The 72,089-nt window shown below is 41.7% G+C and overlaps 2 protein-coding genes across 2 annotated transcripts; one reads left to right on the plus strand and one right to left on the minus strand.

Annotated features, from left to right (window-relative positions):
- Nucleotides 1-30,723: 30,723 nt before the first annotated feature.
- Nucleotides 30,724-37,151, minus strand: GPR50 (G protein-coupled receptor 50). The gene is made up of 2 exons (XM_003918414.4): nucleotides 36,823-37,151; nucleotides 30,724-33,843 (listed from the first exon to the last, which is right to left on the minus strand). Exons 1-2 carry the CDS (start codon nucleotides 37,007-37,009, stop codon nucleotides 32,144-32,146), a joined length of 1,887 nt encoding a protein of 628 aa, XP_003918463.2. The 5' UTR covers nucleotides 37,010-37,151; the 3' UTR covers nucleotides 30,724-32,143.
- On the plus strand, nucleotides 35,894-38,657 carry LOC108583647. Its single transcript, XM_017953761.3, has 3 exons — nucleotides 35,894-36,352; nucleotides 36,856-36,936; nucleotides 37,462-38,657. Exon 3 carries the CDS (start codon nucleotides 37,589-37,591, stop codon nucleotides 38,462-38,464), a length of 876 nt encoding a protein of 291 aa, XP_017809250.2. The 5' UTR covers nucleotides 35,894-36,352; nucleotides 36,856-36,936; nucleotides 37,462-37,588; the 3' UTR covers nucleotides 38,465-38,657.
- Nucleotides 38,658-72,089: the final 33,432 nt, after the last annotated feature.

Consider the following 72,089-nt stretch of genomic DNA (forward strand, 5'->3'; position numbering starts at 1 on the left):
AAAAAGCATAGGAGGACCATCCCCAAGTAAGAGGGATGCACCAGAGTTTGGTTAAGTTTTATTAAAACTTCAGCTGAGTCCCAAGCACTAAGGTGATCAACACTTCACTCTATCAGACTGAGAGGAAATAGGACAATTATATGGTTCTCTTATACAGTAGAAATAAGAAGAAGTAGAAAGACATGTGACCTATAATCAAGGAAAAAGCATACAATGCAAGCAGACTCAACATTGCATGAAAGACACAAGCCTTCTCCTCTATTTTCAGACAAAAAGAAAGTTGATTTGTGAAAAAGTGAAGATTACTGGAAATGGAACATATGAAAGTAAACATAAAATTCATTTATGTCTTCGTTTGTGACTATATGACTGAATGCACTGGCTTTTTTGCTGACTGCCAGCTGAGTCATCTTCATGTCTTAGGGGCCACCTGCAGTTCCCAGCTTTTTCCCATGTGGGCTTTCTCGTCATGGCTGCTTACTTCATCAAATCAGCAAGAGGGATTTCTTACCTCACAGAGGACCCAGTACCTCTTTTAAAGGCTTTTAGCTAGTTAAATGAGGCTCATCCACTGTAATTTCCTTTTTTGATTAACCCAAAGTCAACTGATTTACAACCTTAACTACACCTGAAAAATCTCTCACCTTTGTTATATTCTATTGACTAGGAGCTAGCCAAAGGTTCCACCCACACTCAAGGGGAAAAGATCATAGAGGGCATGAACACAAGGGTAGGGGAACCTTGGGACCCATCATAGAATTTTGCCTACCATAGTTAGTATTTATATACAGAGCAAGCCTCCAGGAGGTTAGGCAAAGAATAGCTACTGAGGAAATAAATATTACTGAGAAAGAAACAACTGGACAACTACTAAAACTCACATAAGACTGTAAGAAACTTAGGTGTCAACCAATCAGAATGTATAGACATCATTGAACATCCAGGACATTCCAGTAGAGATCCCAGAGAGACCACACTTTAGGAGTAGGGAACAACTATCTCAAGGGTAAAAGTTATTCTAGACCCACTCCAACAAAAATATAAGCCTCAAAAGGATCAAGCTGATGCACAGTAAATTGTCTGCTAAAATAAAATTTAATACAATTAAAGAATATTACAAAATGCAGACATTCAAAAACATACCACTCCAGCCTGGCCAATATAGTGAAATCCCTTCTCTACTAAAAATACAAAAATTAGCCAGGCATGGTGGCATGTGCTTGTAGTCCCAGCTACTCGGGAAGCTGAGGCAGGAGAATTGCTTGAACTCAGGAGGTGGAGGTTGCAGCGAGCTGAGTTCGTGCCACTGCACACCAGCCCAGGCGACAGTACAAGACTCCATCTCAAAACAAACAAACAAACAAACAAACAAACAAACAAACAAAAACATACCACTAATAATGTCCATCATACAGTCCAAATTTTTTAGCTATGGGTATTTCTGTTTCACCCATAGGAAATAACTGATGTAAGAGTAGCTATCTCACAACAAACAACTGTAAAACTAGACAAAATAAATGAAACAACTGCTTTCAGACATTGTACAAGAAGCAAAGCAGGACAGTGATCCGAGACAGTAGGGGAACTAATGAGGCGAGCCCTATATTTACCCAGGCTTTTTGCTTCAAGGCAATTGCCAGACTGCAACAAAGGGAGGGAGAACCCAAGTAGATCTTGGAAATTTTGCTGAATAAAAACACAACAGTCTGTAAATAAAGACAATAAAATCCAGACATTTAACATCATAATTTCCATAATGTGTGTCACCTCATTAAAATAAACCATTACCAGGAGAAAAATCAGTCAATATAAACAAGGAGAAAGAACCATCAGAAAAGATAAGAAGCAACAGAGCCTTGCACTCAAACAGGACGAGGAAGTGTACTGGTTACCACTAGCATTATTGTAAATGCTGAAGATTCATGGGGTATTAGGTAGAGTACACACAAAAAAAGTCTTGTCTCAGTAGGGATAATTAGGTCTAGATTGACCATAGTTTAAGTCCCACTTAACAAATTCCAAAATAAGACCCAAAAGTAGCAAATTGTTTCCAAGTAACTCAATTGCATTCCAGAACAAAGCTCAAGATTTATAGGAATGCAAAAATATCCAGCATCCAAAAGGTTAAATTTGCAAGGCTTGTCATAAACCAAAGATCACAAGGTGTGCAGAGAAGTAAATATATATATATATTTACACATATATATGCCATGATGTGAGCTAAATAAATAAAGCAAACTCAGAACTGACAAAGATGTTAAAATTAGCAGACGAGAGCAATAAAACAGTTATTATGACTGTATTCCATATATTCAATACCTTAAATTTATACATTTATAAATTTAAGGGCCAAATCAAACTTCTAATAATGGAAACTAGAGTATGTAAAATATGATTAGCTGAATGTGGTTAACAATAGATTTGACATTGCAGAATAAAAGATAAATGAAGTTGAGGATGTAGCAAAGAAACTACCCACAATTATGCACAAAGATAATTAAAGTTAATAAATAGAACAATAAAGAGCTGTGGGATAACTTCAAGTAGCCTAATATAGGTGTAATTTGAGTACCCACAGGAAACAAGAGAAGGGAGTAACGGAAAAGTATTTTAAGAAATGATGGCCAGATATGTTGACTCTCGTCTGTAATCCCAAAACTTTGGGAGGCTGAGGCTGGAGGATCACTTGAGGTCAGGAGTTCGAGACCAGCTTGGCCAACATACGGAAACCCCGTCTCTACTAAAAATACAAAAATTAGCCGGGCATGATGGCGCACACCTGTAATCTCAGTTACTCAGGAGGCTAAGGCAGGAGAATTGCTTGAACCCGGGAGACAGAGGTTGCAGTGAGCCAAAATCATACCACCACACTCCAGCCTGGTTGACAAAGTGAGACTCCATTTCCAAAAGAAAAATGAAACAATGGCCAAAATTTTTCCAAATTTGATAAATATTATAAATATAGATTCAAGAAGCTCAGTGAAGTCCAAGCACAAGAAGCATGAGGAAAACTATGGCTGCATTTAATTATAACACATCATAATTAAATGGCTCAAGACCAGTGACATAGAGAAAGTTTTAAAAGCAGCTGGAAAAATAGACACATCATATTCAGAGGAACAAAGATAAGGGTGATAAAATATTTCTTATAAGGTATAATGCAAGTGAGAAGATAGTGGAGTGACATCTTTAAATTGCAGAAAGAAAAAACTGTCAACCTAGAATTGCATGTCCAGGGGAAAAAATTTTCGAACATGATGGCAAAAGAAAGCATTTTTCAGACATATAAATATTGAAAGAATTCATCACTAGCAGATGCACATTACAACAAATGCAACTCTTTCTTGTAGAAAGAAAATGCCAGATGGAATATGGATTTATACAAAGACATGAAGATCATCAAAAATAGTAACTACATGGCTACATACCTGAGATTCTTTTCTTATGCAAATACCTTTAAGAGATGTTTTAAATCAACTTTTAAAACAAAAATAATAGCAATACAGTGAAGGTATTTGTATTAGTCTGTTCTCACGCTGCTAATAAAGACATACTTGAGACTGGATAATTTATAAAGAAAACAAGTTTAATGGGCTCACAGTTCCACATGGCTGGGGAGGCCTCACAATCATGACAGAAGGTGAAGGAAGAGCAAAGGCATGTCTTACATGGTGTCAGGCAAGAGGGCTTGTGTAGGGGAAACTCCCCTTTATAAAACCATCAGATCTCGTGAGATTTATTCACTATCATGAGAACAGCATGGGAAAGACCCACCTCCATGATTCAATTACCTCCCATCGAGTCCCTTCCATGACACGTGGGAATTATGGGAGCTACAACTCAAGATGAGACTTGGGTGGGGACACAGCCAAACCATATCAGTGTTAAAACATCTAAACAAGTAAAATGTATGACAACAATATTCCAAAGGACAGGGCAGGGCAGAAATGGAAGTTACTATCTTCAGCTTTTTATACTATACTTGAAGAGGAATAATGGCACTTGAAGGTAGAATCTGATAAGTTAAATATGAGTACTATAAACCCTGAAAAAACAACAGTTATAGCTAATATACCAACAAATATAAAATGAAAATTTTAAATGTATTGGATTCATTCAAACTGAATAGAAAAAGTGGAACATGGAAACAAAGAGCAAATGGGATAAGTATAGAATAAATAACAAGCAAGATTACATATTTAAACCTAAATATATCAATAATCACGTTAAAAGTAAATATTCTAAATACCTCAATTAAGAGGCAGAGATTGCCAAAGTGCATTAAAAAAATCAAGACCTAACTGTATGCTGTTTACACACACCTTAAATATAAGACACAAATAGGCTTAAAGTAAAAGGGTAGAATAAATATACCATAATGCTAACAAAAAGAAAGCTAAAGTGGCTATATTAATATCAGTCAAAATAGATTGCAGAGCAAAGAACATCACCAAGAATAAGGAAATTCATTTCATAGTAATAAAGGGCAGATTTATCAAAACAGCATAAAGATCCTAGACATGTATGCACCTAACAACAAAGCTTTGAAACAACGCAAAACAGATAGAGCTTCACAAGAAAATAAGTAATCCACAACTATAGTAAAAAATTTAAATATCTTTCCCTCAAGAATTGATAGAACAAGTAAACAGAAATTTAGTAAAGCTATAGATGCAAACACTCTGGAAAAAGTTTTAGCAAATCTACTCCAACAATATAAGAATAATAAATCATTACCAAGTGGGGCTTATCTCAGGAATTCAAGGTGAGTTTAACATTCAAAAATATATCAATACAATTCACCATATTAACAAACAAACAAAATTCATATGATCATCTCATAGACACAGAAAGAGCATTTGGTAAAATCTAACATCAATTACTGTTAGAAACAGTCAGCAAAGTAGGAAAAAAAGCTATAGTGTTCAGTATTCGAGACACTGTGTTATTGGCATAATGATTGAAATATAAATCAAAGGAACAGATAGGGCACAGAACACAATGATGTTTGACAAAGGTATCAAGAAAATTCAGTAGAGTACAAAAATCTTTTCAACAAACTTGGCTGAAACAGTTGGATATCCACATTCAAAACAATGAAATCAGACCCTTACCTCACATTATACACAAAAATCAACTCAAAATGGATCATAGAACAAAATGTAATAGATAAAATTGTAAAACTCTTGGAAGAAAACACAAGTGTAAATATTTATGATTTGGGGTAAGCCAAATCCTTCTTAGATATGATACCAAAAACACAAGTGACAAACAAAAAAGTAAATAAATTTAGATTTTATCAAAATTTAAAACCTTTGTGTTTTAAAGACACCATCATGTTTTAACAGTACCTGGGATCTGTTTTAATCTGGCATGGTAAGACATGCCAAAATAGAGACGACAATCTTGAAGGAATAAGTTTATACTCACAGATCTCTAGAAATAGGAGGCACAGAATGCCACATGGTGGGTCCACACGGGGAAGCACAGAGTTGGTCAGGAGCCTAGCAAAAACATGTGCACTTATAAGGAACGGGTTTGAATAATTCAATAATTTCAACAAGATCTGGGGCATAGGGGCTGTCCCTTTTCTGGTACTTGGCCCTGGGTTGACAAGGGCAGGGGAATAGTGGCTTGGAGTATAAAAGCCTGATAAAGAAGTTTGAGGGCAGGAGCTCTGGAGTGATTGGTTTGTATCTGGAAAGCACATTCACAGGTTTACTATCTCCAGGAATTGGCTAGCCCTGAGAGGAGCAGTCCTGCCACAGTCAGCAAGAGCCCAAGATGCCAAAGCTTCAAAAATACACAAAATAAAAAAGCATGATTAATACATAATAACAAAGTAAAAAGACTACCCATGGAACTGGAGACATGATTGCAAATCATGTACTTGGCAAAAGACTTGTATCTATAATATTTAAAGAACTCTTACCTGTTAGTAAGAATAAAAATGATAGCCCAATTTTAGACAAACAATTTGAATAGACACTTCACCAAAAATACAGCAATGGCAGATAAGAACATGAAAACATGTTCAACCTCATTGGTCTTCAAGGAAATGCAAATTAAAAACACAACGAGATACTGTTACACAACTCTTAGGATGACCATAATAAAAAAGAAAGTTAATAACAAGCATTAGTAAGAATGCCAAGAAAATGGAACCTACATACATTGCACACCAGGTGTAAAATGGTGCAAACACTTTAGAAAAGAGTTTGGCATGTTCTTAAAACGTTAAACATGGAAAGTTCATCAGAATTTTAAACAAAGAGTTAACCTATCACCTAGTGATTCCACTCAGGGATATACACTCAACCGAATTGAAAATGTATGTGCACAAAAAAATATAGCAAAAGTTTATAAGAGCATTGTTCATAATAACCAAAAAGTAGAAACAATCCAAACGATAATGAATTGATGAATGAATAAACAAAATGTAGTCTATCCATACAATAGAACACTATTCAGTAAAATGAATCAGAAATCGATACATGCTACAACAAGAATGAACCTCAAAAACTTTATCCTAAGTGAAAGAAGCCAAATACAAAATAAATACATATTGCATGATTCTATATGTATCAGGTTTCCCAAAAAAAAGGTGAATGCTTTGATACAGAAAGTAGATCATTGCTTGCCTAGATCTGGGGATGAGAATAGGGAGTGTATGGTTTGGATATTTGACCCTCCAAATCCATGCTGAAACTTGGTCCCCACAGTTAGAGGTGGGGATCATGGGAGATGTTTGGGTCATGCGGTCGCATCAATCATGAATGTCTTGGTACCATCCTCACGGTAATGAGTTCTTTGTTTATTAGTTCCTGCAAGGGCTGGTTGTTAAAAAGAACCTGGCACCTCTCTGCCACCCTCACCATGTGACTTCTGCACACACTGGCTTCCTGTCATCTTCCACCATGAGTGGAAGCAGCCTAAGGCCCTACCAGAAGCTGAGCAGATGCTGGTGCCATCATTTTTGTACAACATGCAAAACTGTGAGCCAGGTAAACCTCTTTTCTTTACAAATTACCCAGGCTTGGGTATTCCTTCATAGCAACACAAACAGGGAGTGACTGCAGATTGCCTTGAGGAATCATTTTGGAGTGGTGGAAATGTTCTAAAATTGCATTGTGGTTGATGTTTGCAAAACTCTATGAACTTCCTGAAAATCATTGATTTGTACACTTATAAAGGGTGAATTTTGTTAGATAAATTGTACCTCAATAAAGCTACTTTAAAAACAACTGTATGCTGTATGCAAGATACAGAGCTACAACAAAGTAATTCAGAGAGACTAAAAATAAAGAGTATAGGTAAAAATTTACCAGGCTCACCAAACCTTTTGAAAGAAAGGGTAATGATCCTGATATCACACAGAGCAGAATTCAATTCCAAAAGCATTATATATGGTAAAGAAGGACAATTTTAACGCAAAAGTTACAGTCTATAATGAACAGATATCACTTATTCATAGTTATACATTAAATAACACAACAACTACCTTTTTAAGGCAAAAACTACAGAAGATGCAAGGAGACACGTACATTCATAAAAATAGGACACTTTAATATACCATTTTCATTACAAGACAAATCAAGTGAACAAAAAATATGTATAGAAATAAAACATACATATGAATTAGGAAACAACAATCAATAGGATAGATATCTTGAAAATATATTGAAATCTACATCATGATAGTAGGAAATATATACATTATTCTCAAGTGGTCATGGCACATTTATAAAAGTAATCACTTATTAGTTCACAAAAATTATGTCCATAAAATATAAATATTATAGTAAACACTCTTTGATTAAAATGCACTCACAACTAGAATTTACTAACAAAAATAAAAACATAAAGGTCCTTCCACCTCAAAATTTAGAAATCTCCTATTAAAAAACTCCAAACTACAATGGAAACTACAAACTGAAATGACATAATTTTTAAAAAATGATGACAATAAAAGTACTACATATCAGAATCTATGGGATATATTTAAAGCAGTGATCAGGGGAAATTTTTTGGTTTAAACACTTTTATCCTGAAAACTGAAAGAGCAATACTAAACTCAATTTAATTCCCAGTTCATAAAATTAGAAAAAGAATTAAAAAGTAAACCGAATGAAAACACAAAGAAAGCAATAATGTAGATAAAATTGGAAATTAATGAAGAGAACAAAATAACAGTAGACCTAAAAGTAAAATTATTTTTTCAAAAGTTAACAATATAGACAAACTACTAAATAACTTTACTAAGAAAAGAAATAGAGAAAAAATCACAAATATATAAAGAAATGACAAAGGAGAAATAGCCATTGAAACAAAAGAAATTCTTTAATCATATGATAATCACAATGGATTGAAGGTTTATGCTGCCCAAAATTTGTATGTTGAAATCTTAACCCCCAGGATGATGGTATTAGGAAGTCAGACTTTTGGGAAATGATTAGGTCATAGGGGTGGAACGCTGATAAATGGGATTAATGCCTTTATTTAAGACTCCAGGGAGAGCCCTCACCCCTTCCACCATGTGAGGTTACAGTGAGAAGACAGCTGTTTTTGAGAAAGCGGGACTTCACCAAAGCTCAGATTGGTCAGCACCTTGATTTTGAACTCCTCAGCCTCTAGAACTGCAAGAAATAAATTTCTGTTGTTTATAAGCCACCTAATCTATGGCATTTTGCTATAATAACCCAAACAGACTAAGCTAAGACTATGCAAACAAATTTGAAAACCCAGAGGAAATAGATAATTTCATAAGGGAATTCAACTTACTAAAATTGGCCCCGTTTGTGTTAGAAAGCTTAAACAGACCAGTTTCTATAGAAGTAATACAGGAAGTTATTAAGAGAATGCTTTACACAAAAAGCAACAAGCCCAGATGGTTTCACAAGAAAATGACAAAGTTAGATTCATATCTCACACCAAGTACAAAAAGACAGACTCCAAATGGATTAGAGAGCTAAATGTAAAAAATAAAACCAGGCCAATTACTAGAAGAAAACATGCATGAATTTCTTTTTAACCTTGATGTAGGGAAAGGCTCTCTAACCATGTCTCAAAATCCAGAGGCAACAAAAGTCTATTAAATTTGATTACATTTTTTAAATGTGCATAACAAATGCACCATAACAAAATCAAAACATGAGAGGTAAACTGGTAGAAAATATTTACAATGTATAACACAGAGAAAGGACACATCTATCTAACATATGAAGAACTCTTAAAAATTGAGGGGCAAAAGCCCAGACTTTGCCACTATGCAATATATCCATATAACAAAATCTCACTTGTACCCCTTAAATTTGTACAAATAAAAAATATTAAGGGATATACAGACAGGATCAGAGATAGGCAGACAGTTCAATAAGCCTAATGTACGGAGTGGGTCAAAGTAGTGTACTATCAAGCTAGAGGTTTAGAGTATGCTTCTCTGGGTTAGGAGGAGAGATATGTTTAGATCTGCAGTTTAGAAAGAACACTCTGTTGGCTTGGTGAATGTGAATTAGAAAGGCAGGGAGAGGGGTTCAGAAACTTAAAGTAATCCATCTGAGAGATAACGGTGCTTCATAATAAGGTAGTGACTATAAGGATTAAGAGAAAAGATAAAGATCTATTGAAGAGGCAGAATTCACTGGATTTATAAACCAAATTATGTGGGTGAGGTAGGAGTCCTGGATGAAACCCAGGATTTTAACATAGGCAGTGAGATAGGTGGTAGTCTTATAGAGAATGTAGAGAATGCAGGCATCTACATTCAGTCTGGGCTGGATGCAATGGCTCACACCTGTAATCCCAGCACTTTGGGAGGCCGAGGCGGGTAGATCACTTGAGCCCAGGAGTTCAAGACTAGCTTGGGCGACATAGTGACCCCCCGTCTCTACAAAAAAAAAAAAAAAAAAAATTAGCCAGGTGTGGTGGCATGTGCCTATAGTCCCAGCTACTCTGGAGGTTGAGGTGGGAGAATCGCTTGAACCTGGGAGGCAGAGGTTGTGATGAACTGTGATTGTGCCACTATACTCCAGTCTGGGTGACAGAGCAAGACCCTATCTTAAAAAAAAAAAAAAAAAAAAAATTCAATCTGAAGACTAAATACAGTGGTCCATATTAATTGTTCAGTGCTGCTGGCCATCAGAGAAATGCAAATCAAAACCACAATGAGATACCATCTCACACCAGTTAGAATGGCAATCATTAAAAAGTCAGGAAACAACAGGTGCTGGAGAGGATGTGGAGAAATAGGAACACTTTTACACTGTTGGTGGGATTGTAAACTAGTTCAACCATTGTGGAAAACAGTATGGAGATGCCTCAAGGATCTAGAATTAGAAATACCATATGACCCAGCCATTTCATTACTGGGGATATACCCAAAGGATTATAAATCATGCTGCTATAAAGGCACATGCACATGTATGTTTATTGCAGCACTATTCACAATAGCAAAGACTTGGAATCAACCCAAATGTCCATCAGTGACAGACTGGATTAAGAAAATGTGACACATATACACCATGGAATACTATGCAGCCATAAAAAAGGATGAGTTCATGTCCTTTGTAGGGACATGGATGCAGCTGGAAACCATCATTCTCAGCAAACTATCGCAAGAACAGAAAACCAAGCACTGCATGTTCCCACTCATAGGTGGGAATTGAACAATGAGATCACTTGGACACAGGAAGGGGAACATCACACACCGGGGCCTATTGTAGGGAGGGGGGAGGGGAGAGGGGTGGCATTGGGTGTTATACCTGATGTAAATGACGAGTTAATGGGTGCAGCACATGATGGGCGCTGACGAGTTGATGAGTACAGCACACCAACATGGCACATGTATACATATGTAACAAACCTGTACTTTGTGCACATGTACCCTAGAACTTAAAGTATAATTAAAAAAAAAATTTAAAAAAATTGTTCAGTGCTGTTCCCAGCATATAGAAAATATATAATAAGGTTAGCTATTGCTGCTGTTCTCTTAGGCTAAACTGGTTTGATTAATCCTAATATAATTTACTATGAAATACTATTCACAGTTGATATTTAACATTCTCTAAGCAGATCTGGTTTCAAGTTGCATAACTTTCCAGCTTTGTGACTCTAGACAAGTTTCTTAACCTTTCTTGGCTTCAATCTCTTTCTTGTAAATGGGAGTAATAATATCAACCCAGTAATGTTTTGGATAAGAAATAAGAGAAGTCAGGTGCCTGAAGTGGTGTCTGTCACATAGTAGGATCTTAATAAATGATAAATTAAACATAAAACAATATTATTGGTTTTAGGGGATTCTCTCTCATTTATCTTTGTATTTCCCATAGACCCCACCTGCCTAGAACAGTCTTACAGTTGATAGATAGTAAATACTGATCAAATCTGTGGTAATTGTTTTCTGCTTGACCTTTTTCTTTTATTTTTTTCTTCTAATCTGCCAAAGGCTGTTAATCTTCATTTTAAAAGTATCACTTAAATGGTTGGAGCACCTTCTCCTTGTTTAATGTTTATTTTGCTTAATCTCTCTCTCTCTCTCTTTTCCTCTCTCTCTCTCTCTTTTTATTTTACTTACAAACAATAACCCATGCTTCACAATACATAACACTTTCTTATAAAATTTCTTGAGAACTCCCCCTATCTGCACTCCCAAGCCCTTACAAGAGTTTCATTCAATAATAGAATCTCGATCCCCATCTGGCTTGACTGTGTTGAGAATCACCCGGGCTGCTGAACCTATTCCAAAATTGTTGCTGATCTCCAGAACTTCTGCCAGAATTAAGAACAGTCAATTAACAACTTGGTCAAACATGTTGTATTTAATCATGGTGAATCATAGCCACTGAAAAGACATTTAATTTGATCTGAAATACTTTCACAAGAATATCAAATCTCAGGCATAATTTGTGATTAGCAACTCTATAAAAATAAAGAGTAATTGAAATTTTAAAAGACTAAGTGTCAAAGGACCAGATACCCAGAAGTGTAACTGCCAATTCTGTTGATGAGTCTTAGGGAAACAGGCATTCTCGTTGCTACTGAGAAGGCAAACCGGTACAGCTCTTTGAGAGGGAATTTGGCAATATCTAACATAACCTTTCAACCCAGAAATCCCAGTTCTAAGAAACTATCTCTAATATGAACATTTTTTACATTCAAAAATACATATGTACGAAGTTATTCATTGCAGCATAGTTTGTAATTGTAAAATATTGGAAACAACTTAAATGCCTGTACATAGAAGAGTGGTTAAATAAAATATTCAACATCAGCTCAGTGGCATTCTATACAGCTGTAAAAAAAAAAAAAAAAAAAAGAATAAGGAAGATCTCTATGAAGTGATGTGGAGTGGGTCCATGACACACTACCCAAATGAAAAAAAATCAAAGTGCAGGAGACCGCTTCTGGAATGGCAGAGTAAGGAATTCCAAAAATGTGTTTCTTAATAAAAGCAATGAAAACAACATAAAAACTGTGAAAAATCAAATTTTTAGAACTCCAGAAATTAACCTAAGGCTGGCAATAATCCACAGAGCATTTATTCAAGAAAAAAATCACTGCATCTTGGTAAGAACAGTGAGTTTCATGGCGCGTTAACTTGCCCTACTTCCATTCCTCTCCCTTAGTCCCATAGTAACCTCAAAAACCAACAGTGTCCCAATGATAGTAGTTGTGAAAATCAGTAGCCTAGTAGCCACTAGAAAGGGCACAGAGGTTTACAAGCATCCAAAGGTCCCATCCCCAGAGAAATTTCAATTGTCAGCTATTCTGATTGTCTGATAACTTGCAGAAAACTTCCATGCTCAGGAGTTGTCATTCTTTGAGCCGACTCAGAGCTTACGCTGTGTTAATAGGCTTATCCCCAGGGCATTTGTCGAAAACAATCATTGGTAATGAATATTAGAACTGCCCGAGGCTGCATTATCAGTTGGGATTAATAAGAAGCTGACCAAAAAACTTGAGAGGAAAAACTGGGGAATGAGATGACCATAGAGGGCTTTAAAAAGCTCCAAAATGTTCCTGGAAATCTGGAAGACCTCACATATGCCAAAGGCTGTGCACATGCCCATGATTGTGTACATGCTTAGGAAAGATCCAAGAAGAAGAACAAAGTTAGAAGATTTACCCTATCTCACTTCAAGACGTACCATAAAGCTACAGTGATCAAGGTAGTGTGGTATTGATGAAAGAACAGACAAATAAATTAATGAAAGAGAATGGAGAGCCCAGAAAGAGTTCCACATAAATATAGTCAACTTATTTTTGCCAAAGGAATAAAGGTAATTCAATGGAAAAAAATATTCTTTTTTAGCAAATGATGCTGAAACAACTGTACAACCACATGTAAAAAGATTTTTAAAAGCCCAAAAACAAATAAACAAAAAGCCCCACAAGAATCTAGAGACAGAATTTACACCTTTCCCCCAAATTAAATAGATATAATTAAAATAGACTGTAGTGTTAAATGTAAAATGCAGACTATCGGAGTAGAGAACAAGATGGCCGAATAGGAACGCTCAGTCTCCAACAACTCCCAAGCGTGACACAGAGACGGTGATTTCTGCATTTTCAACACTGAAGTGCAGGTTCATCTCCCTTCCAGGGAGTGCCGGTGACAATCGGTGCTGGTCAGCTGCAGCCCGACCAGCGAGAGAGCTTCTTTCCAGAGGCTGAGGCATGCATCCTCACCTGGGAAAGCAAGGGAAAGGGAATCTTTCCTAGCCAGAGAACTAGGACTACACCTAACACCTGCAGGAAAATGGGGTAACTCCACCCCAATACTCAGCTTTAAGCAAACAGGCACACCAGGAGATTACTTGTCCCTGGCTGAGGAGGAGTTACATACGGGCCTCCCTCGGTGCTAGCACAACAGTCCTGGAATCTAACCTGCAAGGCAGCCTTGGCCAGGGGCTGGGGGAGGGGCGCCCATATTTGCTGAGGGGGCTTAAGTAGGTAAGCAAAGCGTAGGAGGCTGGAAACTGGGTGGAGCTCACAGCGGCTCGAGAAACCTGCCTGTCTCTGTAGACTCACCTCTGGGGACAGGGCACAGATAAACAAAGCGGCAGAAACCTCTGCAGGCCATAAACTCTACTCTGGCAGCTTTGAGAGAGCAGTGGATCTCCCAACACGGAGGTTGAGATCTCTGAGAAGGACAGACTCCCTGCTCAAGTGGGGTCGATGACCCGTGTAGTATTGTAGCCTAACTGGGAGACATCCCCACTGGGGGCAGTCCCCTGACTTTCGCACACCCTCACAGGGTGAGTACACCCCTGAAGGAAGCTTCCAAAGCAAGAATCAGAGAGGTACACTGCTTTGTTCAAATATTCTATCTTCTGCAGCCTCTGCTGCTGATGCAAGCAAACAGGGTCTGGAGTGGACCTCAAGCAATCTCAGACCTACACCTGGGGTCTGATGACTGTTAGAAGGAAAACTATCAAACAGGAAGGACACCTAAAAACCAGTACATCCACCATCATCAAAGACCAGGGCAGATAAGAGCACAAGATGGGGGAAAAGCAGAGCAGAAAAGCTGGAAATTCAAAACAAGGCGCATCTCCCAGCAAGGCGCAAACCGGATCAAAAGCAGACGGAGAATGGCTTATGAGATAGAAGAAGAAACCAGTCCATCATTTCTCAAACTAAGGAGAATTGCGGTACCCAAGCGCAAAAGAAATAAATCTTGAAAAAAGTGGAAAATTGATGGCTAGAGTAATTAATGCAGAGAGGTCATGAATGAAATGAAAAAACAAACGACGCCAAATACGTAATGCGTACAAAGCACAATAACCACGACTCGATCCATGAGGAAGAAAAGTATCAGCGTTTGAGGATCAAATTAAGGCGAAATGAGCGAGAAGAAGAAACAAAAGAAAAATAAGGCTCAGAAGTATGGGATTATGTAAAAGGAATAAAATCGTCTGATTAAGGTGCCTGAGAAAGTGAGGGAAAATGGAACCAGGATTGGAAAACCTCTTCGGGATATCATCCAGGAGAACTTCCCAACCTAGTAGAGGCAGACCAACATTCAAGTCAGGAAATACAGAGCGCCACAAGATACTCCTCGAGGAGAGCAACTCCAAGACACATAATTGCCAGATTCACAAAGTTGGAAATAGAAGGAAAAATCTTAAAAAGGCCAGAGAGAAGATGGGTTTACCTAAAAGGGAAGCCCATCAGACTAACAACCAGATCTCTAAGAAACTCTAAACCAGAAGAGAGTGAGCCAATATTGAACATTCTTAAAGAAAAGAATTTTCAGCGTTCATATCCAGTAAGCCTTCTAAGTTTCATAAGTGAAGGGAGAAATAAAATCCGCTTTACACATAAGCAAATGTATATGCTTAGAATTTTGTCACCACCAGGCCTGCCCTACAAGATATCCGAAGGAAGCACTAAACATGGAAGGAATAGCGGTGCACCAGCCATTGCAAAAAGCAGCATGCCAAAATGTAAAGACCATTCATGCTAGGAAGAAACTGCATCAACTACTTGAGCAAAATATGATTGTATGCTAATGGCAGGATCAAGTTCATAACAATGTGTAAATGTAAATGGACTAAATGCTCAATTAAAGACACAGGCAACTAACCCAAAACTGGAGTAAAAGTCAAGACCCATCAGTCTGCTGTGTTGAGAGACCCATCTCACAGCATGAGAGACATACATGGGCTCAAAATAAAGGGATGCAGGAAGAATCCCTATCAAGCAAAAATGGAGACAAAAAAAGCAGGAGTTACGTCTGGTCTCTGATAAAACAGACTTTAAACCATCAAGATCAAAAGAGAGACAAAGAAGGCCATTACATGGTGAGGATCAATTCAACGGAGAAGAGCTAACTATCTTAATATATATGCACCAATACAGGGCACCCAGATTCATATAAAGCAAGTCCTTGAGAGACTTACAAGAGACTTGAACTCATACAATAATAATGGGAGACTTCAACATCCTGTCAACATTAGACAGATCAATGAGACAGAAAAGTTAACAAGGATATCAGAGATTAAACTCATCCTCTGCAGCAAGCAGACCTAATGAACATCTATAGAACTCTCCACCCCAATCAACAGGAATAAAACCTTCTCAGCACCACATGTGCTTATTCCAAATTGACCCACATAATTGGAGTAAGCACTCCTCAGCAAATGTACAAGAACAGAAATTATAACAGAGCTGTCTCTCAGACCACAGCGCCAATCAGAGCTAGAACTCAGGACTAAGAGCTCAAATCAAAACATCTCAGCTACATGGAAACTGAACAACCTGCTCCTGAGACTACTGGGTACCTTAAGCAAATGAAGGCAGAAATAAAGATGTTCTTTGAAACCAATGGGGAACAAAGATACAACATACCAGAATCTCTGGGACTGTTTTAAACTCTTGACAGAGGAAATTTATAGCACTAAATGCCCACAAGAAAGCAGGAAAGATCTAAAAATTGACACTCTAACATCACAGTTAAAAAGAACACAGAGGAAGCAAGAGCAAACACATTCAAAGAAGCTAGCAGAGGCAGAAATACTTTTTAAAAGATCAGAGCAGAACTGAAGGAGATAGAACACAAACCCTCAAAAGTGTTGAATCAGGAGTTGGTTTTTGAAAGATCCAACAAAAATTGACAGGCCACTAGCAGACTAATAAGAAGAAAAGAGAGAATCAAATAGACGGCAAAATGATAAAGGGGATATCACCATATTTACAAAAAATACAAAACTATGAAGATACTATGGCCTCTATGCAAATAAACTAGAAAATCTAGAAGAAATGGATAATTTCCTGGACACTTACACTCTTCAAGACAAACCAGGAAGAAGTTAAGATCTGAGACCAATAGCAGGCTCTGAAATTGAGAGCCCAATAATTAACTTCCGGCTTTCTGAAAATTAAGGACCAGATAGATTCACAGCTGAATTCTACCAGAGGTACAAAAGGAGGCTGGTACCATTCCTTCGAGCTATTCAATCAATAGAGAATCTCCTAACTCATTTTGTAGAGGCCAACATCATCCTGATACAAAGCCTGGCAGAGACTACAGCAAAAAAGAAATTTTTAGACCAATATCCTGATGAACATCGATGCCAAAATCCTCAATAAAATGCTGGCAGAGCGGCAGTTCAGCAGCATGTCAAAGCATCCTACATGATCCAAAATTGGGCTTCATCCCTGGGATGCAAGGCTGGACAACATTTGCAAATCAATAAAACACTAATCCATATACACAGAACCAAGACAAAACCACATGATTATCTCAAAGAGATGTAGAAAAGGCTTTTGACAAGTTCAACAACCCTTCGTACTAAAAGCGCTCAATGGGGTCGGTATTGATGGAGCGTGCCTCAAAATAATAAGAGCTATTTATGACAAAATACACAGCCAATATCATACTGAATGGGCAAAAACTGGAAAAATTCGCTGAAACTGGCACAGAGACAGGGATGCCTCTCTCACCACTCCTATTCAACATAGTGTTGGAAGTTGGCTAGAATCAGGCAAGAGAAAAGAAATAAGAGCTATTCCAGTTAGGGAAAAAGAAAGAAGTCAAATTGTCCCTCTTTTGAATGACATGATTGTATATTTAAACCCCATTGTCTCAGCCCAAAATCTCCCTTAAGCTAATAAGCAACTTCAGCAAAGTCTCAGGATACAAAGTGTGTGCAAAAATCAGAGCATTCTTGCAGTAACAGACAAACAGAGAGCCAAATCATGAATAGACACAGAAACACATTTAAAAACAAAGAGAATAAATACCTAGGTCCCTTACAAGGGATGTAAAGGACCTCTGGAGGCTACAACCATATGATGAAACTGAAGACACAAATGAATGGAAGAACATACCATGCTCATGGTCTAGGAAGAATCAATATATAAGTGAAAATGGCCATATTACTTAAGGTTATTTATAGATTCAATGCCATCCCCATCAAGCTGCAATGAGTTTCTTTAGAATTGGGAAAAAACTGCCACTATAAGAAGTTCATATGGAGACAAAAAAAGACACCATTGCCAAGACAATCTAAGTCAAAAGAACAAAGCTGGAGCATCAGCTACCTGACTTCAGAAACTATACTACAGGCTACAGTAACCAAAACAGCATGGTACTGGTACCAAAACAGATATATAGACCAAGCCTGGAACAGAACAGAGTCATAGAAATAATACCACATCTACAGCCATCTGATCTTTGACAAACCTGAGGAAACAAGAAATGGGGAAAGGATTCGTGTTGTAAATGGTGCTGGGAAAATTGGCTGTCATAGAGTAGAAAGCTGAAACTGGATCCTTTCCTTGTGGTTCTTATCTGAAAATAATTCAAGATGGATTAGAGACTTAAATGTACAGACTATTCCCTGTAAAACCTAGAGGAGAAAACCTGGGTATTGAAGTACCATTCAGGACATGAGCATGGGCAAAGACTTCATGTCTAAAACACTGCAAAAGCAACGGCAACCAAAAGACAAAATTGACAAATGGGATCTAATTAAACTAAAAGCTTCTGCTGGCAAAGAAACTACAGAGTGAACAGGCAAGCTACAGAATGGGAGAAAGAGAATTTTTGCAATCCTCATGACAAGGGCTAATATCCAGAACCTACAAGAACTCAAAACAAATTTACAAGAAAAAACAAACCCATCAAAAGAAGTGGGCAAAGGATATGAACAGACATTTCTCAACAGAAGACATTCATACAGCCAACAGACACATGAAAAAATGCTCTTCATCACTGGCCATCAGAGAAATGCAAATCAAAACCGTGAGATACCATCTCACACCAGTTAAGTGGCAATCATTAAAGTCAGGAAACAACAGGTGCTGGAGATGTGGAAAATAGGAACACTTTTACATTGTTGTTGGGGATTGTAAACTAGTTCAGCCATTATGGAAAACAGTATGGCTGATTCCTCAGGAATCTAGAGAACTAGATATACCTGTTATACATCCAATACTGGGTATATGCAAAAAGTTATAAATCATGCTGCTATAAAGACACATGGTGTGTATGTTTATTAGGCACTATTCTAATAGCAAGACTTGGAATCAACTTAAATGTCCATCAGTGACGGACTGGATTCAGAAAATGTGTACATATACACCATGGAATACTATTAAGCCATAAGGATAGAGTTCATGTCCTTTGTAGGGACATGGATGCAACTGGAAACCATCATTCTAGCAAACTATCACAAGAACAAGAAACAAATATACATGTTCTCACTCATGGGTGGGAACTGAACAATGAGATCACTTGGACTCGGAGAGACATCACACGGGCCTATCATGGGAGGAGGAGGGAAGAGTTGCATTGGGAGTTATACCTGATGTAAACTGTGAGTTGTGGTGCTGGCCGAGTTGATGGAGTGCAGCACAACAACATGACTGTGCCATATGGCAACAAACCTGCCGTTATGCACATGCCCTAGAACTTAAAGTATAATAATAATAAAATAAAATAAATAAATAAATAAATAAATAAGAAAACAGGAAAAGAAAATAGAAACCAATAAGGCTGCACACCTACAACCACCCTGATCTTAGACAAAGCCAACAGACATAAGAAATTGGGATAAGACTCCCTATGCAATAAATGGTCCTATGAAGCGACCTCTAACCTATCACCATATATAGATATTAACTCAAGATGGATTAAGTCTTCTCCATCTTGAATTAATAAAAGACCTCAAACTATAAAATCCTAAAAAGAAAACTAGGAAGCTCCTTCTAATATCAACGGAAAAGGAGGAATTTATGGCTAAGTCTCAAAGCAAGCATAACAAACAAAGATGACAAATGAAACCTAATTAAACTAAAGCACTTCTGCACAGCAAAAGAAAACTTCTAAGGAATAACAGACCACCTATAAAATAAAGAAAATATTCACAAACTATGCATCTAATAAGTATCTATCAACATGTGTATAAGAACTTAAATCACTGGCTCACAACAAACAACCCATTAAAAGTAGACAATGAGGCCAGGTCACGGTGGCTCACACACCTGTAATCCAGCACTTTGGGAGGCTGAATGGGCAGATCACCTGAGGTCAGGAGTTCGAGACTAGCCTGGCCAACTTGGCAAAACCCTGTCTCTACTAAAAGTACAAAATTAGCTGGGCGTGGTGGTGGGCACCTGTAGTCCCAGCTCTCAGGAGGCTGAGACAGAAGAATTACTTGAACTAGGGAGGCAGGGGTTTACAGTGGCCAAAGGAATTGAGTCACAGTAGTCCAGCCTGGAGGTGACAGAGCAAGACTCATCTACAAAAAAAAAAGTAGGTCATAGGACCTGAACCACACTTCTTAGAAAAAAAAAGAAGAAGACATACAAGTGGCCAAGAAACATGAAAAAAATGCTTGTCATCACCAATCATCAGAGAAATGCAAATCAAAACCACAACAAGACATACCATCTCACACCAGTCATGATGGCTGTTATAAATAAGTCAGAAAACAACAGATGCTAGTGAGGCTGTCGAGAAAAAGGAACACTTATACACTGCTGTTGGGAATGCAAATTAGTTCACCCACTGTGGAAAGGAGTTTAAAGACTTCTCAAAGCACTCAGAGTTGAACTACCATTTGACTCAGCAATCCCACTAATGGGTATATACCCAAAGTAAAATAAATTGTTCTACAAAAAAGACATATGCGCCTGTATGTTCACTGCAGTAGTATTCACAGTTGCAAAGACATAGAATCAACCCAGCTGCCTGTCAACAGTGGACGGAGTAAATAAAATGTGATATGTACACTGTGGAATACTACACAGCCATTAAAAAGAATGAAATGATATCCTTTGCAGCAATATGTATGTAGCTGGAAACCATTATCCTAAGCGAACTAACATAGAAATAAAACCAAATGACACATATTCTCACTTATAAGTGGGAGCTGAACATGAGGTACAAAAGATCATAAACATGAGAACAATAGATACTGGAGAATGCAAGAAGGGGAGGAAAGGAGGTGGATAAGGGTTGAGAAAAACCTCCATGTTGGGTACTATGCTACCACATGGGGGACGGATTCATTCATATTCCAAACCTCAGCACCACACAATATACCTACGTAACAAACCTGCACATGTAGCCCCAATTCTAAAATAAAAGTTGCAAACAAAACTGGTAGAATCCAGCAGTGAAACCATCAGGTCTCAGGTGTTTTTTGCTGGAGGACTTTTATTAGGGCTTTGATCTCATTACTTGCTGTTGGTCTATTCAGGTTTTGGATTTCATCATGTTTCCATCTTGGCAGGTTGTACGTGTCTAGGAATTTATCCTTTTCTTCTGGGTTTTCCAATTTATTGGCATATGGTTGCTCATAGTAGTCTCTAATGATACTGTGAACTTCTGAGGTATGAGTCGTAATGTCTCCATCTTCATCTTTGATTTTATTCATTTGGGCCTTCTCTCTTCTTTCTCAGTCTAATCAAAGGTTGGTCAATTTGCTTATCTTTTCAAAAAAAATGACTTTTCATTTCATTGATCTTTCATATTGTTTTTTGTTTTTTTATTTTTATTTTCATTATACTTTAAGTTCTAGGGTACATGTGCACAACATGCAGGTTTGTTACATATGTAAACATGTGCCATGTTGGTGTGCTGCACCCATTAACTCATCATTTACGTTAGGTATATCTCCTAATGCTATCCCTCCCCCGTCCCCCCGCCCCACGACATGTGTGTGATGTTCCCCACCCAGGCTTTTGTGCGCAACCGTGTTCAATTTCCACCTACGAGTGAGAACATGCGGTGTTTGGTTTTCTTTCCTTGTGATAGTTTGCTCAGAAAGATGGTTTCCAGCTTCATCCATGTCCCTACAAAGGACACAAACTCATCCTTTTTTTGTGGCTGCATAGTATTCCATGGTGTATATGTGCCACATTTTCTTAATCCAGTCTATCATTGATGGACATTTGGGTTGGTTCCACGTCTTTACTATTGTGAATAGTGCCACAATAAACATACGTGTGCATGTGTCTTTATAGCAGCACGATTTATAATCCTTTGGGTATATATGCAGTAGTGGGATGGCTGAGTCAAATGGTATTTCTAGTTCTAGATCCTTGAGGAATCACCACACTGTCTTCCACAATGGTTGAACTAGTTTACAGTCCCATCAACAGTGTAAAAGTGTTCCTATGTCTCCACATCCTCTCCAGCATCTGTTGTTTCCTGACTTTTTAATGATTGCCATTCTAACTGGCATGAGATGGTATCTCATTGTGGTTTTGATTTGTATTTCTCTGATGACCAGTGATGATGAGCATTTTTTCATGTGTCTGTTGGCTGCATAGATGTCTTCTTTTGAGAGTCTGTTCATATCCTTAGCCCACTTTTAGATGGGTTGTTTGTTTTTCTTGTAAAGTTGTTTGAGCTCTTTGTAGATTCTGGATATTCCCTTTGTCAGATGAGTAGATTGCCAAAATTTTCTCCCATTCTTGGGTTGCCTGTTCCTCTGATGGTAGTTTCTTTTTGCCATGCAGAAGCTCTTTAGTTTGAATTAAATTCCATTTGTCTGTTTTGGCTTTTGTTGCCATTGCTGGTGTTTTTAGACATGGTGTCTTTGCCCATACCTATGTCCTGAATGGTATTGCCCTAGGTTTCTAGGGTTTTATGGTTTTAGGCCTAACATTAAGTCTTTAATCCATCTTGAATTAATTTTTGTATAAGATGTAAGAAGAAATCAGTTTCAGCTTTCTACATATGGCTAGCCAGTTTTTCCAACACCATTTATTAAATGGGAATCCTTTCCCGTTTCTTGTTTGTCAGGTTTGTCAAAGATCAGATAGTTGTAGATGTGCAGTGTTACATCTGAGGGCTCTGTTCTGTTCCATTGGTCTATATATCGGTTTTGGTACCAGTACCATTCTGTTTTGGTTACTATACCTTTGTTGTATAGTTTGAAGTGAGGTAGCATGATGCCTCCAGCTTTGTTCTTTTTGCTTAGGATTGTCTTGGCTATGTGGGCTCTTTTTTGGTTGCATATGAACTTTAAAGTAGTTTTTTCTAATTCTATAAAGAAAGTTATTGGTAGCTTGATGAGGATGGCATTGAATCTATAAATTACCTTGGGCAATTTGACCATTTTCACAATATTGATTCTTCCTATCCATGAGCATGGAATGTTCTTCCATTTGTTTTTGTCCTCTTTTATTTTGTTGAGCAGTGGTTTGTAGTTCTCCTTGAAGAGGTCCTTCACATCCCTTGTAAGTTGGATTCCTAGGTATTTTATTCTCTTTGTAGCAATTGTGAATGGGAGTTCACTCATGATTTGGCTCTCTGTTTGTCTGTTACTGGTGTATAAGAATGCTTGTGATTTTTGCACATTGATTTTGTATCCTGAGACTTTGCTGAAGTGTCTTATCAGCTTAAGGTGATTTTGGGCTGAGACAATGGGATTTTCTAAACACACAATTATGTCATCTGCGAACAGGGACAATTTGACTATTTTCCTAATTGAATACCCTTTCTTTCTTTCTCTTGCCTGATTGCCCTGGCCAAAACTTCCAACACTATGTTAAATACGAGTGGTGAGAGAGGGCATCCTTTTCTTGTGCCGGTTTTCAAAGGGAATGCTCCCAGTTTTTGCCCATTCAGTATGATATTGGCTGTGAGTTTGTCATAAATAGCTCTTATTATTTTGAGATACTTTCCATCAATACCTAGTTTATTGAGAGTTTTTAGTATGAAGCGCAGTTTAATTTTGTCAAAGGCCTTTTCTGCATCTATTGAGATAATCATATGGCTTTTTGTCATTGGTTCTGCTTATGTGATGGATTATATTTATTGATTTGCATATGTTGAACCAGCCTTGCATCCCAGGGATGAAGCCCACTTGATCATGGTGGATAAGCTTTTTGATGTGCTGGTGGATTTGGTTTGCTAGTTTTTTATTGAGGATTTCTGCATCGATGTTCATCAGGGATATTGGTCTAAAATTCTCTTTTTTTTGTTGTGTCTCTTCCAGGTTTTGGTATCAGGAAGATGCTGGCCTCATAAAATGAGTTAGGGAAGATTCCCTCTTTTTCCATTGATCAGAACAGCTTCAGAAGGAATGGTACCAGCTCCTCTTTGTACCTCTGGTAGAATTTGGCTGTGAATCCATCTGGTCCTGGACTTTTTTTGGTTGGTAGGCTATTAATTATTGCCTGAATTTCAGAGCCTGTTATTGGTCTATTCAGAGATTCAACTTCTTCCTGGTTTAGTCTTGGGAGGATGTATGTGTCCAGGAATTTATCCATTTCTTCTAGATTTTCTAGTTTATTTGCATAGAGGTGTTTATAGTATTATCTGATGGTAGTTTGTATTTCTGTGGAATCAGTGGTGATATTCCTTTTATCATTTTTTATTGCATCTATCTGATTCTTCTCTCTTTTCTTCTTCTATTTTATTTCTCTCTTTTATTCTTGCTAGCAGTCTATCAATTTTGTTGATCTTTTTGAAAAAACCAGCTCCTGGATTCATTGATTTTTTGAAGGGTTTTTTTGTGTGTCTCCATCTCCTTCAGTTCTGCTCTGATCTTGGTTATTTCTTGCCTTCTCCTAGCTTTTGAATTTGTTTGCTCTTGCTTCTCTAGTTCTTTTAATTGTGAAGTTAGAGTGTCGATTTTAGATCTTTCCTGCTTTTTTGTGGGCATTCAGTACTATAAATTTCCTTCTACACACTTCTTTAAATGTGTTCCAGAGATTCTGGTACGTTGTGTCTTTGTTCTCATTGGTTTCAAAGAACATCTTTATTTCTGCCTTCATTTCATTGTTTACCCAGTAGTCATTCAGGAGTAGGTTGTTCAGTTTCCATGTAGTTGTGCAATTTTGATTGAGTTTCTTAATCCTGAGTTCTAATTTGATTGCACTGTCGTCTGAGAGACAGTTTGTTGTGATTTCTCTTCTTGTACATTTGCTGAGGAGTACTTTACTTCCAGTTACGTGGTCAATTTTAGAATAGGTGTGATGTGATGCTAAGAAGAATGTATAGTCTGTTGATTTGGGATGGAGAGTTCTGTAGATGTTTATTAGGTCTGCTTGCTGCAGAGCTGAGTTCAAGTCCTGGATATCCTTGTTAACCTTCTGTCTCATTGATCTGTCTAATATTGACAGTGGGGTGTTAAAGTCTCCCATTATTATTGTGTGGAGTCTAAGTCTCTTTGTAGGTCTCTAAGGACTTGCTTTATGAATCTGGGTGCTCCTGTATTGGGTGCGTATATATTTAGGATAGTTAGCTCTTCTTGTTGAAGTGACCCCTTTGCCATTATGTAATAGCCTTCTTTGTCTCTTTTGATCTTTGTTGGTTTAAAGTCTGTTTTGTCAGAGACCAGGTTTGCAACCCCCGCTTTTTTTTTTTTTTTTTTTTGGCTTTCCATTTGCTTGGTAGATCTTCCTCCATCCCTTTATTTTGAGCCTATGTGTATCTCTGCACATGAGATGGGTCTCCTGAATACAGCACCCTGATGGGTCTTGATTGTTTATCCAATTTGCCAGTCTGTGTCTTTTAATTGGGGCATTTAGCCCATTTACATGTAAGGTTAATATTGTTATGTGTGAATTTGATCCTGAGATTATGATGTTACCTGGTTATTTTGCCTGTTAATTGATGCAGTTTCTTCATAGCATCAATAGTCTTTACAATCTGGCATGTTTTTGCAGTGGCTGGTACTGGTTGTCCCTTTTCATGTTTAGTGTTTCCTTCAGGAGCTCTTGTAAGATAGGCCAGGTGATGACAAAATCTCTCTGCATTTGCTTGTCTGTAAAGGATTTTATTTCTCCTTCACTTATGAAGCTTAGTTTGCCTGGATATGAAATTCTGGGTTGAAAATTCTTTTCTTTAAGAATGTTGAACATTGGCCCCCACTCTCTTCTGGCTTGTAAGGTTTCTGCTGAAAGATCCGTTGTTAGCCTGATGGGCTTCCCTTTGTGGGTATCCCGACCTTTCTCTCTGGCTTCCCTTTACATTTTTTCCTTCATTTCAACCTTGGTGAATCTGACAATTACGTGTCTTGGGGTTGCCCTTCTCAGGGAGTTTCTTTGTGGTGTTCTCTGCATTTCCTGAATTTGAATGTTGGCCTGCCTTGCTAGGTTGGGGAAGTTCTTCTGGATAGTACTCTGAATAATGTTTTCCAACTTGGTTCCATTCTCCCCATCACTTTCAGGTACACCAATCAAATGTAGATTTGTTCTTTTCACATAGTCCCATATTTCTTGGAGGATTTGTTTGTTTCTTTTTACTCTTTTTTCTCTAAACTAATCTTCTTGCTTTATTTCATTGATGTTATCTTTATTCACTGATATCCTTTCTTCCTCTTAGTCGAATTGGCTATTGAAGCTTGTGCATGCATCACGTAGTTCTCATGCCATGGTTTTCAGCTCCATCAGGTCATTTAAGGTCTTCTCTACCTGTTTATTCTAGTTAACCTTTCATCTAACTTTTTTTCGAAGTTTTCAGCTTCCTTATGATGGGTTAGAACATGCTCCTTTAGCTCAGAGAAGTTTGTTATTACCGACCTTCTGAAACCTGCTTCTGTCAACTCATCAAAGTCACTTTCTGTCCAGCTTTGTTCTGTTGCTGGTGAGGAGCTGCGATCCTTTGAAAGAGAAGAGGTGCTGTGGTTTTTAGAATTTTCAGCTTTTCTGCTCTGGTTTCTCCCCATCTTTGTGGTTTTATCTACTTTTGGTCTTTGATGTTGGTGACCTACAGATGGGGTTTTGGTGTGGATGTCCTTTTTGTTGATGTTGATGGTATTCCTTTCTGTTTGTTAGTTTCCTTTCTAACAGTCAGGTCCCTCAGCTGCAGGTCTGTTGGAGTTTGCTGGAGGTCCACTCCAGACCCTGTTTGCCTGGGTATCACCAGCGGAGGCTACAGAACAGCAAATATTGCTGCCTGATCCTTTCTCTGGAAGCTTCATCCCAGAGGGGCACCTGCCTGAATGAGGTGTCTGTTGGCCCCTAGTGGGAGGTGTCTCCCAGTTAGGCTACATGGGGGTCAGGGACCCACTTGAGGAGGCAGTCTGTCCATTCTGAGAGCTCAAATGCCATGCTGGGAGAACCACTACTCTCTTCAGAGCTGTCAGACAGGGACGTTTAATTCTGCAGAAGTTTCTGCTGCCTTTTGTTCAGCTATGCCCTGCCCACAGAGGTGGAATCTATAGAGGCAGTAGGCCTTGCTGAACTACAGTGTGCTCTGACCAGTTTCAGCTTCCCAGCCACTTTTTTTTACCTACTCAAGCCTCAGCAATGGCAGATGCCCCTCCCCCCGCCAGGCTGCTGCCTCTCAGGTCAATCTCAGACTGCTGCACTAGCAGTAAGCAAGGCTACGTGGGCAAGGGACTCTCCGAGTCAGGCACAGGAGAGAATCTCCTGGTCTGCTGGTTGCTAAGACCTTGGGAAATGTTCAGTATTTGGGCGGGAGTGTCCCATTTTTCCAGGTGCAATCTGTCATGGCTTCCCTTGGCTAAGAAAGGGAAATCCCTCAACCCCTTGTGCTTCCCGGGTGAGGCAACACCCTGCCCCACTTCAGCTCACCCTCCGTGGGTCACACCCACTGTCCAACCAATTCCAATGAGATGAACCAGGGACTTCAGTTGGAAATGCAGAAATCACCCGTCTTATGCATCAATCACAATGGGAGCTACAGACCAGAGCTGTTCCTATTCTGCCATCTTGGAATGGATACTATTGGTTTTTTTAATTTCAATTTCCTTTATTTCTGCTCTGATCTTTATTATTTGTTTTCTTCTACTAATTTTGGTTTTGGTTATACTTAAAGTAACATGGATAAATCTCACAAACAAAATGATGAAGAAAAGAACACAAACACAAAAGAATGCATTCTGTATGCTTCCATTTAAATAAAGTTCAATAAACCAGCAAAATTACTCTGGCATAAAAGAGCTTTCTGGGGTGCTGGAAATGTTTTATATTTTGATGTGTGTGGTGGTTACACGGGTGTACACATATGTTAAAATTTGTTGAGCTCTCTACTGAAGTAGAGCTTGACACTGAAGTAGTGTTCTTCACTGTATGTAAAATTATACCTCAATACAAAATTAAATTAAAAGACATGTACACAAATGATTATAGAAGCATTTTTATCATAGTTTCAAATTGGAAACAACCCAAATATCCATCAGTAGTAGAATAAATAAATTGTAATATATTAATATTGTAGAATGCTATACGAAAGTGAAAAATAACCAACCACTGACACACACAGAAACATAGATGAATCTCAAAGACATAATATTGAGCAAAAGAAGCTGGACTACATGACCCAGCAATTCCACTCCTAGGTATATCTCCAAAAAGGTGGAAAGCAGGGGCTCAAGCAGAAACTTGTACATCAATCTTCATAGCAGCAATATTCACAACAGCCAAAAATGGAAACCACCAAAATGTCCATCAATACATGAAAGGGTGAACAAAATTTGGTATATCCCTAGAATGGGATGTTATTCAGTCATAAAAAATAATGTATGGATACATGCTATGATATGGGTGAACCTTGAACACATTATGCTAAGTGAAAGAAGCCAGATACAAAAGGACCAACATTGTATGATTCCACTCATATGAGGTGTCTAGAATAGGTAAATTCATACAGACAGAAAATAGAATGGTGGTTACCAGAGGTTAAGGGGAAAGGAAGTTGTTATTTAATCAGTACAGAGTTTCAGTTTGAGATAATGAAGTAGTTCTGGAAATGAATAGTGGTGACGGTTGCACAACAATGTGAATATATTTAATACCACTGAATTGTACATTCAAAAAGTTTACAATGGTCAATTTTATGTTATGTATATTTCATCACAATTGTTTTAAAAAGAAGCTGGACACAAAAGAATACATACTGTATTCTTCCATTTATACGAAATTCTAGAACAGGCAAAATTAATGTATGGTAAGGTCAGGATAGTGGTTGCCTTTGGATGGGGTATTGATTAGAAGGGGGCAACAGGGAACTTCCTAGAGGGCTACCTATATCTTGGCCAGGGTGGTAGTTACATGGATGTATGCATATGTTAAAAAAAAAAAAAAGTCTGGTGTCACTTTACAGTATATAAATTATATTTCCATTTAAAAAGAAAAGAGGAGAAACTCGGAAAAACTGTCATTTAAAAGTTGCTTGCATTTTTTAAATCCCTTGATTATGGAGATTTAGGCTCCTCTGGAGGCAGATTCTCTCTTTGAGGAAGTCAGCAAAGTTGGCCCTTTCATTCTCACTGCTGTAAAGCCAGAAGCTCTGCATTTTTTCCAGGCAGAACTACGACACACCTTAAACCTGAAGCAGAGATTCAGCTTCTTGCCTTGGTCACTCAAAGTGTGTAGGGGGGTGGGGAGGGAGGGGTGTAAATCAGAGATGCGTTTAGGAATCTTAATGGCTTCTGAGAGTGAAGGGGAACAGGATAAGGGAGAGAGGAGCAGAAAAAAAAAATGTTTCTGGGCTGTGAAGGAACTGAGAAGGAATTGGGGTGGAAGTGTTGCTTGTTCCTATCCAGGTGATTATGGGCGCAGAGGCGGAGGCGCAGTGGCTCAGGCAAGTTTGATGAAAGCAGCTGCAGGAGATAAGCAGAGATGGTGGAAGTGGCTGCTTTCAAGAGACTTGGTATGACTTTCAGGAGACTTGGTGTGAGCGGGGTTGCTTCAGGCACTGGGGGAAAATTGCAGAACAAAGTTGTAATAATGGCAGATAATTTTCGTCACCCCTCTCATCTTCTTTCAAAACCTTGCACCCTGTAAGCCCCTGGAGAGTGGCAGTTTGGAGCATTGGGACACAGTACCCTTGGTTTGGACACTTGCAGTCTCATGCAAAACAACTTCTTGGGTGTGAGTGGAGAGTGAGAACATGGAATACATGGATGGGGAGCTGACCGTAACCAGTTTGTAAGTACATGAATAAACATCCCTTTTAGTTATATTTTCTGCACAGAAATTTGGCACAGGGGTGCAGGCAGTCCTCAGGCAGGCAGCCCTTGATGGCTCAAACCACTTTAACTTGGGCATTAAAAATTAAGATGACCTCAGTCTATCTATACTCAGAGCCTGGGAAAGCCCGGATAGAACAACTGCATATGTGTAACTGTTTGTCTATATGTGCATGTGTTAAGTATGCATATTTTTAAAAAATTATGTCCTACTGTATATTACTTTGAATTCAGTTTGATTTTTGCTGATCAGTGTATTTTGAGCATTTCCTTATTGTCAGAGATTCTTTTGAAACTGTGTTCCTAAGATCGGGAGCTTTGCCCAGTGGCTGGGGTCTTGCTACCCACCCCTGAGCTGGAGAGCAAACCACCAGCCCTCCTGCCTCTCACTCTTGTGCCTCCCCCATTCCCTCATGAGCTCTGTTTCTTCATTCCAGAAGCCTTTGGGTCATGACATTATTGGGGCCTGGCTTCACTCCCTTCAGGGGAGTAAAAAGGGGTCTCTTTTCAGAGCCATATCTGGTACAGTTCAGATATCCAAGAGCAGGCAGGTCAGGTCATCCAATGCACTAGTGTGAAGAACATAGCAACCCCAGCATGCTCCCCTCTCCCCACCACCTCTCCAGTTTGCTAAGTAAAGGGACTGAGGTGAGAGGGGTCAAGGGACTTGCCCTGGCCTACAGCAAGCTGGTAGCAGGGATGGAACTTGCACCCAAGTCTTCTGATTCCCCCATGGTCAATGCTTTGCCACCCCTCACCCTGTACACCCTCCCCGTAAGTAACTCCAGTGGAGAAATGAATTTATCAACAAACCACAAACTAAAGCCACAAAAACACTTTTATTTAATTGCTACCACAAATACAGAATAGAATTAAGGCAGTATAATACATTTCCACTTATCCTCACAAGCTTTCATACAGTAAACTTTGCTTAAAGTGTCTATTTGAATCAGCAATTGAAATTTTTATTAAACAGCCATTTTCTTGAATTGTAGAGAAAAATCATTTCCTGGTCTGTCAAGTGTGCTAATATAAGACATCTACGACTTAACATCGTGTATCACTGAACCTTGGCCAAGTGTGGTGGGATTGGCTGATGTCGAATGTGTGGTGGGATTGATTGGTGTCGGCATCTCTTTCTCCTCCTTGCCTCCCTCCCCATCCAGGAGGAATGGTCATTTACAACCTCCCAGCAGTATTCAATTCACTTCTTGCTGCCACTTCAAATTCACTTCAAATTCCCTTTTGAATGAAAACAATAATGTAAAAACTGTAAAAATACCAGGTTGTTTAAAAAAAAAATCTGTGGTAAAGAGTAGTTATGACTTATAATATTAAAAATATTACCATAATTGATCCTAGCAACCGTAAGATTGGATTTTAGGAGAAGAAACTAGTTTATGAATGGATTTATTTCTCTGGAACTAAATGAAAAAAAATCCTGGCAAATGCTTAAAAAGGTAAATAATTACAAATAAAGTAAAAACCTCTTATCATTTGCAACCATGTTTGACTATAAAAAGCACCAATGTTCGAATTTTCAAAAAATAGAAATAATTTTGTGTGCCCATATCTTTCCTTTTGCCATTTGATCTCATAGGCATAAAAAATGTATTTTTAATAAGAGCTTATCAAATTGTAATCTTCAAATAGGGGTCATATGTTGTTGCTGAAATTTAGGAAGAAACTTTCCAGTACTTGTACTTGATCACAACCGCTTTTCTGACTGCTATTAAAAGTATAATATAGAGTTACACATTTAAGAAGATAAAGCTGTGCAGTCACATTAATGGAAGCCTTCACCACAACACACCTTTAGCATTGTGCATGCACCCCTCTCCCAACCCCCTCAGGGAATGGGAGAAGAAAGCAGGAACAAGGCAGAGGAAATGAGGAAAGGGGAGGAGGGACACAAGAGTGGGAAAAAAATCAAAGTCTAAAAATTTCAGGGATCACTGAGGACTGAAGGTTGACCATAGGTGGAAAGGGAGGTTTGGAACAACAGACATCAAACTTGAGGGAAATTAAGGTCCCTAAAATAGCAAGCACACACACACTCACACACACTTTAATAGAGTACATTAAGTAAAGGAGGAGTATGCCTGAAGGGTGGACGTAGCTTACACCATCTCTATGTGTCAGTGTCTGTGTCTAGGTGCAGTAAGGTATCTCACTTTGGATTACATATGCAAAACAAACTAGAAAGGCGACCACTTCCTGGCCACTTGTGAGAGCATTTTTCACACAGCCATTTCATTGAGATCATCTTCAACATCAATAACCACAACATCATGGTAATCATGGGTATTGGTAGTGACTACAGTAGTGTCAGGAAGGTCAGCGATGGTGTCAGGCTCCAGCTGGCTGGCAGCAGGCTTGGTGGGCCCACTGGCAGGGCTAGAGGCCGACGCAGGGAGGTCACTGTCGTCAGACTCAGGGTGGGCAATGGCAGGGATCTCGGGGCAGTGGGAGGCAGAGAGCTCAGGGTGGTCAGCAGCAGTGGGCTCAGGGTGGCTGGTGGTGGCAGGCTTGGGATAGTCAGCAGTGGTGGGCTCAGCATGGCTGGTAGCTGGCTTGATGTGGCCAGTGGTGGGTTTAGGGTGGCTGGTGGCAGCACTGAAGGCAGACTTGGAGTGGCTGCCAGTAGAGACATGGTGACCAGTGATGGGCTTGGGGTGGCTGGAAGCAGGCTTGAAATGAACAGAGTCAGGCTTGAAATGGACAGAGTCACCCTTGAAATGGACAGAGGCAGGCTTAAAATGGACAGAGTCAGCCTTGAAATAGACAGAGGCAGGCTTAGGGTAGACAGTGGCAGATTTCGGGTGACCAGAAGCAGGCTTGGAGTGGCCAGAGACAGGTTTGAGGTGGCCAGAGGCAGCCTTGGAGTGGCTAAAGACAGATTTATGGTGGGTAGAGGCAGATTTGCGATAGGCAGAGGAAGATCTGGAATGGGGCTTAGGGTGGCCAGAGGCACGGTCGGGGTGGCCAGCTGCAGCATCACCAGGTAATGGAACATTCCGGACATTCATCAGGGTTTCCTCCACAGCAGGACAGGCATGGGCACGGTCTTGTTCAAGGGCTTGTTCATAAGCTTGGTCGCGAGCATGGGCACGGGCACGGGCCAGGGCATGGGCCTCCTGCATCTCACGAATATCACTGATGAGGCCAGAGAAGAATATGATAGGGTGCCGCATAGCATGGAAGATGGTCCAGTATTCTCTTCGGAAATTCTCATTGAGGAGCCCGTAGATCACAGCGTTGAGGCAGCTGTTGAAGTAGGCTATGAAGTAGGCTGCAAGATAAAGCCAGTTGGGGATCTTGCCTGCCATCTCCTTCGGACTGACAGCCACCAAGACAGTGAGCACATTGATAGGGCACCAGCACACTGCAAAGAGGAGGAAGATCACAAACATGGTTAGAAAATTGCGAACCTCAGCAAGTTGGTTGTCAGGATTCTGCCCTGCAGGGTCACGGGCTGCCAGCACTTTGGTCCAGATCCTCACGTAGCAGAAACCCACGATGAGGAGAGGGAGGACGAAGTGGATGCAGACGATGGTAACAGTGAAGACAGGGTTGTTCAGATAGTTGAAGATGCAGGTGTAGGTGCGAGGATCGTACTCGATGGTGCCAATGTACATGTTGGGCAGGACAGCCAGGATGGTCATGATCCAGGTGACCACCAGGTAGATGCAGGTATTGCGCGCACTGAAGATCCGCTCGTACTGGAGGCTGTGGCAGATGTAGCAGTAACGGTTGATGGCGATTGCCACAATGTTGAAGATGGAGCTGACCACACTCAGCCCTGTGATGAACCCGACCATCTGGCACTGTAACTGGCTCAGATCCCAGCCCCCAGTGGACATGGCATGCAGCATCAAAGGGTATGGGTAGATGGCCACCAGCATGTCGGCCACAGAGAGACTAACCACGAAGATGTTGCCTGAAAAACATATCAAGGGAGGGAGAAAAGGGAAAGACAGAGAAGAATAAATGGTTTAAGTACAGAAATCTACACATTTAAGGTGCAGGGGAAGGCCAGCTGGATTATGACCATTTATAATTCTAGAATTCTTTTAAAGAAATGCAGTTGTGTTTTTATTTTTATTTACAAGCAGGTCCCACATGGCTCTGATGAACAGCCAGGTTTGGGAGACCTGTACTTTGCCCACCTTTTTTCCTTTCAAAACAACGTCATCTCTGCTCTGAGAAAGAAGCAAACATGAGACAGACAGCAGTGAGCACAAAATCCCTGCCAGGAGCCTTCACAATGAGACAGGGTCATGCTGCCAACATCTTAGAGAAAAACAAAATGCAAACATTTCCTTCACTGGAGGTGAGGGGGAGGGAGAAGGAGGGGAGTAGAGGTAAGCTAGAGGGACTTGTTTTTAGGAAAGAGGCTGGAGAGTGGGGGGCAAGGAAAGACACTGGAGGGATGTCAGGAAGCCTCAAACTGAAAAAATAAATAAATAATTAGAAAAAGATAAATTAGCTATCTCCCTCCTATAGCCTAGCATTGCATTTATAATAAACACATTACTAGAGAGAAGATTCTGAGAAAAGGCATTAGAGGCCATCTTCTTAAACAGTTTTTTCCGATGGGATCAAGCAGTAACCTAAAACCTTGCCAAGTCACATACTTACCGTTCCTGAGGTAACCTAAGAGTGAAAACTGAGGGGAAGTAGGGAAACCCTGTAAAATTTAGTCTGAGACCAAAGAAGTAGTGAGAGGGCGGGCGGGGAGGGTGACGCGAGGTGAGTGGGGGGACAAGGGGAAGTTGGGGGGAGGAGAACAATTCCTGCAAGGATTAGCAGAAGTGCCTGTTTCAGTTTCATGCCGCGTCCACGCGCAGAGCCGCACACTGGCACATTCAGCGCCCTGAACAGAGCTCCCAGCTCCGGGCACTGAACTTTACTGGAGCCTTCAGGTTAAACAGGATAAAGAAGGATCACCCCCACTCCGGTCTTGTAGGCTGAGGTGGGAACTTTTTTGTAAAACCTTTCACAAAAAAGCGAAGGAAGAGGCCAAGTGCAGGCGCAGAGCCCTCTTTCTTTGGAAACACCTCGTTGCTAATTAGCATTGGTTTGGCAAAATATTGCACTTCATCTTGGGCTAGGAGAAAATGAGCGCTTTTGAAAAGGGCAAAGGTATGGCTCCTTCTTCCTCCTTCCTCCAGCGCTGTCAGCACTCGGCCTCAGCGCTTTCTACTGAAGAGGTTCTTTCTAGGGTTTTCCCGCAAAGTCATGAATTCAGGGAAGTACAGCCGAAAAGAGAAGGGGCAAAGCCTTAAAAACAAAACCACAACAACCATAAAAGCCTTTATTTGAATTATAGTAGGAAGGAAGGAAAAGGAGAAAAAGAAAGAAAAGAAGAAACCTAAAGGAAATAAAATGGGCTTCGCAGGTCGCCCCCGGGACTCCGTGGGACTGCACCTCGGGACCGCACCGGGGGGATGAAGGTGAAGACCTAGTGTATGGCCCCACGACTCCAGGAGACGAAGGAGAAATCGGAGACACCCACCAGACTTTGTAAGAAAACTTTTAATGACTGTGCCAGTCAGTGCGTTTTGAAACTTGTTCAGTGTTCGTGACTCCTTGCCCAAGCCAAGTAATCCCCCAGACTCTGGCCGCCACCTCTCCCCCACGCCCCCCCTGGGAGAATCCAGTTGGTCTCCCCACCCTCTCAGACCCCGTTAGGTCCCTACTCCTCGGCGCAGCCGATCGAGAACCTGGCGGTGGAAATTCCTGGCGCCGCCCCTCCCTCCCCCTGCCTGAACTCGGAGTTTGGGCGCCTTCGCCCTTTCCCCTCCCTTCCAGAGCCCTCTCCCGCCCAACCTGTAAACCGGACTAGCTGCTTTGCAGTGTCTGTCGCCCCCACCCCCAGCATATGTCGCAGTGCCCGGCATCCTCCCACGCTTCCCTCCTGCCCTGCTCGCCGCCGGCCCCCTGCCCGCGGCCCCCGGCCCCTCCCCCTCGGCAGTGGCTAGCAGTGGGGGAAGTCCCGCTTGCGGCTGCCGGACTCCAGCCCTTTGCAGCCTCTCTGAGTCCCCCATCGCCCCCTCTGAGCTCTCCCGTCACCCTCCCGCCAATTCCTACTCGGTTTTGCTGCCTTCTATCCCTCCACCCCCAGCAATGCCCAGGTCCCAAGCTTCTTCGCCTGCCCGCCCTGCGACCCCCAGTTCCCCGCTTACGGACCTCGGGATCTCCGCTGCCGCCGCCGTCGCTGCCACCGCCTGCTGTGCCCGACCCGCCGCTCGCCTCTCTCTGCCGTTCGCCCTGGGACGGGCGGACGGAGCTCGGCTCCGGCGGGCTCAGACCTCCCTGCTCGATTCTCGGGCGCGGGGGTCTGTGCTCCGCCGCCCGGGATCTGCCCGGGAGCCGCCCTGGAGCCCCAGGGCCGCGGCGAGCGGGGTCTTGGCCCCGCTAGGGAGAGGCCACTGCGTTGCGCTCTGGTAAGCGCCGCCGCGGCCGCCGCGAACTTAACTTTCACAGAGCAGGTCGCAGCCCAGCTGCTCCTCCGCGTCAGTTCGGTCCGCGCTGCCTCAGCGCGGCCGCCCTTGCGGCATCCGCTGGCTCGGCTTGCTGTACCGGGGTGAATCGCCTTACTCTCCCGCTCGCGTGCCGGCTCACTCCGCATCAGGCCCCGACGGGACAGGGATCCTCGGGCTGCCGCGCACCACGGGAACGCTTTGCACTTGGATGCCCAAAGCTAATTCTCTGTGCTCTCTCGGCCTTGAGAACCTCTACGTTTAGAGGGCCCGGACAGAATACTACCACCCCCAGGCTTGCGGGGAATTTGGGAGCAGGGATGTTCAATATGAGGGCACTGTCCATAGATTCTCTATCTGGGGCGCTCAAAAACTAACGCCCTACGGGTTGCAAGTCTCTGCACACTGGAGAGGGAGAAGAAAGGGTGGCTTACCAGAATTCCGGAGCTTCTTGCTTTTTGTCACAGCCAAAATGACCATGGAGTTGCCGATTAGGTCTACGACGATGGTGATAACCATCGCGCAGAACATAAAGATGATTAGAGCCGGTGGGTAGTCTGGCTGGGGTAGCTTACAGCCAATACAGCCATAGGGGGTGGGAACCGCTAGTGTGGGCCCCATGTTGCTCCTGGAGATCGTTACGATCTCCCAGCAGGCTCAGGATCAGCAGCCAGGTCCAGACAGCAAACACCTGTTCTGTCACCAGGAGCTCCAGGAAATCGTGCCTCCCTCTCTGAGAGTCAGAGAGCAAATGACAGCACCCCGCCTCTCTCCGATGAGCTTTTAAAGCCTCAAGAGGTGGCTAGCCCCACCCCAAATCCCTCCCCCCGACCAATCAGAGCTCCCTGAACACCACCACCTTGGCCACCCCCTCTTATTGGGCAAATCCACATTGAGGTGTCATCTTGCTTCCGACTGCCTTGTATGTGCTTCCCCTCTAGTCAGCCCACCCTGCCCTTCAATCTCCCAGGTACCTTGCAAGCATCCTGACTAGCTCGCAGTCCCCCACCCCCACCCCTCCACCAGCCGCTGCGCATCCGTTTCTAGCAAGTTCTTCTCCCTCCCTCCTCCAGTGCAAACACCTGGCAAAGAGATGTAGATTGCAGAGCCAGAGCTCGGGGTCTTTCATAAGATCCAGTGCTAGACCAAGCCAGTCCACAGCCCCCAGCATGGTGTAGGGGATAGCCGGTGGCCCCTTGAATGCTAGATACTTGCCTCTGCAAGTATCCTTGTGAGGTCCATCCCACGTCCCATGTCCTTGCCTGTCTAGAGCCTTCTGTGTCCCGCGGGGAACATGGGACTACTGCTGGGAGCTCCCACCCCCAGTGTGGGTCCCTAATCCCTAGGGAACTTATCCCCGCTCCCGTTCTCGCCAGGAGCCGCTTGGCTCCCTTAGCGGCGCTGCGAGGAGCCGCTCAGTCCGGTCCCGGTCTTGCACTCTCCATAAAGAGATGTACCCTAAGCCCGACTCTGGAAGTGGGGAGCGGGTCTGCACCCTGGGACCTAGGGAAGGCAGCGGTGGCCATTCGGTCCTCAGTTTTGGGGCTAACGGGAGCGGGAGCTCGTCTTCTTCCCAGCTGCCGGCAACCTGGCGGCGGGAGCCAAGGGACGCTTTGGGAAAAAGTAAAACAGGCAATAAAGCTCTTCTCTTGGGTCCCCGCTTCTCGAGGAAACCGAGGACGAGAGGCTCTGACGCCTCTCCCCTCTCGGGATGTTCGGCACTCTCTACTGAGCGGTACGGGGCAGTCAGGAAGGCTGAAGGAGCTGCGCCGCAGCAGCGTGAAAGGTGCAGAGGTGTCAGGCGGCAAAGCCAAGAAGCCGCTGGCTGACCGGCGACCCCTGCCTCAGTCAGGATTCATCTCGGTCTTTCTCCTTTCCCATCCCCTCCTGGGGTTCTGGTTTCGACCCCATCCCTGTCAGGCCGTCCCCCTCGCCCTCCACACCGAGGATCTCTGTCGCCGTGCGTCACAGTTCCCCTGCGGTGCGCCCAGGATCTCGCTGCACGGGGACCACGGAAAATTCGAATATTCGGGCAAAATTAAAGGGGCGCGATTCGGACACTCGTTCCCTCAATAACCTTAGTCACCGGAATGGATTTCTGCCGGCTACTAAAAGTTACGGCTCTTGTCGAGAAGCCTTCCAAAATCTCAGTAAACACCTTGAAACTTGTTCCAGACTAGTCTTCTTGCCACAGTAGGGGAGAGGGGTTGCACTGGCCGGGAGCGCCATCGTCTGGACACAGCAGCCCCCCTTGCCCCGGGATGGGTAGGGAGACAGACAAGGTGGTAGGGGCCCGTTTCGTGACGAACTTCAACATTCAGATACCTTTAACGAAAAAAACAGACCCTGTCGAAAACCAAGATTGCACACACTGTCTCTACCTAAAAAGCCTAAAGTGGGAATGTGTCCCCTTGTTTGAAAATGAAGCCCCCACCCCAATCCTGCAGCTTTCGCCTCTGTGAACTGAATCGGGCGCGAATTACAATCTCCCGCCTGGAGGCTTTTCACATTCATTATCTCACTGCCCCTGGCTAACTGGAACTCCCGGCAGCACGCTCCCGCAATTTTTTTTCGTAAGTGCAGACAGTGAAGGGGCTCCACTGTCCTCCCTGCACAGCTGTGCGCCCTGTAAAGAGGCCGGCAGTCAAAAGCCCGTCTGCGTAGTGGAGTATTTTGTAGGATGCACATCAGGCTGTTCCTGCTGATTCCCGGAGAGTTTGGATCCCTTCACTTGTGGGAAGGGGCGATTTTGAATTCAAATAAGTAAACCAAATACATTTGAAGGAAAAAAGGAAACAAGCACTCTAGTGACTTAAGACACTAGACTCCCCCCGCCCCAAACAAATCTGTAAGGAGAGCTTGCAAACCTACACTCCAGTGTACTACACTTCTGAGATGAGGTGGCTAGAGCCCCCGGGAATTCCCCGCGGATGTGGCCTGAACATCCCTGGGATTAAGGAGCAGGCAGGAGAGCAAGGGTGAGCTGACCCCCGGCCCCTACCCCTGCTTGGACACTACTTGACTGTGACCTGGTGGCACTTGGTTTTTCAATACTAGACAAGTGGAAAAGGTGAATATTTTAATAATCTAGGGGGACAGAATTATGTATCTGGTTAAAATAATTTTCTTATTTTTATGAACTCATCTTAATAAAGATACTAAACATTGCCCCAGTACTAAGGAAATCAGATACTGAATCAGTTATAAGGATACATATGAGGGAGAGAATCGGTCCCTGTTTGCAGAGGCAAAACAAGTCTCATGTGAAGTAAGTTCAATTATTTTGGAAAAGTTAAGGGGGAGTCCTTTACTGGACTTGTAGTGTGCATGGTTTAAGATTCCACTGGATTTTTAATTAAGTCTCTTTCTAAAAGGCTTGTTAGGAGGCCCTAAATAACTGGAGTGGACATAAACCCTTTATTTGAGATTTTAAAGCTATTAAGATATCTAATCCAAATAGAGGAAACCTGGAACATTCCCTGAGGAATGAGAGGGCAAGTGAGCAGTTTCTGCTCAGGAATGGGTAATCCTTCTGATCACATGAAGGTACTGCCTGCATCTTCAGTTCTCTGATTTACATCAACAATAATGGAAGGTTACCTTTTTATCAAACGTCCTAAGCTCTCTGTTTAACCCTCCAGCACTATAATAATACCTTGCTTGTAACTAGTGAGTACAGTTTTAAATAAACATATTATAGTTTTCAAAAGTTCTTTGGGAAAATGTTTTCTCACAACAATGTCATTAAATAGTTGGGAAAACTGAGGCCCGGAGAGGTGAAAGAACTTGTCCAAGGTCATGCCAAGGCTTAAATCCAGGCTGGATTCCCTCTCAGCTCAAGGTCTTTCTCCCACAACCCAGCTTCATAGGATGGTGTTTTGCTCTGGGCCTTAATAGTGTGGACTTTGTGTTCACGTTTTTGTTGCTGGTGTTCTGGGTTTTTTGTTTGTTTGTCTGTTTTTATTGAGATATAATTCATATACCTCATATACCATAATATTCACCCTTTAAAGTGTAGAATTCAGTAGTTTTTTGTATATACACAAAGTTGTGCAATTATCACAATCTAATTTCAGAATATTTTCAACACCCCAAAAAGAACCTCATACCAATTAGTAGTCATTCCATACTCCCCGCCACTTTCCAGCTCCTAGAAACCATAAATCTGCTTTCACTCTCTATGGACTAGCCTATTCTGGACATTTCACAAAAACGGAATCTTACAATATGTGGCCTTTGCATTTGGCTTTTTTCCCTTAGCATAATGTTTTCAGATTCATCAATGTAGTAGCATGGGACAACACTTCATTCCTTTTCATGGCTGAATAATATTCCATTGTATAGATACACCACATTTCATTTACTCATTCATTGGTGGATGTTTGAGTTCTTTCCACTTTTTGACTATTGTGAATAATGCTGCTATGAACATTTTGGGTTCTCTTTTAGCCCCAAGAAACCCTGGCCCAAGTCAGACAGGCAGAGGGCCTCTTAGTGCCAGCTCACACCTCCCCTCTACCCCAGGTAGAGTTGGACAGCCAGCCAAGGCCTGTCCCATGCACTCCAACTTTCTCTGGCCAATGCTTGTCTGAATTTATTAGATCATTTGTTAAAGCTACATGGGACCATTGGTTGATACTCTAATGTATAAGACTAGCAAAATGGGAATTTGATGCAAACCCAATAAGAATGAAAATGTCTTTCAGTTTGAATACAAGCAGAACATTCTCAATTTGTTTCCACACATTTGGGGACATCTACCTCTTCATAGGAAGTTACATAGGAGCCTGTTGGCTGCTTCACCCATTCAGGCCCTGCCCCTCCTGCTGCTCCCATCCCAGCAGCTTAATGAAGGGGGACTACATTTGACCCAATTCTTGAAAATAAAAACAAGCCCAGAACCCAGCTTTACTACTAGTCAGATATGTGACCCTGGGCAAGTTACTTAGCCTCTCTATGTCTCAGTTACCTCACTATAAAATGCAGATAATCACAGTGTCTCATCATAGGGTTGATAGGAAAGTTAAATGAGATAATGCATGTAACCACTTAGAACACTACCCAGAACAGAGTAAGCATTCAAAAACCACTGGTGATTATCATGATTATTATCCTGAAAGTTTCTAATACTCTGTCTAGACTCTACTCTGTTGCACTTCCGTTGAGAACAGGGGCTCTCTGCGATACCACGAGACTCTGCACCCAGCACACCCAGGCTCCAATTCCTGGCGGAAGCCAACCAATGGGCACTCACTAGCATCCCAGGCCCTGTGAGTGTGTCAGATGGAAAGGGACATACAGAGTGACTTGCCTTTTCACTGTCCCCCACAACCCCCGAGATGCTTCACTGACATAGTTTGTATCCTTTTCCACAAGAAAGAACAATCAAATTCCTTTACATCGTTTCAGTATGAAAGTAGGAAGTATGGTTGGCCTAGAAATAGGTGAGATCCCAAGTGCATAGGTGGCTAGGAGAGCTCAGGCAGGAGAAGCTGGGTTTCAACGGAGCCTGGGGCCAGTACAGGCTAAGGGAGCTCTGGTTCCAGGTCGAAGGTGGGGCCAGGACTCCAATGGTAAGGTTGAATCTTCAAAGGAAATGAGTAGGGATTTAGGCAGGAATCAAGTCATTGGAACTGAGAACCAGCCAAGTCACGACATTAGCCAACTCAAGAGCAGTTTGGGACAGGTACTGATTTTTTTCCTAATCAGACTGCGTCTAGTCACATTTACTTTACCAACTTGAAGGCACCGTTCACATTTATTAAGTGAACAGAGAGAATGATTGTCCTCTCCAACTCCTCCAGGCTTAATTCATCATAGTTAGAACCACTTTATCTTCTCCCTGTGCTTGAGTCATTAGAGAGAGCAGGACACATCCATTTCGTTTAGTGCAATAGGGGGCTCACCAAAATAATTAGAAGCCAGTATTTCCAGGATCTTAGTGTCTGATAAAGAGTACAGGTTAGGTGGTTCAAATCAAAGGGTGACCAGGGAGAGAAGCAGCACATTAATTACTTATAGTAACACTTGGACTCCCTTCCCCTTGTACAATTTATCTACTAATTAGAGCTTAATGAACAATATCCATTTTCTTAGCTTCTCATTCTAGCTAAGCATGATCACCCGTGCATTTAACAACTGTCCCTTTTATTAGTCATCCTCATGACTTCTCATGCAACAAGCCCTCCTCCACCTGCTCTGTGAGTTCTGCTTCAGCCCACCCCACTGCAGGACATAGGCCATGGGTACCCATTAAGGCCCAAACCAGTCCTCTTTCTGCAAACCCTGCAAGTCCACTCAGTACCTAATAATAGCTAACACATATGAATGTGTGCTTCCTAGATGTCAGACTGTTCTGAGGGCTTTGTTTATATATTCTCATTTAATCCTCACAATAGCCCTATGAAATAGGCACTATTATTATGCCTGCTTCACAGATGAAGAAAGTGAGGCCCAGAGAGGTTAAGTCACTTGCCCTAGGTCACACAGGTAATAAGCGGTAGAGCCAGAAGTCTAACTTGGGCAGTCTGGCTCCAGAGTCTGTGCTTTAACCACTGTGCCTCATGGCTTATTTGCAGGCCACACCTGGTTCCTGGCTCTAGAGCACTGGGTCTCAAATTTAGTATATGATAGAGCAGCCAGGAGTACTTAAGAAATTGCAACTTTCTAGGCCTTCCCCTAGAGAGTGTGACTTGGCAGGTCTGGATGGGGTCCTGGAATCTGCATGTTTCCCAAGTGTCTCAGGTGATTATAATGCAAGCAGCCCAGGGATCCCTTCTAGAGAAATTCTGCTCTTAACTCAGCCCTGCCCCTAGCCCTTTGCAATTTAGGGATGTCTAGGTCTGTCATCCAGTGACTCCTGCCCAGTTTCCTCCTGAGGGTTTATATGTTAGTACCTGCTGGGTACCTGACTTTATAAACTTGTTCTAGTGTATAAGATCTTGCTTTGACCCTCAGACTAAACCCTACCCTCTATCACAGTTCTGGTGATGGGGTTCCCAGCCCAATGCCTGATAATAACCTGACCAGCTCCCTGAAAACAGGGCAACCAGAGGCCTGACTATGGCCACCTGCCTGCTGCCAGACTCATCCTGATGGCTTGCCTGAGTAGGGTTGCCTATTTATCAAAAATACAGGATGCCCAGTTAAATTTGAATTTCAAGTACACTCTTAGTATAAGTATATTCCATGCAATATTCGGACATACTTATACTCAAAATTATCCACCATTTATCAGAAATTTAAATTTAGCCAGCTGCCGTGTACTTTATCTGGCAGCTCTATAGCTGCAGACCACCTGTAGCTGATCCTAAATGAGCAAAATATGAGGACTTTGCATTGGCTGGTAATGGGATTTTCTTTCTCCCCTTCCCCCCAACAAGGGGCTCAGTCAACCCTGGGGAGCAGGAACTATTGATTCAGGATTGGAGGGGCCCAGTTCTGGCTACCAACTTGCCATCTGCCTCTGGCAGATACTGGTTTGGTATATTTCCTACTCACTTTAGCCAGCCTCCTCTGTTTGCTCAGGAGATTCATAACTCATCCTTAAAAACATATCTGTCTCCTGTTTGCCTGAGTAGTATGCTACTGTAGAATTGCCCCTGTACGTAGCAGTTTGACTGCAAATTGACCCCTGGCATTTGAGGAATGTACATACTGTTTTGAATTGGGCTTATATTTGAAACCACTGTGTGTGTTTTGTATCCATGCCATCTCATAAGTATGGTGAGTCTCTCTCAGAACCTCAATTTCAGCTGCCCTGGAAGACTCAGCTTTTGGGGGTCCTTTCCAGGACCCAAATCAATTTTGTATATTCCATGTAACATATCTTCTGAGTCTGACCATTGTAAAGCTACCTCCAAATGCAGAGAACATCTATCTAGCCATTTTCACATGATGTTATAATGCACGAGCAGTCAGGAAAAAAAAGTATACTTTTATTGAAATAACTTTGTCACCTAAGCCAGAGGGTCGAGACTTTCTTATTACATCTATATCCATTCCAGTCACAGGGAGGTCCATGAGTGAAAGGTGGGGAATTGTATATACAGGCACCACCTCCTCAGCTAAGTATTACTGGAAAGGAGAGGAAAGTGTGTGGAGGGCCCAAGGGGGAGATGTGTCTGTCTGGAATATTAAAGAAGCAAAAGGACAAATTGCAATAAAACACACTGGCAGGACCATTCATTTAGCTGTAGAGTCACCAAAGGAAATCATTGGAACTTTCTGTAAGTGGATGCAAATGAGGAAACAATCCCACACTAGCCTGGGTCAAAAAGACTCCAAGACTTCACCAATTTTTCTCATTGCTGAGGCCAGGGCCAATTTGTAAGACTTAAAGCCCCAGGGAATTAGATTGAACAGATATTGTAATTCCAGTGATACAGAGCCCACAATGAGCTCCCATTTGGAACAAACACCAAAAACACTTTCTGAGTCTTCCCTCTGGCCTGCCCTGCAAGGCTCTGATCTGAGGAGCACCTGATGAAGTAGGTGTCAAAAAGAAGCCCCCTCCTCTCCTGCATCCTTAGATAACTGCCTGCTGACAATTAGCTAGAAGTTCTGGTGCTTCTATCCTCTCTGAAACAAATAGTTCATAGTTAAGTTCCACTTTCTAGTCAAAATTGCCTTACGTCGCCAGTAAGGCTTCTCACTGTCTGCTTTCTGTTCTCACTGTGTGATAAAGACATATCCGAGACTGGGAAGAAAAAGAGGTTTAATTGGACTTACAGTTCCACATGGCTGCGGAGGCCTCAGAATCACGGTGGGAGGTGAAAGCCACTTCTTACATGATGACAGCAAGAGAAAAATGGGAAGAGAAAAATGAGGAAGATGCAAAGGCGGAAACCCCTGGTAAAACCATCAGATCTCGTGAGACTTATTCACTACCACGAGAACAGTATGGGGGAACCGTCCCCATGATTCCAATTATCTCCCACCAGGTCCCTCTCACAACACAAGGGAATTATGGGAGTACAATTCAAGATGAGATTTGGTTGGGGACACAGAGTCAAACCATATCACTGTGACACATTACATTTTCCAAAATGAAAAAACAAACAAACAAACAAAACACATTCTTATGACTTTCCTTCCACTTGGCATCTCCTTTGGCTTTCACGGAAAACTCAAGTAATTTGATTGGAAAGGATTTTGAGGTGATCACCAAACCCTTTCCTTCCCTCTTTCCTTGCTGTCACATTCTACTGCATCGGAGAAGGAAGGCTTCTGGATCTACCCATCCTCTCCAGAGAGGCAGAATTCAGCTGCCCTCCATGTGTGAGGAGGAGTAATGACCTTAGCTTCCTTCTTTCTCTTTCTCTTTTTTTCTCTCTCTCTTTCTTTCTTTCCCTCCCTCCCTCCCTCCCACCCTTCCTTCCTTCCTTCATTCCTTCCTTCCTTCCTTTCTCTCTCTCTCTCTCTCTCTCTCTCTTTCTTTCTTTCGAGACTGTGTCTCCCTCTGTTGCCCAGGCTGGAGGGTAGTGGCGAGATCTTGGCTCACTGCAACCTCCACCTACTGGGTTCAAGTGATTCTCCTGCCTCAACCTCCAGAGCAGCTGGGATTGCAGGCGTATGCCACCACACCCAGCTAAATTTGTATTTTTAGTAGAGACAGTGTTTCACCATGTTGGTCAGGCTGGTCTCGAACTCCTGACCTCGTGATCCACCCACCTCGGCCTCCCCAAGTGCTGGGACTACAGGCTTGAGCCACAGTGCCTGGCCAGCTGCTCTTTTTCAATAGCATCTGTGTGTTACGCACAGCGCCTCATGTCATTTATTCCTCACAGAAACCCAGTAAGATCACTGGCACTGTTATGAGGGAACAGAGGCTCTGAGAGAAGAAGCCATCTTTCCTATCAGGCACATCTTCTCTTTCCTCAAACTTCCTCTCTCTCGTGCCCACTCTCAGTGAGGATAGACCCAGGAGCTGGGCTTGTGGTCAGCATGATGGGGGGATGGTTTACTCTGGGATGTAACTGACTAGCTGAATGCTTTCCCTGGGCTTAAGCAGGCAGAGAAAGCCCCAGGATCTCAGGTCTTATCCAGGTCCCGGAAGGTAGTCTTAGCTCCACCCAGTTTTCTTTGCACCACCTGCCCTGGTGTGAAACGCTGAGGTCCTGGTAGTGCTGCTGTGCCTCAAAAGCTGAGCCAAAAGGCTGGCTGGGCATGCATGCCTTCCTCTACCACAAGCACTGCTCCACCAACTCCCACATGGAGACAGGGGTGAGGGAACTTGGAACATACCCTTAAGCATCCCTTTGACCTTGCCTTTGAGTAGGGGTCAGTTGGTCAAATATCTGGGAATATTTGGGCTGTTTTTCTTGTTGCCAAGACAACCAAGCCTCTCTTTTCAGGCTGGCTACCGACAGCTATTCTTGGGCTGCTTTGGGTAGTGCTTTTTGTTACTGCTCTTAAGATATTCTTTCCTACCTTTAGGTCATGAAGATACTCTCCTATACTATCTTATAAAAGCTTTCTAGTTTTTTCTTTCACATTAGGTCTCTAGTCTATCTGGGCTTGATTTTTTTTATGTACTGTGTGAAGTAGGAGTCTAATTTTTATACATGTGTTTGTGTCTTCTTAATTTATTTAAGCAATACTTTGTAGTTTTTAGGATACAAGTCTTTCACTTCCTTGATTAATTTTATTTCTATGCGTTTTTTGTTTGTTTGTTTGTTTTGTTTTGTTTTTTGAGACAGAGTCTCACTCTGTCGCCCAGGCAGGCTGGAATGCAGTGGCATGATCTCGGTTCACTGCAACCTCTACCTCCTGGGTTCAGGTGACTCTCCCACCTCAGCCTCCTGAGTAGCTGAGACTACAGGCACGCACCACCATGCCTGGCTAATTTTTGTATTTTTAGTAGAGACAGGGTTTCACCAAATTGACCAGGCTGGTCTCGAACTCCTGACCTCAGGTGATCCACCCGCCTCAGCCCCCCAAATTGCTGGTATTACAGGCATGAGCCACCGTGCCTGGCCAATTTTATTCTTTTTGATGCCATTGTAAATGCAATTGTTTTCTTAATTTCCTTTTTGGATTGTTCATTGTTAGTGTATAAAAATTAAATTGAATTTTATGTGTTGATTTTATATCCTGCAACCTTGCTGAATTTGTTTACTACTTCTAACTTTTTGTTATGTAACCTTTAAGGGTTTTCTACACATAAGATCATGCTGTCTGTAAGCACAGCTAATTTTACATCTTTTTAAAATTTGGATGCCTTTTATTTCTTTTTCTTGCCAAATTGCTTCAGCTAGTACTTTCAGTACTATGTTGAATAGAAGCAGTGAGAGTTGGCATCCTTGCCTCATTCTTGATCTTAGAGGAAAAATTTTCAGTCTTTCACATTGAGTATGTCGTTGGCTGTGGGATTTTTACTTATGGCTTTTATTATGTTGAGGTATTTTCCTTCTGTTTTATTCATAGTTTGTTGTTGTTTTTTGTTTGTTTGTTTTTGTTTTTTTATCATGACATGGTTGTGAATTTTTTCAAATGTTTCTTTCTGCATCAATTGAGATGACCATGTGGGTTTTTTGCTTCATTCTGTTAATGAATATTCCACTGATTGATTTTTGTGTGTTGACCCATCCTTGCATTCTAAGAATAAATCCCACCTGGTCATGGTGTATAATCATTTTACTGTGCCATTGAATTTGTTTTGCTAGTATTTTGTTTACATTTTTGCATCAATATTCATAAGGGATGTCGGCTTATAGTTTTATTTTCTTGTAGTGATTTTCCCTGGTTTGGTTATCAGGGTAATGCTGGCCTCATGGGATGAGTTTGGAAGGGTTCTATCTTCTTCAGTGTTTTCGAAGAGTTTGAGGAGCATTGGTGTTAATTCTTCTTTAAATGTTTGGTGGTATTCCCTATTGAAGGCTTTTGGTCCCGGACTTTTCTTTGTTGGAAGATTTTCGGCTGCTAAGTCAATCAACAGGTCCTCTGGATCTTGCAGTCACCTAGCAGGGGGCAGGTATACTTTTGTTTTACCTCTACCTTGAGGTTATAGTAGAGGGGTCCCAGTGTATTGAGGGAAGATATCCTATTAGACTTGATATTGGGGTCCCAGTGTATTGAGGGAAGATATCCTATTAGACTGTTCCCTCCAGCCTTTAGCTTCTGAACCCCTTGCCCCATGAGGCTGTCAAATCCTAAGTTCAAGTTTGCCAGGATACCCTCAAAGCAAATGTTTTATTCCATGAAACTTTGTGAGCTATCATGTTTCCTTAGATTTCAGACTTGTAATTTCATTCTCTGTTTCAGATGTTGTATGCTTCGAAGATTTTTAAAATATGTATTCTGTCTAACTTCTCTGGTTGTTTTCAGCAGATGAGTTGGTTCAATTAACCTAGCCTGCCATATTCCTAGAATTGGAAGTCCTCAATCCATTTCATTTTCTATGAGGAGAGTTCCCAACGCCAGAAAACAGACTTATATTCTGGAGTGCATGGTCCAACTGCACTATGTACAGACTTCCAAACCATTCCTTTCCTCCATTTTTTCAGCCTCCCATCTCTCTCTTGTCCTTTGGATCTCCAAATCCTAATTGTCTGTAGAGCTCTTCCACAAACTGGTTCCCTCCTTAACAGCCCCTTTTTCATATACTCCAGCAGACAGTTCCTTTCATTTCTATTTGTCAGTTGCCGCTCTTTCATCTGCATTATGCCCTGCAAACAGTCACTGAATCTCTCTACTATGGGACTATCTCATGTTCTCTTTGTGATCCTTGATTTATACTTTTTCCCTTTTATTATTTTTAGTGGCATCTCAATAGGGCTTAAAGATAAACCTGAGTGCTCAGTCTATCATCTTTACATGGTAGCCCTCTTCACTCTTCAGGCTACTATAACCTGGATTTCATCTCCACCACTCTCTTGAAACTGACTTTGGCAAAGTCATGGAAAAACCACCTCTATGTTCCTAAATTCAATGAATATTTTCCATTAGTCATCTTCTTTGACATCTCCACCATATATGATAAGATTAACCATTCCCTTCTTGAAACACTCTCTTCTCTTTGCTTACGTGACAACATACTCTCTTGACTCTCTAGACTCTCTACTTACTCCTCTGGCCATTTATTTTCCAGCTCTTTCTTTTCCTCTCACCAACATGTCAATGGGCAACTGAACTCAAGTTTAAAGGACGTGATCTCTATTTTTCATGCTATTCAATTTGAACAAATGGCCTTGACTCTGCAGACTTCGGTATATGACTTCTAGAAGCATTGCCAGCTCTAAGTTTTTAGAATTTCATATTTTTTAAGATCTTTTCAGGAATGGAAATGATAGTAAATAATTTCTATGAAAGCTTAGTAGGACCACACCAGTTCCAAACGACAATGCTTAATGCTCTATTCTGGAGAAAGAGACTCCCTTAGAGGAGCAAATGCCCTTTGGGGCTCAGCAGCTTTTATTTAGCTGTGTGTGATGTGTGACCAAATGCTTTGTCCTAGACCCCCATCTTGTGTGGGACTGTGGGTTTAAGCAGAAGTATTTAGTAACCTTACTTGGGGCTATGTCAAAAAGAGGATTAGCAAAAGAATCACAGCATTGGTTCCTTCTTTGGATCACAGTGTGATATCCTAGCTGACAGAGAGATATATTAAGAGGGCCATCTGGAAAAATTAATTCCCAGCAAATGAATCGTGTATCTTCAGTACTCTGTAAGAACTATGGGATATATCCTTTTATAATTTACTATCTTGTATAGGATCCAAAATCAAACCACTGTGAAATGTTGATGGTGAGGGGAAAGAAACTAGTGTTTTTCCACCAGTCTTTTATTTTTGTGTCTAAAGTTCCCAGATACACTGCCATTTTTCACTAGCTTAATTTTTCTTATGTGATACATGATCGTTTGGGAAAAATAAACAGCAGTTTATGCTCAAATTGAAGAAAAGACATGTTACTCATTTCTGGTAATGGTTTTCCAGAAAGAATTGAGAGATAACATATATCTGTAGCACTCTCAGGATGACTTAGGCCTGATTTCTAACCCAGCACTGTCCAGCAGAACTTTCTGTGATGATGGAAGTGCTCTCTATCTCCAATATGGTAGCAACTAGCTGCCTGTGGCTATTGAACACTTTAAATGTGGGTAGTACAACCGAGGAAGTGATATTTAAATTGTATTAAATTATTAATTAATTTAGACTTAGAGTTAAATAGCCACATGTGGCTCCTGGCTACAGTAGTAGCCTGCAGTTACAGAGAATATACTTTAGTGTTTTCCATCTTTATGCAATCTTGGAGTCAGAGTGCATATGAAAGTAAAGCAAATGGTTTCCAAGAGCCCTCTTGATTCTAAAGACTGCCCTTCATTCTGGCCCCACTGCTGCCCCCTCAGAGAAGAGTCATAAAAAATATTCTCCAAATAGCATTGAGCCAAAGAGGAAGTTAGAATGGCAGGACAGGCTGGCTGGTGAAACAAGAGCTGACTCCTGAGTCCATATCCACCCTAACATTTGTGGGACCCAGGGCAAGAGAAAAAGTGGAGGGCCATGTGCTGTATGTCTAAATATTTAAGTTTTAATGAAGGTAATAAGACATTAAATAAAAATGTGCTCTATTCTCCTAGCTTTGCAATTATAACTTCCTAATGACCAAAAGGGTAGGTCCAAATTTAAAATTCTTAGACTCCTCAGAGTTCTACTCTTAAACTTGGATAGTCATCCCCCAACTCCTGGTTGAGGCTACTCCCTTTCTCTTCCCACTCCCACTCTATCCAACACTGTGAGGGGCTCCCTTTACATGCTTGTGGACACCTGAGCATGCACATCCACACTTTGGCCAAACTCCCCACAAACAGCCACCACTTGGCCACATCTTGCACGTTGTCAATGTCTCAGTTCACCTTCAGGAAGATGTACCTAAAAGAAGGCTAAGGGCAGTTTGGACAGGAAACTCTTCCATCCTGGGCAACTAGAGCATGGTCTAGAAGTTGGGGGAGAGGTATCAGCTCTGGTCTAGTGCAACCTCTTGATCCTCTGGACTCCTTGACCCTGCCACGAGTTATTCACTTTTAACAGGTATTGCTCTGGCCCTCCTCCAGCCATGCCACCCCTTAAAGGGCAGGTCCCAGGGCAAGGGCCACTCCTGCCTAGTGCTAAGTGCAGTTTTACCTGAGTTTAAGACTGTGAAGAGTTATGATAAACCTTACCTTAAATCAGAGATATGGCTTCCACACTGTGCTGTGGAAGAGCTAGATCTGTGGACAGTATACCTGAGCTACTTTCAAGATGGAGTAACTGATGTGGACAGTATACCTGAGCTACTTTCAAGATGGAGTAACTGATGTGCCCAGATAAAGTCCAGGCATTGAAGGTGAGGGAGAGCGAGAGGTGGAGAAGCTTGCCTGTAAGAAAGTGGGGAAAGAAAGAAAGGCATTTCAGACACCACTACCATGTCCTTTGCCAGTCTTAGCACCCTGCCTGGCCTGAGGGGGAAGAGATGTAAAAAGTCAGCTGTAGGCAAGGTACAGGTAACGAACATAAGAATCATGGAGAAGTTGCGAGGTCAGCCGAGGCTTTGCAGTGTGAATACATAACAATTGCAATCAGGTGATAAGATACAAGGCAGTACTCAGGGAGTGCTAGGTGACAGAGGGATGGAGGGAAGCTGCCAGGAAGTAGGCACCAAGGGGAATTTCTCAGAGCCAGGGACTGGAAAGAGAAGAACATTGCAAAGGCAGGAGCCAGGGCCCTGCATGTGGCTTCCCTGTGCCAATTGAAAATCCTGTGTTGGCTTGCCATCAGAGAAATGCAAATCAAAACCACAGTGAGATACCATCTCACACCAGTTAGAATATGGCAATCATTAAAAAGTCAGGAAACAACAGGTACTGGAGAGGATGTGGAGAAATAGGAACACTTTTACACTGTTGGTGGGACTGTAAACTAGTTCAACCATTATGGAAAACAGTATGGCGATTCCTCAAGGATCTAGAACTAGAAATACCATTTGACCCAGCCATCCCATTACTGGGTATATACCCAAAGGATTAGAAATCATGTTGCTATAAAGACACATGCACACGTATGTTTATTGTGGCACTATTCACAATAGCAAAGACTTGGAATCAACCCAAATGTCCATCAGTGACAGACTGGATTAAGAAAATGTGGCACATATACACCATGGAATACTATACAGTCATAAAAAAGGATGAGTTTGTGTCCTTTATAGGGACATAGATGCAGCTGGAAAACATCATTCTCAGCAAACCATCGCAAGAACAGAAAACCAAACACCGCATGTTCTCACTCATAGGTGGGAATTGAACAATGAGATCACTTGGACACAGGAAGGGGAACATCACACACTGGGGCCTATTGTGGAGAGGGGGCAAGGGGGAGGGATAGCATTAGGAGATATACCTAATGTAAATGACGAGTTAATGGGTGCAGCACACCAACATGGCACATGTATACATATGTAACAAACCTACATGTTGTGCACACGTACCCTAGAACTTAAAGTATAATAAAAAGAAACAAAGAAAAAAAAGAAAGAAAATCCTGTGTTGGGGTCCCTGGCAAGGGAGGAGCAGTTGGGTGAGGACTAAAAGCCAGGCTGGGAAAACCCAGAGGGCTTGAGAGCTGAGAAGGCCCATGGAGATTGGGAGGGGAGAGGCTATGCTTCTGGCCCACAATTCTTGAGAGCAGAGTAGAGTCCCTAGGTGCAGGGCCCAAGGGGGCAGCTGCATTTATGGGCGGTCACAGCAGAGGAGCAAAGGGACTCATGCATCTGGCAAGATGAGGGGCTGGGAAGTGAGGTGAGGCTGGGCCAGCATAAGAAGCCAGGAGGGGAAATGGGGAGAAGAGGAGACTGAGTCAGGGGAGAAGGGATGAATGTAGCTGTCCCAGTGGAGGGAGGCAGGCCAAGCCTGTGCAGACCAGCCTTTTAAAGAGCTCCTGGGAAGGGCCTACTCAAGAGCCCTTTTCAGAGGATGGATTCCGAAGGCTGGATGCCTCGATTTTACTTCCTGGAGCTACCACATAAGGGTCATGTCAGTTTGGACATGTCCCTTCACCTCTCTTTGCTACTGTTTTCCTCACCTAAAAAAAAAAGGGATAATGACACAACTAATGCAACAATATGGGATTGTCATAATGAATACAGAAAATAATAATTGAAAAGCTCTCCAAACCAAGCCTGACAAAAATTAGCACTCAGTAGATGCCAGCTGTTCTAATCAGGTATTAGAGCTGGCCCCCCTACAGCCAGGTTAACTTCCTTTGCACCTCTCTAGGATAACTCACAAGCTGCCATATCAGGATTTTGGCCTGGCCTCCAACCTAGAAATGCTCCTGGGCATTGACTGTGGTAGTGTTTTTAGGCACTTTTCATTGACCAGGGTGGAACCCTGTAGTCCTGTGCAACAGAGAGGTTGACTGTGTTAGCAAAACAAAAGGGAGCATACTCTCACTGATAACAAGAAACCAAAGGAAGGCTTAGCTGGGTAGGGATAGCATGGGTGTGTCACCAAAATACATACTCTTGTCCAGTGTTTGTGTCTAGTGCACTTGACCTGCATAGGAAAATGGGATGACATGGCCCTATATCTAGAAAACCCCATCCTCTCAGTCCAAAATCTCCTTAAGCTGATAAGCAACTTTAGCAGTCTCAGGATACAGTATCAATGTGCAAAAATCATAAGCATCCTATACACCAACAATAGACAAGCAGAGAGCCAAATCATGAATGAACTCCCATTCACAATTGCCACAAAAACAATAAAATACCTGGGAATACAGATAACAAGGGAAGTGAAGGACCTCTACAAGGAGAATTACAAATCACTGCGCAAAGAAATCAGAGATGGCATAAACAAATGGAAAAATATTCCAGGCCCATGGATAAGAAGAATCGATATTGTGAAAATGCCCATACTGCCCAAAGTAATTCATACATTCAATGCTATTCCCATTAAACTACCATAGACATTCTTCACAGAATTAGAAGAAACTATTTCAAAATTCATATGAAACCAAAAAAGGGCCTGAATAGCCAAGGCAATCCTAAGCAAAAAGAACAAAGCTGGAGGCATCATGCTATCCCATTTCAAACCATACTCAGGGATACAGTAACCAAAACAGCATGGTACTGGTACAAGAACAGGCACATAGACCAGTGAAACAGAATGGAGAACCCAGAAATAAGACCGCACATCTACAACCATCTGATCATTGACAAACTTGACAAAAACAAGCAAGGGGTAAAGGATTGGATTATGTACCTTTAATAAATGGTGCTGGGAGAACTGGCTAGCCATATGCAGAAAATTGAAACTGGACCCCTTCCTTACACCATATGCAAAAATCAACTCAAGATGGATTAAAGACTTAAATGTAAAACCCAAAAACTATGAAAATCCTAGAAGAAACCTAGGCGATGCTATTCATGACATGGCCAAAGATTTCATGATGAAAATACCAAAAGCAAGTGCAACAAAGCAAAAATTAACAAATGAGAGCTAATTAAACTAAAGATCTTCTGTATAGCAAAAGAAACTATCAACAGAATAAACAAACAACCTACAAAATGGGAGAAAATTTTTGTAAACTATGCATCTGACAAAGGTCTAATATCCAGCATCTATAAGGAACTTAAACAAATTTACAAGAAAAAAACAAACAACCCCATTAAAAAGTGGGCAAAGGCCATGAACAGACACTTCTCAAAAGAAAACATACATACAGCCAACAAGCATATGAAAAAAAGCTCAACATCACTATCATTAGGGAAATGCAAATCCAAACCACAGTGAGATACCATCTCACACTAGTAAGAATGGCAATTATTAAAAAGTCAAAAAAATCACAGATGCTGGCATGGTTGTGGGGAAAAAGGAATACTTTTACACTGTTGGTGGCAGTGTAAATTAGTTCAGCCATTGTGGAAGACAGTGCGGCAATTCCTCAAAGACCTACAGACAAAAATACCATTCAACCCAGCAATCCCATTACTGGGTATATATGCAAAGGAATATAAATCATTTTATTATAAAAACATATGCATGCCTATGTTCACTGCAGCACTATTTCCAACAGCAAAGACATGGAATCAACTTAAATGCCCATCAATGAGAGACTGGATAAAGAAAATGTGGTACATATATACCATGGAATACTATGCAGCCATAAAAAAGAAGGAGATTATATCCTTTGCAGGGACATGGATGGAGCTGGAGACATTATCCTTAGCAAACTTACACAGGAACAGAAAATGAAATACCTCTTTTTCTCACTTATAAGTACAAGCTAAATGATGAGGACACGTGGACACATAAAGGGGAACAATGCACACTGGGGCCTACTGGAGGGTGGAGGGAGGGAGGAGGGAGAAGCTCAGGAAAAATAACTAATGGGTACTAGGCTTAATACCTGGGTGAGGAAATAATCTGTACAACAAACCCCCATGGCACACGTTTACGTATGCAACAAACCTGCACATCCTGCACATATCCCCCAAACTTAAAATAAAAGTTAAAAAAAATTAAAAAGATGGAATGAGGTCTTAAGGGTGGAGCCCTAATCCAATAGTATTGGTATTCTGATAAGAAGAGGAAGAGACACGAGAGAGGGAGAGAGAGACAGAGAGAGAGAGAGAGAGAGAGAGAGAGAAAGAATCTGCATGTATAGAGGAAAGATCATGTGAGGAAACAGCAAAAAGTCAGCTGTCTACAAGCCAGAAAGAGAGTCCTCACCAGACACTGACCCTGCTGGCACCCTAACCTTAGACTTTCCGACCTCCAACCTCCAGAACTGTAAGAAAATAAATTTCTGTTGTCTAAGCCACCCACTCTATGGTATTTTCTTATGGCAGCACAATCTGACCAACATAAAGAGCGTCCTCCTAAAACTTCATGTCCACCTGGAAATAAGGTCTTGGCAGATGTTATTATTTATGTGAAGGTGAAGTCATACCAGATTAGATTGGGCCCTAAATTCAATGCCTACTATGCTTATAAAAAAATAACACGTAAAGACATAGTGACACAGAGATACAGAGGGGAGAACTCCACATGAAGATGGAAGCACAGAGATTGCAGTGATGCAGCTGCAAGGCAAAGAATAACAAGCACTGATGGCCACCACCAATAGCTAGCGAGAGACAAGAATTCTTCCCTACACTCTTCAGAAAAAGCACGACCCTGCTGACACCTTAAATTCAGACTTCTGGCCACAGTTAACTAATATAGTGGTAGAGCTCCAAGCTCTTTCTCTTCTTTCTCCTGCTCCACACTGCTTCTCCAGTTAAATTTACCTCCATTTCTGAATTCAGAGGCTGTGTTAAGACTTTTTTCTTCCAACAGCATTTATTTTAAAGAGACAAGGTCTTGCTATGTTGCCCAGGCCAAATTCCTGGGCTCAAGTAATCCTCCTGCCTCACCCTCCCAAAGTGCTGGGATTACAGGCACGAGTCACCATGCCTGGCCAAGCATTTTTAATGTTCAACATAATTTTTTATTTTTATTTATTTATTTATTTTGAGATGGAGTCTTGCTCTTGTTGTCCAGGCTGGAGTGCATTTGGCCTGATCTCAGCTCATTGCAACCTCTGTCTCCCGGGTTCAAGTGATTCTCCTGCCTCAGCCTCCCGAGTAGCTGAGATTACAGGCCCGCATCACCACGTTCGTGTAATTTTTGTATTTTTAGTAGAGACAGGGTTTCACCATGTTGGCCAGTCTGGTCTTGAACTCCTTACCTCAGGTGATCCACCCACCTCGGCCTCCCAAAGTGCTAGGATTACCAGCGTGAGCCATGACAACCGACAATGTAATTTTTTAAAATCTCTTGGAAACAATTTCAACAGTCAGGAGAGTGTAAGGTGAAACATAAAAACCTTCTTCCTCCTGATCCTCTTGTCGTACTGCCCCTCCCCAGAAGGGACAGCGTTTAGCATTCCATTTGGGGTCCCTCCAGGGGCTGCCCATGCATGGGGATGATACAGACCCTTTTTCTTAACCAGCTGATATCTTATTTTGCACACTAATAAGTAACTTGCTTCTTTTGCCTACCAAAAAGCCTCTGCTGTCTTCCTTTGGACATCCAGGAGAAGGCTGTTCCAGGCAGTGCTCCTTAGCAGCATCTTAGGGGACAGTTTCTGAAGCTGTACTGCATGGGTTCAAATCTTGGCTCTACCACTTACTAGCTGCATGATTCTAGGCAATTGCTTAACCTCTCTCCTCCCAGCTGGCTCATCTGGGAAGTGGGTACCAATCTCACAACTTTCTATAAGGATTAAATGAGTTAATGTACACAAAACACTTGGAACAGTGCCTGGTGCAGAGAAAATGCTATATACCTTGGTTTTGTTAACAGGTGTGTGGTATTCCCAACTATGAATGAATCATCATTTATATCTACACAGACATATATACTTCTTCCAGCTTTTCACTGGTGGTTATCACTTCAATTAACATCTTTGTGTGTGCCCCCTTGTGTATCAGTGTCTAGAGGATAAATTCATGGGGATTGAGTTGGTTATGCCAGTTTTCCCTTTTTCTGTTGCCTCACACCCACACGAACACCAGGTTCCTAAAAAATACTTTCAAATTGTAATCAGTAATGGTTTCAACATGGCTGCATATATTGTGGTCTAGTAGGCAGTGTTTGTTCTTCCTTTCTTTTGATAAATACTTGCACTATTTGTTCATAAATATATTTCATGGCTGTTTACAAATGGCAAAGTGACAACTATCTTAGAGTTTCCCTTTTCAGGATTGCTTTTCACAGCCATATAGTGGTTGTTCAAAGGTCATTATAAGAGCATCTGGGCTGGGCACAGTGGCTCATGCCTGTACTCCTAGCACTTTGGGAGGATGAAGTGGGCAGATCACTTGAGTCATGAGTTCGAGACCAACCTGGCCAACATGGTGAAACCCCGTCTCTACTAAAAATACAAAAATTAGCCAGGCCTGGTGGGGGGCACCTGTAATCTCAGCTACTTGGGAGGCAGGAGAATCGCTTGAGCGTGGGAGGCAGAGGTTGCAGTGAACTGAAATCACGCCGCTGCACTCCAGCCTGGGTGACAGAGTGAGACTCCGTCTCAAAAACAAGTAAATAAGAGCATCTGGCCACATCTGGTACTAGAGACGTGTGAGCTCAGAGGGCCCTGCTAGTAGACTTTTCTGGCTCAAAATATGTTGGGGTGGAAATTACCTGCACTCCCTTTAGACAAGAAAAGCTGATTCAGAACCTGTCATACTTGGTATTAAGCTAATGGAGTCCACTCTATTTTCAGACAAACCCCAGTGTCTGAACCCTTGGTTAATTTGCAGTGGAGTCATATGGACTCAGGGTGGCTTGCCAGGGGTCAGTCAATACGTCAGAAAAAAATGAGATTGGTGACGTGGAGAGTATTATTAGCATTCAAGTGCTCAGTTCCAGCAGCAGGAGCATACAGCATGAACAACCAACTTGGCCATTAGTCATCTTGAAATCACCTTAACGGATGACTCTTGATAAGATAGGAAAAAAACAACCATTGTGCAACAGAGAAAATATGGTTTTTAGGAAGGTAGAGAGGAATTAGTGGTTGGGTTCACTTGTTTGGGGGTTGTTTCTTGTTGTTCCCCTTCCTCTGTGCTAGAAAGAATGGAAAGAAGAAAGTGATAAGTGAATAAATTTAGAAAAATACAAAATATTCATAGAATTGTGAAATCCTCTTCTCAAAAATGAAAGATTTCAGAAGTCATCCAGCTTAGTCCCTTCTTGTGCAAGTGAGACAACCAAGACTCTGAGAAGGAAAATGATCTGATCCCAGTCACCTGCGCAGGGAATCCAAGCAAGTCAATTATATTCATTCAGCCCCAAGTCTCTTGCGTGCTCTGGGCCCTATTCTGGGGACTAGAAACACAGGGAATAACAAAGCAAAGCCCCAGACAGGCTCCTCTTTAGGTTGGGCAGAGGTCTGAGGTATGGAGAGAACAATGATGCAAGGCAAGGACTGGGAGAAGAGCAGGGAACAGAACAAGAAGCTTATGGGTGGTTAAGCAAAGACCAAAAATGAAGGCTTTAACTGCTGCGGAGTCTGAAGCTCCCATAGCGAGATACGCAGGTAGGCTTGGTACCATTTAATAGACCAGGAAAGTGGGAACCCTCTGGAAGCTGGAATATTCCCACCCAATTGTTGCAGAATGAAATTGTCATTTACCAAAAGCCCAGTAGTTTGCCTCCCTGCCTCAGGCATTTTGGGGTTTCAAATAGCGATGAAGCTTTTTTTTTTTTTTAAAGTGATGAAGACATTGCACTTCTGAAAATCACAGGGCAGCAAAAGGCTCAAGAAGCTAAACGATTAGAGTCCGTGGAGCTGTGATAAGTGCACGAACACTCCAACTTCTGAGTCCTTTAAGATTTACACACACACCCCCCACACACACCAATCAAGCAGGGTGTGCTTAATTATACAAACACAAAAGAGTTGGACGAAGTAAAGAATAAAACAGGTGAGTTTTGGATTTTTATACATTTATCCGATGAAGCCTTACAGCAAAGTTGCAGCGATGAGACGTTTTAAGATAAAAGATTTCCATCCTTTGTGGAGAGAATATTACATCTGAGGCAGTCCCCAGGGCTGTCTGAATTAGAGATGCTCCTGAATAAGAATGAGAGCTCCATGTTCATGCTGCCTCCCCGCAGCCTGCCCCCAGCACTTTAATTATAGAGTAGTGGGAAGATTGTCTCTCTTGTTCTCTGAAAATGACTTGCAAACAAGCCAAATCATCTTAACAGGTGAAGCCCCTAGAACTGGTTGCTGCCCTGTGGGGGTGGTGATCAGGCTTGCGGGAAGATTTTTCTGACTTGGAAATGAGCTGATTTGAAAGTCGTATAAAATGCAACTGTGCTTGCTTATACATTGACTGAATCATCTGTGCTGACGAGAACATAATGACACAGTCACGACTTGCTGAGATGTGTGCCTCTGGCACTCTCCACAAAAGATGGAACGGACCACTGGGAAAAGACTTCCTTTGAAGCATTTGAAATCCTCTATCCTCCCACCCCCCACCCATTGTAGTCCCACCCTGTTCTCCAGTGGAAATGTTGCTCCTCCAAATGCAGTCATCCTGTGTGCCAATTATTCCTAATATGGTTTCTATGTTGACATTTTCTCAGGATAAAAACGTGTCCAAGAAAAGCAGAGGTTTTTAATCCATGGCCCACGATCTGTTTAGCAGCAGCGGACCCCCTGAATGCCACATTTCGTGCATCTGCAGTTTTCTGATTCTCAACAGAGTTCACAATTCCCAAATGCTTAAGAGTTCATGCTTTAAGTGATCTGAGAAGGCACCTGAGGGAACAGTGGCCTGTTATTTTGGGCAAAGGCCCAGGAGGGGTTAAGCAGCCAAGTTTAGTTGCACCTGAAAACGTTTGAATAGCCCCCAATCTACATCTGGCACCCCACAATGATACAAATGGAAAATAACTGAGCAAATGAGCCTACTAGTTAAACAACAGCACCCCCAGCATGTAGAACGGCACAAGCAATGCAAAGAGCAATTCCTTCACAAGCAGTTAGGATGGATGGCTAGGGATACTGGAGCCCCGGAGAAGTACTGGTTTCCAGCCAGCACTAGCAGTGATTTATCATGAGGTGACCAATTATGCCTAACTTCTACCAACCTTCCAGGGTATATCCAAGACCTTTGTGCTGCGTATTGGAGTCGGGAGAACTCTAGACCAGAAATCAGAACTCTGGAATTCAAGTCCTGGCTCTGCCTTTAACTAGCAAATTCTGGGCAAATCACTTCACTCCTTAGGGCCTTTATTTGTTCTAATGTAAAACATTGCTTCCAAGCCTTAATGGATAAACCTTACTTTTCTTATTCTGACATCTATCCACTCCTTTATTTTTTTTCATGTTTCCATAAATGTTTCTTGAGTCACTAATATATGCCAGTAATTAGGTGCCCAAGACGCTGGTTACTGTCTCCATGCTCATGCTGAATTTATAGATTCAAATTTTTCTCCTTACCCTCTCCTAGACATTCTCTTTCCAGACAGGAGAGGTCTAATTAGGCTAACCCCTTGCATACAAAAAATTCCAAGGCCAGGTGAGGTGGCTCACGCCTGTAATCCTAACACTTTGGGAGGCCAATGTGGGAGGATCACTTGAGTGCAGGAGTTTGAGACCAGCCTGGGTAACATAGTGAGACACTGTCTCTACAAAAGATAAAAAAAAAAAAAAAATAGCTGGGAATGATGGTGCACGCCTGTAGTCCCAGCTACTTGGGAAGCTGAAGTAGGAGGATCACTTGAGCCTGGGAGGTCGAGGACACAGTGATAGCACCACTGCCCTCCAGCCTAGGTGACAGAGTGAGACCCTGTCTCAAAAAAAAAAAAAAAAAGAAAAAGAAAATTCCAGCCCCCATCGCTACCCCTGCTCTCCCCGTGCTCTTGCTAGACATTGTCATACCTACCTGCCTCAATATACAAATGAAGAGGCCAAGATCCGGATAGGGGTAGAGACTTGTCCCAGGATGATCCAGTGGGTCACTTCTCACAGCTCCTGGGTGCCCCCCAGAGAAGCTTTGTAGCATATAGAATTGTTGAGGAATCCATTTATCTGATTTTAAATCTGCATAATGGACCTTAGAGAAACTCTCAGCATGAAGAGGAATACCCAGTGACCCAGACCTCCTTCCTCAGTGACCACTGGCTAAGAGGAAATAAAATAGGGTAGCTCTGGTACTAGGAGATATTCTGGGAAGCCAGGCTGAATCATTCTGAGAGTGGGGATAGGAGTGGAAAGAAATTTGGCCTTTGAAATTGATAGGTCTGGTACTGCAAAGATGGGGGAACAGGCCACCTGGGGCCCTGTGGCCGGGAAAGCCCGGGCTGAAACTAAAGAACTAAGATCCAGCAAGATTCAATCTCACAGCTGGTGCAAGCGGAGGCAGTTGGTAAGGGAGAGTATGTCATTCTCAGTGAAGGAGCGCCCTCTAGTGTCCAAAAGAGACCTTGGCACCACTAAAGAATTTGGAAAGACTAGGAAGCACACAATCTCAGGAACCAAATGAGACTCAACTTGCTACCTTTCCTTAATTGTAGCCAAATTTTTCCTACAACACATAGATACTTTCAAGTAATGAAATGCAATTAGTCATGAGGTGAATTTGTGGATTTCCAGGAATTATGAGCATAGGTCTGAGTCTGAAGCCTGAAGGAGCACAGACAGCACCCATGGGCCAAACCTATGCTCTGGAATATTCTTCATGGTATGTAGGTGTCATGCACACGTGTGCATGTCATTTTTCTTTACAAGGTAATTATTAATATATTTTTTAGAAAATTGAGTTATACTTATTTCAAAAAGCTTGGAAAACATAAAAGTAAATTTCTGGCCTTGAAGAAGTAACAGAATCTGGAATTACTCGTCCACCATAAGCAACTAGAAGTTGGATACAACATATGAAAGAACTAATTTTAGGCACTAGACAAGAGGCAACACACGTGACATCACAGATAAGGAAAGAAATGAGGTAAGCCCAAACCTTGGAGCAGGGAAGAGTGACTCAAGCAGAGCAAAGAAGTTTCCCTGAGTTGAAGAATTGGAGATTAAAGTTCAAGGAGGCTGAAGTAGCTAAAATGTGTGGGACAGAGTACTGGAAATGAGGCAAATGCGTGGAGAAAGAACTCCAGAAATCTGACATGGGCTCTCCTTGGGTCTTTACTGAGTACTAGAATGAGCAAAGAACAACTGGGAAGTTTTAAAAAAACAATGCTCAGAACTCACACAAGACTAGCAGGCATTCAAACTCTGGCCCAGAGGAGTAAAGAATCCTCAATCTAGGTATTCAATGGAGACCCCAGAGGGATCATACGTTAGTAATAAATCTGAGGTATCCCTGGAGAAAAGGCTACTCTGGACCTCCTCTAGCAAAACTTAAAAACAAAACTTAAATAGACAAAACAGAGTGACAAATAACTTGCTTCTCTGTCAAAACAAAGTCCCACAGTCTTTAAAGAAGATAAAATCCATTCAATGATGTAACATTGACAGTGTGGACAGAACTAGAGGGGCGTGCCCAAGATAGCCAAATAGGAACAGCTCCAGCCTCCAGCTCCCAGTGTGAGTGACACAGAAGACAGGTGATTTCTGCATTTTCAACTGAGGTACCTGGTTCATCTCACTGGGGTGTGTCAGACAGTTAGCGCTGGTCCACGGGTGCAGCCCGACCAGCGAGAGCTGAAGCAGGGCGAGGCATCACCTCACCTGGGAAGTGCAAAGGAGAAGGGAATTCCTTTTCCTAGCCAAAGGAAATTGAGACACACAACACCTGGAATATCGGGTAACTCCCACCCTAATACTGCGCTTTACCAAGGGTCTTTGCAAATGGCACACCAGGAGATTATATCCCACACCTGGCTGGGAGGATCCCATGCCCACGGAGCCTCCCTCATTGCTAGCACAGCAGTCTGAGATCTAACTGCAAGGTGGCAGCGAGGCTGGGGGAGGGGCACCCGCCATTGCTGAGGCTTAAGTAGGTAAACAAAGCCCCCAGGAAGCTCGAATTAGGTGGAGCCCACAACAGCTCAAGGAGGCCGGCCTGCCTTGGTAGACTCCTCCTCTGGGGACAGGGCATAGCTAAACAAAAAGCAGCAGAAACCTCAGCAGAGATAAATGCCCCTGTCTGACAGCTTTGAAGAGAGCAGTGGATCTCCCAGCACAGAGGTTGAGATCTGAGAACAGACAGACTGCCTGCTCAAGTGGGTCCCTGACCCCTGAGTAGCCTAACTGGGAGACATCCCCCACTAGGTGCAGACTGACACCTCACACCTCACATGGCAGGGTACACCCCTGAGACGAAGCTTCCAGAGCAAGAATCAGATAGCAACACTCACTGTTCAGCAATATTCTATCTTCTGCAGCCTCCACTGCTGATACCCAGGCAAACAAGGTCTGGAGTGGACCTCAAGCAAACTCCAACAGACCTACAGCTAAGGGTCCTGACTGTTAGAAGGAAAACTAACAAACAGAAAGGACACCCACACCAAAACCCCATCAGTACGTCACCATCATCAAAGATGAAAGGCAGATAAAACCACAAAGATGGGGAAAAAGCAGTGCAGAAAACCTGGAAATTCAAAAAATCAGAGCACATCTCCCCCTCCAAAGGAACACAGTTCATCGCCAGCAATGGAACAAAGCTGAATGGAGAATGACTTTGACGAGTTGAGAGAAGAAGGCTTCAGTTGATCAAACTTCTCAGAGCTACAGGAGGAACTACATAATCAATGCAAAGAAACTAAAAACCTTGAAAAAAAGAATGGATGAATGGATAACTAGAATAATCAATGCAGAGAAGACCTTAAAAGAACTGATAGAGATGAAAACCATAACACGAGAACTATGTGACAAAAGCACAAGCTTCAGTAACCGACTCGATCAACTGGAAGAAAGAGTATCAGCGATTGAAGATCAAATGAATGAAATGAAGCAAGAAGAGAAGTGTAGAGAAAAAAGAGTAAAAAGAAATGAACAAAGCCTCCAAGAAATATGAGATTATGTGAACAGACCAAATCTATGTCTCTTGGTGTGCCTGAAAGTGATGGGGAAAATGGAACCAAGCTGGAAAACACTCCACAGGATATCATCCAGGAGAACTTCCCCAACCTAGTAAGGCAAGCCAACATTCAAATTCAGGAAATACAGAGAACGCCACAAAGATACTACTTGAGAAGAGCAACTCCAAGACACATAATTGTCAGATTCACCACAGTTGAAATAAAGGAAAAAATGTTCAGGGAAGCCAGAGAGAAAGGTCCGGTTACACACAAAGGGAAGCCCATCAGACTAACAGCAGATCTCTCGGCAGAAACTCTACAAGCCAGAAGAGAGTGGGGGCCAATATTCAACATTCTTAAAGAAAAGAATTTTCAACCCAGAATTTCATATCCAGCCAAACTAAGTTTCATAAGTGAAGGAGAAATAAAATCCTTTACAGATAAGCAAATGCTTAGAGATTTTGTCACCACCAGGCCTGCCCTACAAGAGATCCTGAAGGAAGCACTAAACATGGAAAGGAACAACAGGTACCAGCCATTGCAAAACCATGTCAAAATGTAAAGTCCATCGATGCTAGGAAGAAACTGCATCAACTAGCGAGCAAAATAACCAGCTAATATCATAATGACAGGATCAAGTTCACACATAACAATATTAACCTTAAATGTAAATGGATTAAATGGTCCAATTAAAAGACACAGACTGGCAAATTGGAAAAAGAGTCAAGACCCATCAGTTTGCTGTATTCAGAAGACCCATCTCATGCAGAGACACACATAAGCTCAAAATAAAGGGATGGAGGAAGATCTACCAAGCAAATGGAGAACAAAAAAAAGCAGGGGTTGCAATCCTAGTCTCTGATAAAACAGACTTTAAACCATTAAAGATCAAAAGAGACTAAGAAGGCCATTACATAATGGTAAAGAGATCAATTCTAGAGGAAGAGCTAACTATCCTAAATATATATGCACCCAATACAGGAGCACCCAGATTCATAAAGCAAGTCCTTAGAGACTCACAAAGAGACTTAGACTCACATACAGTAATAATGGGAGACTTTAACACCCCACTGTCAACATTAGACAGATCAACGAGACAGAAAGTTAACAAGGATATCCAGGAATTGAACTCAACTCTGCACCAAGCAGACCTAATAGACATATGCAGAACTCTCCACCCCAAATCAACAGAATATATATTCTTCTCAGCACCACATCACACTTATTCCAAAATTGACCACATAATTGGAAGTAAAGCACTCCTCAGCAAATGTACAAGAACAGAAATTATAACAAACAGTCTCTCAGACCACAGTGCAATCAAACTACAACTCAGGACTAAGAAACTCAATCAAAACCACTCAACTACAGAGAAACTGAACAACCTGCTCCTGAATGACTACTGGGTACATAACGAAATGAAGGCAGAAATAAAGATGTTCTTTGAAACCAATGAGAACAAAGATACAACATACCAGAATCTCTGGGACACATTTAAAGCAGTGTGTAGAGGGAAATTTATAGCACTAAATGCCCACAAGAGAAAGCTGGAAAGATCTAAAATTGACACCCTAACATCACAATTAAAAGAACTAGAGAAGCAAGAGCAAACACATTCAAAAGCTAGCAGAAGGCAAGAAATAACTAAGATCAGAGCAGAACTGAAGGAGATAGAGACACAAAAAACCTTCCAAAAAATCAATGAATCCAGGAGCTGATTTTTTGAAAAGATCAACAAAATTGATAGACCGCTAGCAAGACTAATAAAGAAGAAAAGAGAGAAGAATCAAATAGACGCAATAAAAAATGATAAAGGGGATATCACCACCGACCCCACAGAAATACAAACTACCACCAGAGAATACTATAAACACCTCTACACAAATAAACTAGAAAACCTAAAAGAAATGGATAATTTCCTGGACACATACATCCTCCCAAGACTAAACCAGGAAGAAGTTGAATCCCTGAATAGACCAATAGCAGGCTCTGAAATTGGGGCAATAATTAATAGCCTACCAACCAAAAAAAGTCCAGGACCAGATGGATTCACAGCCGGATTCTACCAGAGGTACAAGGAGGAGTTGGTACCATTCCTTCTGAAACTATTCCAATCACTAGAAAAAGAGAGAATCCTCCCTACCTCATTTTACGAGGCCAACATCATCCTGATACCAAAGCCTGACAGAGATACAACAAAAAAAGAGAATTTTAGACCAATATCCCTGATGAACATCGATGCAAAAATCCTCAATAAAATACTGGCAAACCAAATCCAGCAGCACATCAAAAAGCTTATCCACCATGATCAAGTGGGCTTCATCCCTGAAGGTTCAGCAAACGCAAATCAATAAATGTAATCCAGCATATAAACAGAACCAAAGACAAAAACCACATGATTATCTCAATAGGTGCAGAAAAGGCCTTTGACAAAATTCAACAGCCCTTCATGCTAAAAACTCTCAATAAATTCGGTATTGATGGAATGTATCTCAAAATAATAAGAGCTATTTATGACAAACCCACAGCCAATATCATACTGAATGGGCAAAAACTGGAAAAATTCCATTTGAAAACTGGCACAAGACAGGGATGCCCTCTCTCACCACTCCTATTCAACATAGTGTTGGAAGTTCTGGCTAGGGCAATCAGGCAAGAGAAAGAAATAAAGGCTATTCAGTTAGGAAAAGAAGAAGTCAAATTGTCCCTGTTTGCAGATGACATGATTGTATATTTAGAAAACCCCATTGTCTCAGCCCAAAATCTCCTTAAGCTGATAAGCAACTTCAGCAAAGTCTCAGGATACAAAATCAATGTGCAAAAATCACAAGCATTCTTATACACCAGTAACAGACAAACAGAGAGCCAAATCATGACTGAACTCCCATTCACAAATGCTTCAAAGAGAATAAAATACCTAGGAATCCAACTTATAAGGGATGTAAAGGACCTCTTCAAGGAGAACTACAAACCACTGCTCAGTGAACTAAAAGAGGACACAAATGAATGGAAGAACATACCATGCTCATGGATAGGAAGAATCAATATCGTGAAAATGGCCATACTGCCCAAGGTAATTTATAGATTCAATGTCATCTCCATCAAGCTACCAATGAGTTTCTTCACAGAGTTGGAAAAAGCTGCTTTAAAGTTCATATGGAACCAAAAAGGAGCCCGCATTGCCAAGACAATCCTAAGCCAAAAGAACAAAGCTGGAGGCATCACGCTGCCTGACTTCAAACTATACTACAAGGCTACAGTAACCAAAACAGCATGGTACTGGTACCAAAACAGAGATATAAACCAATGGAACAGAACAGAGCCCTTAGAAATAATACCACACATCTACAGCCATTTGATCTTTGACAACCCTGACAAAAACAAAAAATGGGGAAAGGATTCCCTATTTAAGAAATGGTGCTGGGAAAATTGGCTAGCCATAAGTAGAAAGCTGAAACTGGATCCTTTCCTTACTCCTTATACGAAAATTAATTCAAGATGGATTAGAGACTTAACTGTTAGACCTAAAACCATAAAAACCCTAGAAGAAAACCTAGATAATACCATTCAGGACATAAGCCTGGGCAAAGACTTCATGTCTAAAACACCAAAAGCAACGGCAGCAAAAGCCAAAATTGATAAATGGGATCTAATTAAACTAAAGAGCTTCTGCACAGCAAAGAAACTACCATCGGAATGAACAGGCAACCTACAGAATGGGAGAAAAGTTTTGCAAACTACTCATCTGACAAAGGGCTATTATCCAGAACCTATAAAGAACTCAATCAAATTTACAAGAAAAAAACAAACAACCGCATCAAAAAGTGGGCAAAAGATATGAACAGACACTTCTCAAAAGAAGACATTCATACAGCCAACAGACACATGAAAAAATGCTCATCATCACTGGCCATCAGAGAAATGCAAATCAAAACCACAATGAGATACCATCTCACACCAGTTAGAATGGCAATCATTAAAAAATCAGGAAACAACAGGTGCTGGAGAGGATGTGGAGAAATAGGAACACTTTTACACTGTTGGTGGGACTGTAAACTAGTTCAACCATTGTGGAAAACACTATGGCGATTCCTCAAGGATCTAGAACTAGAAATACCATTTGACTCAGCCATCCCATTACTGGGGATATACCCAAAGGATTATAAGTCATGCTGCTATAAAGACACATGCACACGTATGTTTATTGCAGCACTTTTCACAATAGCAAAGACTTGGAATCAACCTAAATATCCATCAGTGACAGACTGGATTAAGAAAATGTGGCACATATACACCATGGAATACTATGCAACCATGAAAATGGATGAGTTCATGTCCTTTGTAGGGACATGGATGCAGCTGGAAACCATCATTCTCGGCAAACTATCGCAAGAACAGAAAACCAAACACCACATGTTCTCACTCATAGGTGGGAATTGAACAATGAGATCACTTGGACACAGGAAGGGGAACATCACACACCAGGGCCTATTGTGGGGAGGGGGGAGGGAGGAGGGATAGCAATAGGAGATATACCTAATGTAAATGACGAGTTAATGGGTGCAGCACACCAACATGGCACATGTATACATATGTAACAAACCTGCACGTTGTGCACATGTACCCTAGAACTTAAAGTATAATTTAAAAAAAAAAAAGTGCTCAATAAAAAAAAGGGAATAATAATGCAAAGACATTAGAAAGTTAAAGAGGTATGTGATAAAAATACAATATTTAATTCATATCAATATGTAATTTTAAGATGATGTGATTTAAAAGTTAAAACCAGAAAGCCTAAATTATGAGAAAGATAAAATAGTTCAAAGGAAAAAACAATTGTGTGTGTGTGCATATACATAAGCATATGTGTATTTACATACATTATCTTTTGGACTATATAGCTGAACAACACACCAGACAATTGGGAGTGGGATGAAGCATAAAGGCCGAGGTAATTTTGCTCTGTGCTTCAAGCTATGATCTCAAGTTACAATGACTGTCTAGGGGAAGGATAACTTTAAGCAACTACCCTACTTTGCCTCATGATTTCTCTATCTTTGACAAGGAAAAATACTCAGAAAAACAAGGAAAGGACATTGGCTATTCTGAATGTAGACCCATGTATGGAGATTGTGTTTGTGAGTAGACACTGTAAGGGTAGAGAAAATGTGGGGTGGTAAATGGAGGTGGAAGGTGTTCTTTGTACATGTGAGGAATGAAAAGATCTGAAAAATGTGAATGTGAGAGGAAATCAAGGAAGAGAGAGAAGTACAAATGAAAAATGATGCCATGCTCTGTGGACTGCATTTCATATAATATCTTTCTTAAGTGAAAATCAATGTCGGAATTTTTTAAGTTTTATAATTTTTTTTGGTTGGGGGGTGAAAACTCCGTTGGACAGTAGTTCCTAAAATGTGATGCCAATCTGCAAACTTTTGGTTATAGTTTCAATGGCATTTCATTTTCCCACACAGACAAAATGCTTGAATAACGTTCCTGAAGCTACTACAGAAGGGCCTGGTGGGTTAGGGTATGTGTTGTCCATCTACACTCCCTTATACTTAACACAATGTCTTTGTTGTGGTAAGGGCTCAATAAAATTATCTGAAACTGGTAAAAAAAAAAAAAAAAAAAAAAAAAAAGAAAAAGAAAAAGAAAGAAAGAAAGAAACATTACAACTCAGCCATAAAAAGACAAACAACCCAATTAAAAATTGGGCAAAATTTCTGAATAGACAATTCTCCAAAGAAGATATACAAATGGCCAATAAATAAATGAAAACATGCTCCACATTACTAGTCCTTAGAGAAGTGCAAATGAAAGCCACAATGAGATAACTCTTCACACACACTGTGATGGCTCTAATTTTTTAAAATTTGGAAGATAAATGTTGGTGAGGATGTACAGAAATTGGAACTCTCATACATTACTGGTGGGAATGCAAAATTGTGTAGCTGTTGTGAAAATGTTTGGCAGTTCCTTAGACACTTGAACATAGAGTGTTATCACAAGACTTAGCAATTTCATTCCTAGATATATACCCAAGAGAAATGGAAAAAATATGTCCACACAAAAACTTTTATATGAATATTTATAGCATCATTATTCATAAGATCCCTTATATGGAAACAATTCAGATGTCCACCAACTGATGAATGAATAAACAAAATGTGTTATATCCATACATTGGAATATTATTCAGCCATAAAAGGGAATGATGGTCTGATACACACTACAACACAGATGAACCTTTAAAACATTATGCTAAGTAAAAGAAGCAAGACACAAAAGGCCACCTATTGTATGGTTTGTATAAAAGTCCATTATATAAAGTGTTGAGAGTCAGCAAATCCACAGAGACAGGAAGAAGACTAGTGGTTGTCAGGGCTGGAGGGGTAGGAGGAATGAAGGGTTACTGCTAAAGAGTATAGGGTTTCTTTCAAAAATAAACTAATAGGATTACATCAAACTAAAAATATTCTGCACAACAAAGAAAGCAATAAATAAAATGAAAAGGCAACTTATGGAATAGGAGAAAATATTTGCAAGCCATATAACTGATAAGGGGTAAATATCCAAAATACACAAGGAACTCGTACAACTGAAGAGCAAAAAGCAAATAAACTGATTCAAAAATAGACAAAAGACTTGAATATACATTTCTCAAAAGAAGACATATAAATGGCCAACGGGTATTAAAAAGGTGCTCAACATTATTAATTGTCAAGGAATGCAAATCAAAGCTGCAATAAGATATCACCTCACATCTGTTAAAATGGCAGTTATTTTAAAGCAAAGCAAAACAAAAGATAACAAATGCTGGCAAGGATGTGAAGAAAAGGGAATCCTTGTACATGGTCAGTAGGAATGGAAATTGGTACAGCCATTACAGAAAACAATATGGAGGTTCCTCAAAAAACTGAAAAGAGAACTGCCCTATGATTGAGGAATCATAGCTCTGGGTATGTATCCAAAAGAACGGAAATCAATACCGAGGCACAGTGGCTCACATCTGTAATCCTTGTTCCTTGAGAGGCCAAGGCAGGAGGATCTCTGGAGTCCAGGAGTTTGAAGCTGCAGTGAGCTATGATTGGACCTCTGCACTTTAGCTTGGGTGACAGACTAAGACCCCATCTCTAACTATAAAACAAAACAAAATACCGCAAACAAGAGAGTGAAAATCAGT

Source organism: Papio anubis, chromosome X (genome assembly GCF_008728515.1).
Source record: "Papio anubis isolate 15944 chromosome X, Panubis1.0, whole genome shotgun sequence".
In the NCBI taxonomy this organism is placed as follows: Eukaryota; Metazoa; Chordata; class Mammalia; order Primates; family Cercopithecidae; genus Papio; species Papio anubis.

Excerpts from the sequence above, each read along its gene's own strand:
- GPR50 (XM_003918414.4), bottom strand. The coding sequence starts at position 37,009 with ATGGGGCCCACACTAGCGGTTCCCACCCCCTATGGCTGTATTGGCTGT. Across the intron at positions 33,844-36,822 it reads CAAGAAGCTCCGGAATTCTG|GCAACATCTTCGTGGTTAGT; the intron begins GTAAGCCACCCT and ends TATGTTTTTCAG.
- LOC108583647 (XM_017953761.3), top strand. The coding sequence starts at position 37,589 with ATGCTAGATACTTGCCTCTGCAAGTATCCTTGTGAGGTCCATCCCACG.